The sequence below is a fragment of the Nicotiana tabacum genome, chromosome 5, assembly GCF_000715075.1.
Source record: "Nicotiana tabacum cultivar K326 chromosome 5, ASM71507v2, whole genome shotgun sequence".
Lineage (NCBI taxonomy): Eukaryota > Viridiplantae > Streptophyta > Magnoliopsida > Solanales > Solanaceae > Nicotiana > Nicotiana tabacum.
The window spans coordinates 67,245,420-67,317,048 of NC_134084.1; the positions used below are offsets into that span (position 1 = coordinate 67,245,420).

At 37.0% G+C, this 71,629-nt stretch overlaps 6 protein-coding genes and 1 long non-coding RNA gene across 8 annotated transcripts; 4 read left to right on the forward strand and 3 right to left on the reverse strand.

Annotated features, from left to right (window-relative positions):
• Window positions 1–22,201: 22,201 nt before the first annotated feature.
• LOC142180802 (uncharacterized) lies at window positions 22,202–22,798 on the forward strand. Its single transcript, XM_075252878.1, has one exon. The coding sequence runs from the start codon at window positions 22,202–22,204 to the stop codon at window positions 22,796–22,798; it is 597 nt and encodes a 198-aa protein (XP_075108979.1).
• A 455-nt stretch (window positions 22,799–23,253) lies between these two features.
• On the forward strand, window positions 23,254–23,982 carry LOC142180803 (uncharacterized). The gene has a single exon (XM_075252879.1). The coding sequence runs from the start codon at window positions 23,254–23,256 to the stop codon at window positions 23,980–23,982; it is 729 nt and encodes a 242-aa protein (XP_075108980.1).
• Window positions 23,983–25,382: 1,400 nt separating this feature from the next.
• LOC142180804 (uncharacterized) lies at window positions 25,383–26,407 on the forward strand. Its single transcript, XM_075252880.1, has 3 exons — window positions 25,383–25,669; window positions 25,810–25,909; window positions 26,003–26,407. Exons 1-3 carry the CDS (start codon window positions 25,383–25,385, stop codon window positions 26,405–26,407), a joined length of 792 nt encoding a protein of 263 aa, XP_075108981.1.
• Window positions 26,408–26,845: 438 nt separating this feature from the next.
• Window positions 26,846–34,282, forward strand: LOC107831849 (uncharacterized). The gene is made up of 16 exons (XM_075253619.1): window positions 26,846–27,084; window positions 27,178–27,253; window positions 28,258–28,383; window positions 29,205–29,565; window positions 29,642–29,737; window positions 29,935–30,014; window positions 30,808–30,883; window positions 30,967–31,143; window positions 31,812–31,916; window positions 32,175–32,270; window positions 32,360–32,452; window positions 32,538–32,576; window positions 32,674–32,715; window positions 33,037–33,164; window positions 33,272–33,398; window positions 33,553–34,282. Exons 1-16 carry the CDS (start codon window positions 27,009–27,011, stop codon window positions 33,706–33,708), a joined length of 1,854 nt encoding a protein of 617 aa, XP_075109720.1. The 5' UTR covers window positions 26,846–27,008; the 3' UTR covers window positions 33,709–34,282.
• LOC142181161 (uncharacterized) lies at window positions 30,290–31,812 on the reverse strand. Its single transcript, XR_012709559.1, has 2 exons — window positions 31,669–31,812; window positions 30,290–31,170 (listed from the first exon to the last, which is right to left on the reverse strand). It is a non-coding gene; the product is annotated as an uncharacterized LOC142181161 (long non-coding RNA).
• An 820-nt stretch (window positions 34,283–35,102) lies between the features above and the next one.
• Window positions 35,103–36,317, reverse strand: LOC107831516 (TLC domain-containing protein At5g14285-like). The gene has a single exon (XM_016659281.2). It carries the CDS (start codon window positions 36,040–36,042, stop codon window positions 35,302–35,304), a length of 741 nt encoding a protein of 246 aa, XP_016514767.1. The 5' UTR covers window positions 36,043–36,317; the 3' UTR covers window positions 35,103–35,301.
• Window positions 36,318–66,242: 29,925 nt separating this feature from the next.
• Window positions 66,243–70,934, reverse strand: LOC107805249 (3-oxoacyl-[acyl-carrier-protein] reductase 4-like). 2 transcript variants are annotated; one of them, XM_016629246.2, is made up of 11 exons: window positions 70,546–70,934; window positions 69,621–69,763; window positions 69,023–69,076; window positions 68,710–68,790; window positions 68,591–68,636; window positions 68,424–68,518; window positions 68,311–68,343; window positions 68,029–68,163; window positions 67,855–67,948; window positions 66,648–66,730; window positions 66,243–66,556 (listed from the first exon to the last, which is right to left on the reverse strand). In XM_016629246.2, the coding sequence occupies exons 1-11, from the start codon at window positions 70,718–70,720 to the stop codon at window positions 66,524–66,526; spliced, it is 972 nt and encodes a 323-aa protein (XP_016484732.1). In that variant the 5' UTR covers window positions 70,721–70,934; the 3' UTR covers window positions 66,243–66,523. The 2 variants fall into 2 exon arrangements, with proteins under 2 accessions (XP_016484732.1, XP_075109721.1); XM_075253620.1 differs by having other exon boundaries at window positions 70,642–70,861.
• Between the last annotated feature and the right edge of the window lie 695 nt (window positions 70,935–71,629).

Genomic DNA, 71,629 nt, shown 5'->3' on the forward strand with positions numbered 1-71,629 from the left:
AGACTTTCCGCAAGTACGCTACTCGTTGGAGGTCGGAACCGGCCAAGGTCAAGTCATCTTTGGACAAGGAACAGATGAACAAGTTCTTCGTCAGAGCACAGGATCCACAATATTATGAAAGGTTGATGGTTATCGAAAATCATAAATTCTCTGATATCATCAAACTCGAAGAAAGAATCGAAGAAGGAACCAATAGCGGGATGGTAACGAATTTTGAGGCACTACATGCTACAAATAAGACATTAGAATCAGGTGGCATATCGAAGAAGAGAGATGTTGGGGCAGTAATGGTGGCCTAGGGCCCGAAATCTCCACTTACCTATCAAACACCTCCACCCACATATCAAGCACTTCCACCCACATACCAAGCACCACCGCCCACATATCAGCCCTCATCTCCCAGATATTCCCAACCAGTCATTGTCCATCACACTTATAACTCCCAATCATCCCATTTCCAATCACCTCCAACTCGCCAAAACTTTCCAAGACCAAGACCCAATTTCGACCTCAAGCCACCCAGACAATACACCGCCATTGCTGAACCCATCGACCAACTGTATGAGAGGTTGAAAGTCATTGGTTATGTCACCCACATTCTTGCTGAGGCATTAGAAGATTCATCCCAATGGGTCAATCCAAACAAGACTTGTGCGTACCATTCCGGTACGAAGGGGCACACCACTAATGAGTGCCGGACATTGAAGGATAAGATCCAGACGCTAATCGACAATAAGGTCATACAGGCAAAAGAGGCTGCACCTAATGTCCGTAGCAACCCCCTCCCTGATCATAGAGAGGTGGCGGAGTACATGTGATAGAGACAAACGAAGAATGGGACCCTGAGGGGTCGATTGGGCTTATTCGAGAAGGCGATGACTTTAAAGTTGCAGTCATGCTCACTCCTATTGTGGTACAGACTCAGTCGCCAATCGAGGTCGAGATAGCTGCACCGGTTCCATTTAAGGTAGAGGTAGCTCCACCTGCAGCCACCCCCGTTCCATTTGAAGTAGAAGTGGTCACACCTTTCACTATGACAATATTAACCATACCTCCATTCAACTCGAAAGCAATACCCTAGGATTACGTGGTTGAGGATCGGCGAAAAGGGAAGGCCAAGGTAGAAGAATCTGACGCTGCACAAGGAATGACTAGGACTGGAAGAGTCTATACACCTAAACACTTGGGAGGATCGAGTAAGGATGTCACTACTAGGCATCCTATTATTGAGACAAGGCCAGATTACCTATGGAGGAAAGTACAAGCAAAGGAGTATTTTGTCGTTGATCATTTGAACAAAACCCCTACTCAGATATCTATCCTATCACTGTTGCAAAACTCAGAGGCACATAAGAACGCTTTAATAAAGGTGTTGAGCGAGGCTTATGTACCCAATAATATCACCGGCAGAGAAATGGCCAATATGGTAGGGAAAGTACTAGAAAGTCATAATATCATCTTCCATGAAGATGAGCTACCACCTGAGGGGTTGAATCACAACCGATCATTGCATATCACAATGCAATTTGAAGACAAATTCATTGCCAGAGTCTTGGTTGACGGAGGTTCAAGCCTTAATATTTGTCTGTTGGATGCTCTGAAAAGGTTGGACAAAGGTTTTCATGAAATAAGGGTAGGAAGCATGAACATGAAAGCTTTTGATGGGTCCCAAAGAGCCACAATCGGGGAAATCAACATTTGCTTGCATATGGGGCCAACTTGGTTCGACGTCGAGTTTCAGGTGCTTGACATACCAACCTCATATAATCTTCTATTGGGCTGACCATAGATCCATGCCACTGGAGACGTGCCTTCCACACTATATCAAGCTGTGAAGTTCGAATGGAATCGTCAGGAGGTGATCAATCACGGAGATGGGAGTAACCCCATTTACATTAGTCAAACCATCCCGGCTATTGGACATAGAAGAAGGCTAGGAGGGGAAACCTATCATCACATTGAACGGGTCAATGCCGTCGAGAAGGATAAATGGTGGAGTAGTAAAATAGAAAGCATATTGGTCTGGTCTGAATATGAACCCGGCAAAGGGTTGGGGAAGAACCTCCAAGGTATCACTAAACTGATACGACTGAAGAATCATGGTACCACCTTTGGGCTCGAATATCAGTACACATGGCAAGAATACATGATCGGTCACCGCCATGGCGCAGACAATATTACCCTCTCGAGCAACCAGTGCCACGCCTAGAACAAGCTTTTTACCAAGCTGATACGATATGGGGGACTGCAGAAGAGGAAACACTAGCTGGGTTGAAGAATTTGTTCTTGGAGGATGAAGACATGGACTGCAGCACCGTAATTAAGGAGGAGGAATAAGGCCTCACCATTCAGATAGTAAAGAAGGGAGTTGTTCTCAGGAACTGGACCGCCACACCATCCCGAGCCCGTCGAGTCCCTGGGTAGCTTAGCAGATTTTACTTCTATAGCCATTCTAGGCATTTAAGATTTCCAGTAATTTTGTTTTAAGATTAACTTGTTTCAAAATAAATGCTCGATTCATCGAGATGTGTTTGTCTAGATGATTTTTCGGTTTAATCAAATGCATTTGCTCTTTATTATTCATTACTATTTCTACACGTTTTCTTTCTATAACATTATTATTACTTTTCATGATGAACCAGTGACTGTGACATGTAATGAGGCAATGCAACATGAGGATAGTGATTCAGATGAAGAAGATGAGATACCCGAGGAAGTTGTCAGGGAGGTTGAAAACTTTGAGAATAAGCCTAAGTCCAACCTGGACGAAATCGAAGCAGTAAATTTGGAGGATGTCGAGACCGTCAAGGAGACCAGCATCAGCATTCACTTGTCACCAACAGAAAAGGAAGAATACAATCGTTTTCTAAAGGAATATGAGGATATTTTTGCATGGTCATATGATGACATGACCGGCTTGAGCACGTCCATAGTGGCTCACAAGTTGCCTACTAATCTCATGTGTCCGCCAGTAAAGCAGAAACTCAAAAAGTTCAAACCATACATGAGCTTGAAAATCAAGGAGGAAGTTACTAAGCAGATCAAAGCCAAAGTTCTCAGGGTGGTCGAGTACCCAACCTAGTTAGCTAACATTGTGCCAGTTCCGAAGAAGGATGGGAAAGTCACAGTATGTGTTGACTATCGGGATTTAAATAGAGCATGTCCCAAGGACGACTTCCCACTGCCAAATATACACATCTTGATCGATAATTGCACCAAGCATGAACTCTAATTCTTTGTAGATTGCTTCACGGGTTATCATCATATCTGGATGGACGAAGAAGATGCAGAGAAGACAACTTTATTACACCTTGGGGTGTATACTGTTACAAGATGATGCCATTCGTTCTGAAGAATGTTGGGGCTACTTACATGAGAGCCATGACAACTATCATTCATGATATGATACACAAGGAAATATAGGCGTATGTGGACGACGTAACTATCAAATCCAAGAGAGCCGCAAACCACATAGCAAACTTCAGAAAGTTCTTTGACAGATTAAGGAGGTACAACTTGAAACTAAACCCTGCAAAATGTGCATTCGGGGTTCCCGCAGGAAAGCTACTAGGATTCATTGTCAGTCGTCGAGGGATCGAGCTGGATCCGTCTAAAGTCAAGGCTATTCAGGAGTTACCACCACCTAAGAGCAAAAAGGACGTAATGAGCTTCCTAGGACGTCTCAACTACATCAGTCGATTCATAGCATAGTCCATAGTTATATGTGAACCCATCTTCAAAATGTTGAGGAAAGATGCAGAAACAAGCTGGACAGAGGATTGTCATAAGGCCTTCGACAAAATCAAAGAGTACTTGTCCACACCACCAGTTCTGGTCCCACCAAAGCTAGGACGACCTTTGCTACTCTATCTATCTATATTGGATGGAGCCTTCAGATGTGTTTTGGGACAACACGACGAGATAGGAAGAAAGGAGCAGGTCATATACTACATAAGTAAGAAGTTCACACCTTACGAAGTACGGTACACTCTATTGGAACGCACTTGTTGTGCTTTGACCTGGACAGCTTAGAAATTGAGGCATTACGTCTGTGCCTATACTACATAGTTTATATCTAGGATGGACCCTCTGAAGTACATATTCTAGAAGCCCATGCTGACTGGGAAGTTAGCCAAGTGGCAGATACTGTTGAGTGAGTTCGATATCGTCTATGCAACTCAAAAAGCGGTCAAAAGACAAGCATTGGCAGATCATCTTGCTGAAAATCCGATAGGAGGACAATACGAACCCTTGAAAATGTATTTTCCTGATGAAGAAGTATCGTTCGTAGGAGAAGACATTGCCGAAGCATACAACGATTGGAGGATGTTCTTTGACGGAGCTGTAAATTTCAAAGGAGTGGGTATTGGAGCGGTTTTGGTATCAGAAATGGGTCAACATTATCCGGTATCTGCTAAACTCAGATTTTCCTGCACTAACAACATGGCGAAATATGAAGCCTGCATACAAGCGCTCAACGTGGCGATCGACATGAACATTCAGGAGCTGCTGGTAATCGGTAATTCAGAATTGCTTGTGCACTAGGTACAAGGAGAGTGGGCCACCAAGAATTCCAAGATACTGCCATATCTACACCATGTGCAGGAATTGAGAAAGAGGTTCACGAGATAGAATTCCGACATGTGCCCAGAATTCAGAATGAGTTTGCTGACGCATTAGCCACCTTGTCATGAACATTCAGAAGCTGCTCGTAATCGGTGATTCAGATTTGCTTGTGCACCAGGTATAAGGAGAGTGGTCCACCAAGAATTCCAAAATACTACCATATCTACACCATGTGCAGGAATTAAGAAAGAGGTTCACAAAGATAGAATTTCGACATGTGCCTAGAATTCAGAATGAGTTTGATGATACATTGGTCACCTTGCCATCTATGATACAACATCCAGATAAGAATTATATTGATCTCATTCCGATGTGGATCCATAATCAGTCGGCATATTGTGCTAATGTTGAAGAAGAAACAGATGGAAAGCCTTGGTTCCATGACATCAAGGAGTATTTGTCAAAGGGAGAATATTCGGAGCATGCAAACCACACTCAGAAACGCACACTCCGGAGATTGTCCAATCACTTCTTTCACAGCGAAGAAAATTTGTACAGAAGAACTCCTGATTTGGGATTGCTAAGATGTGTCGACGCAAAGGAAGCTTCTAAGCTACTTGAGGAGATACATGCAGGGACCTGCGGCCCACACATGAATGATTTTGTCTTGGCTAAGAAGATATTTAGGGCCGGTTACTTTTGGATGACCATGGAGACGGATTGCATCCAGTATGTCCGCAAATGCTTTCAATGCCAAGTGCATGCAGATATGATAAAAGTGCCGACAAACGAGCTCAATGCAACAAGCTCACCTTGGCCATTCGCCACCTGGGGAATGGATGTTACTGGTCCGATTGAGCCCACTACTTCAAACGGACACAGGTTTATTCTGGTAGCCATTGATTACTTCATAAAATGGGTAGAGGCTGCATCCTACAAAGTTGTAACCAAGAAAGTCATCGCAGATTTTGTCAAAGATCGTATTGTATGCCGATTCGGAGTTCTCGAGTCCATTATTACTGATAATGCCACAAATCTCAACAGTGATCTGATGAAAGCCATGTGTGAAACTTTCAAAATCAAGCACAAGAATTCCACAGCCTACAGACCTTAGATGAATGGAGCTATAGAAGCCGCCAACAAAAACATCAAGAAGATACTAAGGAAGATGGTAGAGAACCACAAACAATGGCACGAGGAGCTACCTTTCGCTTTATTGGGATACCGCACTACGGTTCGCACATCAACCGGGGCAACTCCTTACATTTTGGTTTATGGTACCAAGGTTGTCATCTCAGCCGAGGTAGAGATTCCTTCTTTAAGAATCATACAGGAAGCGAAACTCAGCGATGTAGAGTGGATAAGGAGTCGCTATGAACAATTGTCCCTTATCGATGGAAAGAGGATGAACACAGTATGTCACGGCCAACTTTATTAGAGCAGAATGTCCAGATCTTTCAACAAAAGGGTCAAACCAAGGCGATTTGCACCAGGTCAGTTAGTGTTGAAGAAGATCTTCCCACATCAAGATGAAGCTAAAGGGAAATTCTCTCCCAATTGGCAAGGTCCATACATGGTTCACAGGGTGCTGACAGGAGGAGCACTCATACTTGCAGAAATGGATAGAGAAATCTGGCCAAAACCAATCAATTTAGACGCAATCAAGAGATACTATGCTTAGATCATTTACTCACCTGATGTAATTGAACTACGCTTAACCTGATTCCCATTTAAGAGGGGATACGTAGGCAGTCTTATGGGTTCGGTCATATCATAATAAAATTTCTATTTCCCCAAGATCAGAAACTGGGGTATAAATTTGAGGAGGACCCTCAAAATTCCGGAGCAAGTCCAGCCGACACCGTCGCATACTAGAAAGTCAGAAATTGGGGCAGAATTTTGAGAAGGATTCTCAAAATTCCGAAAAAGCATCAGCGAGGCCTATTATTCGCAAACGGTCAACAGATCATCTAACAAATTGGGGCAGAATTTTGAGGAGGACCCTCAAAATTCCAATATAAGAGAGTTGCAATGCCTTTGAGATGTGTTACAGTCACTAGTTCATCTAAAATGTATCAATATATTTCTAAAATAACTCTATTTTTATTAGTAATTGCATATTTTCGAAAACTCTATTTCCGTAACAGTCAGGTGTTACCCAGGGGAACTCGAAAGGGCCTCCAGAATGGAGCAAAGCAAGGCCAGCAGACGAAGGTACAAACCAACCTACCCTCACAAAACTTACAATTTTTCTTTGAATGCAGGCACATCCGACGTAACAATAACATCCGCAAATATATACACGTAGCAAGATTACCATCAATCAGGCCATCAGACACCCCGAATATATCTCCAGCTAAGACATATACCACTCTAATTTGCTACTCGCTCTTTGCATGAGGTTAATCCTTGCCTCCCTATTTGCATGAGGATAATCCCTGCCTCTATATTTGCATGAGGTTAATCCTTGCCTCTAAACTTGCATGAGGCTAATCCCTGCCTCTATACCTGCATGAGGCTAATCCTTGCCTTCATACTTGCATGAGGCTAATTCTTGACTCCATACTTGCATGAGGCTAATCCCTGCCTCCATACCTGCATGAGGCTAATCCCTGCCTCTATATCTGCATGAGGCTAATCCTTGCCTCCATACATGCGTGAGCTAATCCTTGCCTCTCTAGACCTGCATGAGGCTAATCCTTGCCTCCATACCTACATGAGGCTAATCCTTGCATCCATACCTGCATGAGGCTAATCCTTGCCTCCATATTTGCATGAGGCTAATCCTTGCCTCTATACTTGCATGAGGCTAATCCCGCCTCCATACCTGCATGAGGCTAATCCTTGCCTCCATATTTGCATGAGGCTAATCCTTGCCTCCATACTTGCATGAGGCTAATCCCTACCTCCATACCTGCATGAGGCTAATCCTTGCCTCCATACCTGCATGAGGCCAATCCTTGCCTCCATATTTGCATGAGGTTAATCCTTGCCTCCATACCTGCATGAGGCTAATCCTTGCATCCCTATTTGCATGAGGCTAATCCATGCCTCCATAATTGCATGAGGCTAATCCTTGCCTCCATATTGGCATGAGGTTAATCCTTGCCTCCCTACTTGCATGAGGCTAATTCTTGCCTTCCTATTTGCATGAGGCTAATCCTTGTCTCCATACTTGCATAAGGCTAATCCTTGCCTCCCTACTTGCATGAGGCTAATCCTTGCCTCCATATTTGCATGAGACTAATCATTGCCTCCATATTTGCATGAAGCTAATCCCTGCTTCTATACCTACATGAGGTTAATCCTTGCCTTCATATTTGCCTGAGGCTAATCCCTGTCTCCATATTTGCATGAGGTTAATCCCTGCCTCCCTACTTGCATGAGGCTAATATCTGTCTCCCTACTTGTGTGAGGCTAATCCTTGCCTCCTTACTTGCGTGAGGCTAATCCTTGCCATCATATTTGCATGAGGCTAATCCTTGCCTCCATATTTGTATAAGGCTAATCCTTGCATCCCCATTTGCATGGGACTAAGCAATGTCCCTTTCTGCACAAATATTGCTCTATTTCTAGCACTATCTATTTGTTTGTCGATCGGGCTAAGCTCTGCCCTCCATTTCATAAGACTAAGCCTTGTCTTGTTAACATCATATTATTGCATATCATGGGCTGAAATATTGCTAATATATCCAAAGGCGTCATAGTCTAAAAGGCATCATCCTCATAGCCGGAAGACATCATGTCATGGCCTGAGGATCCCTCAAATTTGCATATCATTACTCAAAGGCGTCATGGTTCGGAGGCACCATCTTCATGGCCCGAGAATACCATTTCATGGCCTGCGAATCCCTCACTAAACAATTTATAGCCCAGGACATCATGGTCCAAGGACGTCATCCTTAACCGTCCAAAACAACTTTCATGCTCCAAAAGGAACCTGCATCATGTTTAATTTTCCGCACAAATACATGTCGGCAACATCTTTTCATCTGCAGGTGACCAACAAGAAACTGCTATCGTAGCAGGAGCGACCTCGCTCCAGTTCCTTCAACTGTCTCGAACCCTAACCGCTCACCATAGCCACTTTTGCATCCCATGTCTGTTCTTGCAATGACTTCATCGGTTTATTTCGCCAATGAATTTAGAACTACACATGGTCTGATTCCTGTAAGAACATGGATATGTAGGCAACTCAAAGACCAGAGTCCGACCTCTGCCTTTCAAAACATCCCATCCGATCAAAATTGGCCATCATTTCTTTACCCGAAAACTCTTTCATCCTTCTCGGGTAAAGAAAGGCGGCTGTTGATAACCAATTTTTCCTTATATATTTTTTAATACATATATATACTTTCAGAATAGTATATATGCAGTTATAAGCATGCATGAGCATTTGTTATAATTTTTTATGCAATTTTTATAATTTTTAAAAGCTCCAAATTGATTTATTTCTTCCCTATTTATTTATAAAATTTTCAATAATTATCCTTTAAATTATTTTTTTGGTGATTTAGCCATCTAAATTCTTTATTTATGCCAAAATAGTTTAAATATTTTTGGTGCATTTTTTATAATTGCATTTTACATTTTTAAGCTAAATTGCATATCTTTGCAATAATAGTCCTACTAATGTATAATTATATTATTTATGCATAAAATGATCTTTTGTATTTTTAAAATGTTGAACGACTATTTTTAATCATTTTAGTACACTAAAATATTTTTTGGACATCATTTGTTATTTTTATAAATTATATAGTATTGAAAATGGCTATTTAAAATCTGGCCTAATTTCATTTCAATTTCATCCCCAATACCCAGTTCAATTTTTTAAAACCTAAACCTACCCAGGCCCAATACTCATCTGCCCAACCCAAATACCCGGCCAAATCCTGGTTGTTGATCATTTTGTTCAACGGTCCAGGTTTCCCTTTTCCTTAATTAAACCAACCTATACCCCTCTAACCCAATTCATTTTACACTTTACACCGCTGTCACCTAATCCTCTCTGCTCTCAAACACTCTCAACCTAAACCCTAATCACATCTCACTGACCCTCATCTATGGCTATCTCCGGTGGCTTATCACCATCTTTCAGGCCTCCAATGGTCTCTCTCATGTTATTCTTGCCATCTCCAGGGCCATCAAAAGACCAGGGCTAGTAACTTGCATCTATGGTATTCTCTCGCCTGTTTCAGGCCACTCCAGTGAGATTCCGAGTAAGATCGTCCTATATTAGATACGATCTATGGGTTTCTCAGTATGCTTCTTCATCTCTGTATGGTTCTCTCCGAAATCCTAATTTCTTTTCTAAACCGCCTAGATCTGTACAGATCTAAAATGATTTGAGTTTGTTTCTTGTGAGTTTTACAACAGCCTTAAGATTCTTTAGGAGAATCATATGATTTTCATCTTTTCCTAAAATTAGGGTTTCCGGAATTTCTTTTTAAAATTTGTTTGATGATTTTTTGTGTTTAAACGTCTACTTCCCATATATTTTGACTAATTTTTATGAGTCTGCTATAACCCTAACTCACTTGTACCAAAAGCCCTAATTTTTGGGGGTTCTTCATTTGGTTTCTGAATATTAGTACATCTGATTGTGTTCTTGCTTTAGGTTCTTGTGATTTCCCGTGATTTTGTTGTCCTAATATGCTTCTACTGAATATTTTAGCTTGACCTTTCATTAATTTTATGGGCTTGTGTTCATTCTGACCATTCATGTTAAGACTTGTGTATTTCTCCTTGAATCAGTGTCGCTTAACTGCGTGTTTTGTTAAAGCTATGTGAAATCCTGACTATTCATGTTCTACCTTATTTTATATGCTAAACATGCTGACTCTTTCATGACTTTCTGAAACCTTGATTACTCTGAATCCCTTATTTCCTAGTTTAATTTGAACACTTTCCATTTAACTCTTGATTCTTACCTCTCTATTCGATTTAATTGAATTGCTTGCCTTAATTGTTTTTCCATGCCTTGTTTTTATTCCGTTGATTATTACTAATTTGTTTCCTTAATTAAACTGTTGTTCATTTATCCCTAATTACCTACTCTATACTAAGCCTTATTTGATTATTTTCCTTAAATACGTAGCATGATTTTACCATTGATCTAATTGTCCCTTGATTAAGAGAAGATCTTGCTAATTTACACGTGACTTCCTCGATTTACTACTTAATTGATCTCTTACCTTGTGTGTCAAGCTTTTGATTACTATATAAACCTCCTCTTCTTTTAAGTTCTAAACAACGAACATTAGTTCAAAAAATCATTGCTTCTTAGGTTCTCTTTCTCTACTGCTACTTGTGATATTTGCTGATCTAGCTGGCTGAAAGCCAAGGATAGATATTGGAACTTCATTTGCTTTATATTCTGTACCCTTTTCTTCAACTAGTATGTCTCTAGTTAAGTTTTGGAATCCAAACCCTATGTGTTTTTTATTCCTGCATTAGTTCATCAGTTATGAGGTCAACTTGTATTCCTACCTACTTCTTTGCTCAGCATGTCTAAAATCTACATGTTCAATGTATTCTTTAATTCTGCACTCTTTCTTGCTTACTTCTTTGTCTAACATGTCTAAAATTCTGTCATGTTCAATGCATTTCTTTACACTCTGCACTCTTTCCTGCCTACTTCTTTACCTAGCATGTCCAAACTATAGGTTTAATCATGTTCAAGACAAGCCAACTATCATTTATGTCCTAAATATTTACCGAGTCTCTAAGATCCTAAGTGTTGCATGTAGTTTGTGACAATATGTTTCCACTACCCTATCCTTGTACCCTAAGGTGATTCTTATGTGCCACAATCCCTTTATCCCCATGTGAAGTTCTGTTTGTTAAGTGTTCTGAATGTCTCATATGACCAATTGATTGTCTGCTATTTTGGCACTCTTCTCAAACTGTCTTTTACCACAAAACTATTTCTTGTTTTCTGAAAAATCTCTTTTACTTCTAAAGTCATCTCTATACTATTTTCAAAACAAAACTATGTCAAACACTCTCACTTTACTCTTAGGATATTAGGTTCTGCCCCTCTGATATGTGTACTGCCATGAGACCCTTGAGATCTCTCTAAACTCTGGCATGTCAGAGCTGGCCTTTCCACACTGCACCTAAATCAGTTAATGTTTGAGAAAAGGTCTAGGTATGAGAACTGCCCGGGATTCTTGAGGTCCTTAAGGAACTCTGACATACCTAGACATGATCTTGTCTATGGAACTTTGGCATTTGAGGCTATTGGAGGCTTGGGAAGTCACTTGGGCCTGCTTGAGGCTCCCTATAGTTAACTTCTTCTTTTTTCTTTATTTGTTTATGTAATTTATTTAATCGGTCTGTAATAATTATTTGTAAATAATATTTGGGTGATTAGTGAAAAGGGGTGGGTAGTTATATATATTGGGTAAATCAGCGTAGATACCATGCCTATAGGATTTGTGATAATGTATTTGCTATGCTTGCTATACTTTCACAATATCAGAAATCATGCCTATAGGATCTAAATGGCTTCGTTAATAGAAATCATGTCTATAGGATTAAAATTAACTTTATAATTAGATATCATGCTTATAGAAATAAAGTGATTGAGTTCAGTTTCTGTTACAGCATGTATTTACATTCGTCTCACTAGAAATCATGCCTATAAGTTCAAAAATCAGCTCTTAACAATTAGATACCATGCCTATAGGAATTAAAAATTAGAAATACTGTCTATAGAACTTAAAATCAGTTTAATTCATTCTGAATTGGCTTAATCAATTGTCTGCTTCTTTAAATGAGTTTTTCAAACACTACTTTAATTTACTACCGCAAGAAAGCATGTCTATAGGATCTCGAGTGTCCGTTTAAAAATTGTTCACTATTTTACTGCATTCCTTAATCAATGTAGATACCATGCTTTTAGGACATCACTGTTATGCGCTTAGGCAAGCCTCTAGAGCGATTTAAATTCTGCAACTATGAAATTGTGTTTTGTTATTCAAAACTATTCAGATTTCATAGGTCTAAATCAGTAGGCAAGCTAAATAGGATTTTTACACTTTGTCCTAATTCAATACTGTATAATCCTTGCTCACCTAGATATCATGTTCTAGGATTATCTCTTAATACTTGACTGTTGTTTGAAGACGTGCATTTACTTGTTATATTTGTGGAGGTGACTGTGAGCCTATAATTTGTTCCCTTTAAATGCAGTCTTAATTGTTCTTGATTGACGCCTAGACTTTTTATCCTTTAAAACCTTAGGAAGTTCTAGAAATACCCTAGTTAGAGGTCCTAAATACCTCTGAGGTCACAAAGAAGGGACGGGTAGTGCACGCATAGGACATCTGTCAAGGTTATTAGAACGCTTTAGGGTATGACCAAGGAGAGGGAATTGTGTAGTAAGGATATGATGACTACGCGCTAATGTAACGTGTAGCCCCTCATTGAGGAGTGTTTACCGAGAATTATGTGGGGTGATCCTATAGGCTAACCAACCTAGGACCCCTCTTTTCCAACTCGTATATGTTTTAAACATATTTACTTCTCTTTATACATGTTCAAACCTTTTCCCTTGTTTTCATTACTTGAACCATACATGTACTTAGAATGTGCCTTTATTTGCAAGTATGTGTTTAAACTATTTATTTGTTAAAAGAACTAATTCATAAGTATAAGTTCAGCCGGGACTCACCGTTGTGGACCGAGAGGGGTGCCTTACACCTTCCCCTCAAGGTTATTTCGAGCCCTTACCCTAAATCTCTGGTAATGCAAACTAGTCTAAGAGTTAATCGCTCTAGGTGCCCTAACGCATCATAATCCGTTAGGTGACAACTCTTCAAAAACCTAAATTCCCAAAAGGAAATGAGTTATTACCCCCATGAATGTCGAAACCCGGAATTCTCTATATCCGTGGAGGGAAAAAAAAGGGCGCAACAGCCGGTCATATGTCCTCCTAGGCGAGGAGCACTTTTACCACCCGATGGCTCGGGGACTCTGCTCGAGCTCCCCTCCGAGATTTCTTCGGTTCGAGATTTAACTACATCAGCCACCGCCGGGTTGGTGGCCTTCGAAGCTTCAGTGCTCCCCCTCTTTCGAGGCACTAACGGGCAGTTGGCATCTTTTCCCTCTTCTCGCCATCCCGAAGGTGTTGGACCGCTTCCGCAAATAGGGCTGCAGGATCGGCCCTAGGTTTTCGAGCCTTGTTTTTCTTGGGCTTCGGGGAACTTGCTGGCAAAGCCCTTTTCCTTTTCTTCTCCTTGGTTAACTTCGGGATTTCCTCTTCATCGGGCGGGGGAGGCCTCATAGCAAATATCTCCAAGGCCTGCGTAAGGGGAAAGTAAGTATTCTACAGGAAAGCGTCGACATATGAACAAGGGAACTCATCATGATTTTTGGCTTCCTACCGACCCTTGGCCAAATCATGCCAACATTGTTCTGCGTGTGAAAAAGTGGAGGCCTATTGTTGGACCCAACCTGTGAGGTCCGGGATCGCACCTGGAAACTAAGAGGAAGCTGCACCATCAAAAAGTAATTAGATCAAGGAAGTACAGGAAAAGAAGAGTAGTAAATATCATCAGTAGGGTTGCACTTATATTTCATGTTCCATTCCTCGAGGAATGACATCCTTTTGGCAGGTATTAAGTCAGAAGTCTTGATTCGGACAATCGGCACATCCATCCTCGGTCTTTGTCCTCATCGATAATGGAGAATAGCGACTTCGAAGACCGGCGCTGGAGCTTTATGAAACCACCTCGATAGAGGCGAGGTCTATATAGCCTGATCGGATGGTCGAGTGTAAAAGACAACCCCTATTTGACCTTGCCCGAGAATAACCTTAGCAATTTGACGATATGCCGAAAAGAAGGGTAGATCTGGCCAAAGGTCACCCGATACTGGTGACAGAAATCGAGAATGACTGGATCTACAAGACCCAATACCGGATCTACGGGATCTAATGTGAAAGGATAAGTATACACACTTAGGTATCCTTCCACATGGGTAGTGATATCCTCCCCTGAGGAAGGAATCACCACTTCCTTGTTCTCCCAACCGGAGTCCTCTTTCACTTGCTTGAGATCGGCTTTAGATATCGAGCAGATGCATCGGGACATGGGCTCGCATCGGCTTGTAACTGACGGAGGCCTATCAATCTTGAAATCGGAGGATAGCTCGCATGGCCCAAAAATGCATTCCTCGATACGAGGTGTCACCGTCATTCTACCACCAGCCGATCGTGATGATGAGGAGGCTTTTTCTTTCTGAGGAACAGTTTTATATGTTTTAGCCATTGTTGTTGAGAAATTCAAAAGAAGAGAATGAGTTGATGTTGTAGCTAGAACAAATGAAGAAAGGGTGAACTCAGAGAGGATAAAGAAGCTAGTGAGGTTTTGAGAAAGATTTGAGAAGTAAAGATTGTAAAAGTTGTGAAATTGATCTATTTTATAGTGGCCACTTTAACGATTTGGGGAAGCCAATGGCTGACCATCAGCTGCCTTCAATTAATGGCTTTGGGAACTATACATATGTGACCTTTCAATCACTTCAGTCGCTAACATCACGAGATTGTCGTCATGATCGAGGCATCGAGGGAGCAAGGATCAAATCGTTTCTTATCATCTTACTTTAAGAAATGCGGGGACTATCTGTATACGGTCAAAATCAGGTATGCCCGATTTAATGGGCTCGAAGAGTCGCTTCAAGCCCGAGTTCAGAATGGACCGAGTTCGAGCCCGATGGCGGAGTACAAGAATCGAAGATCGAGGTATGCAATGAACACCAAGGTCGAGTATCACCAACCCCGAGATGATGCCATTATGGGTTTGTAACAGAAGAGCAAGATTCCCGCAACGTCCCTAAGATCATGGCATAAATTCCGGAATAAATTTGTACGAGTTTGTACGGATATGTACTAGGTAGTTGGACAGTTGTCCTAATAAGATTCCTTACTAAAAATAGAAGTGTACCTTATTTAGGGTTTTCTCTACTATATAAAGGGGACCCCAATCATTTGTAACCATCATGAATCATTGGCAAAATACTCTCTTACTTTCTTACTCATTACTCATCAAAATTGTCTCTTAAATTTATTGTCTTTACTTTACTGTTTTTATTGACCAACCTCGAGGCCACCATAGCTCGAGGTCAAAACTTGCTTTAGTATTGGTTTGATTCAACTTACTTCTTTCATTTATGCGTTAGACTTCTTGGTTATTAATTAGTATTGAACTAAATCGTATATCTTTAAAACCATAAACAAGTTTAATTGTTAATCGTATTTTCGAGGTAAACAGAAAGCTTTTTGAGCTTACAAAAACCCCTAAGGCTGCATGGCGGCCTAAAAATGCAGTTGGACAGTTTCAAACTTTCCAGTGCTACACTGTACATGTAGGAAGGCAATTTATAAGGAGCATTGTGTAGATTCTGAAGGGTAAGATCCACGATACCATTTCTTGACAACAAAAGCATCCATTGATCTATATCAGGGTGCTGGGAAGAAGGAAATGATGAAATATTGAGGAGGAATGTCTTAATGGCTCTAACGTGCTGCGACAGAATTGTATTAATGACATCTACTAATATGTCTAGTGGCTTGCTTAGGCAAAACTGAGCAGAAAATACAAGCTTGGGGATTGAAGCCCAAACATGTCTCCACGGTCTAGACAAAACACTCATTTTTGCAGCATCCTCAATAGACAAGTGCTCCTGAATCTGGTGTTTGACATTGATGGGAAGATCTGTAAGTCTATCAAGTTTAAGTTTGTCCCCTTCAACTTTAAGTCTCTTACAGCAAATCATTGTGATTCTTAGTCCTGATTATTTTGGGGGGAAAAACAAAGAAGTAAGCGAGGACATGCTTCAATATGCTGCATATGACTCATTTCTACCACAATAATTCCATGAATCTATGACTAGAATAACTCCTAAACAACAAAGACCGACTTCAGATTTCATATTTGTTGAAATTTTCACATATTTCGAGAACACTAACGGCCGCAGGGGAGGGGAGGCAAATAAGAAACAGATAATCAAAGCATCCAAAAGCTAAACAATAATTTTGGGCTACACAAAATGGTAATTACAGCTTTGGTAGATAAAAAAAAATTTACAGACATAAAAAAATTACAGTTTTTTTGGACTTCATCAAAATAAATGTTAAAGCTTTTCGGTCCATATCACTAAGTAAGAAACAGATAAGTTAACTTTGTCGAAAAATCATCCTATTTACCATTCAAAAGGAAAAGACAAGAAAAAATTACGGTTTGATGAATGCTTGAGGAGTTGGACAGTGAATAGAACGGCGGAAGGCGATTTACACAGGCACACATATATGAAGACAGCGACATACATATATGATCTGCAAAAAGGAAATTTCGATTGTGATTCGGATTGGGAATTATATGTCTATTGGGATTCGGATTTTGGAAATTAGATCTGCTTTTTCCTCAAATTGCTTTTTAACTATATAGGATAATTTTATTGATGCTAGTTGAACTTTTGTATTTGTCACCTAAAAGTCACTTTTTTTTTGTTACGTAAAAATTATTTAACTTTGTGTTCATTACTCAAAAGTCATTTTTCTTTCTTTTGTTACACAAAAATCATTGGGAAATTTTCATAAAGCACTATCTTTTACTAGTAATTAGTCATCTTTAGATACCATTTGCTATATTACGGATTATAGATACATTTTATGTAGTTATAAGATGTATTTGATGTATTTAAGCTATTGTATTCATGAATACAGTAGCAAAAATAGGCGCGAATCAGGGAAGTCCAGCTAATCAGTTGTTGTATTCGAGTGTATTCGACTGTATTAATGGAGTGAAATATGGGATTACAGCTGGATAAATTATTGTATTCGACTGTATTCACAGCGTGAAATAGGGGATTACACTGTTTTTAAAAGGGAAAGTGAATCAATTAACATAATAGACTCCTAATATAACTCAACAAACTCAATTATAACACACAAAATTTGTATTATCAGTTATAAAAAAGATTCTCAACCGAAAAAATACTCCAAAAACATAGCAATCTTCAGAGAAATTATATAATACATCTGAATACATAAATTATATTAATTAAAAAAAACTTATGAATACATTCATGGCATATAGCGAGACAGTGAATACAATGAAATACATAGAATATAGCGGGGATACATTGAAATACAATGAGAAAAAAAGACAGTGAATACAATGAAATACAACGAGATACATTGAATTACAATGAAAAAAAAATCTTAGAGCATGATTTTGAACAATAGAAGAAAACAAATGATGAATAAGAAATAGAAATTTTTTAGATAACAATCTGGTGGAGGCGATGGGTCTTGCGTTTCAAATACTTCAAATTCATGATGAGCATCTGCATATCTTCTTTAGTTATAATCCCCACCGCCACTATCGCATCGTGCTGCCTAAGTAGAGCAACGATCTTCCCGTTCATATCACGTATGAGCTCTTCTGTCTTCTTAGCAACATCATCATCCAAATCAAAGTTGGTAGGAGACTCAATTAAGTCATAATCATCATATAGTGATCCTTCAAAGTCAAGTTGTGGGCCCACAAACCTCACTTTCTTTATCCAGGGGAGGTTCTCCATTTATGGCCATTGGATTCTCCATATTCCATCTGTCAAAAATTTCGTTTACTCCTCTTGGTTTTCGAATATTTCGTAAGGATTTTGGCTGTTTTATGAAAGGGAAAGAATCGTTGGCTAGACAGAAAAGAGGAAGAGAATCAGAAATTTTAATGGGATGGAGAAGAGAATGGGATGTATCAAAGTAGAGAGAGAAAGAAAATATTGTAACTGATTAGCGTATTTAGTGGCTTAGGGCTAGGAGGTAACCAAAATTAAATATTTTGCTATAAACCTTAAAAGATATCTATAGAATATAATTTATTTAAATGATATTTATTTAAAATAAATAAGGTGTTAATCTTTGCTATAGGAGGTAAAAATTCCAAAATCATTTTACGTTGCTCTAGTTATCACAAAAGTCACATTTGCAGGATTTATCACATTTTTACTTGAAAAGTCTATTATGCCCTTGATATTATATAAATCTTCATATTTATGTAATACCTTCTATATTATATACTATATAATATATTTTACCTAGGTATTTTATTTATGATTAAAATAACTTAATATTATTTTATTTAGGATTTTCATAATATATCCATATATTTATTTTTCTTAACGTTAATTTTCAAGATATATTGATAGCGTTATTAAATTTGTCAGTAACTTTACTATGAACAAATCTCAAGTCAACGTTCTTAACCACTCCTAATGAAATATTTTTAGAAATAATTATAAAATCAAAGCTCACAGATTTATCAATCAAGCCATATTCGTTAATCCAATAAATAAAATACCAACATTTAGTAAACTCACACATCAGATTAACAGTTTCAAATAAATAATATCAACAGATAAAGCTTAAGATTTAATATTAAACTCAAATATCTTTTAAAAAAATTAAAAGTTTTACTGACTATAAAAAACTATCATTTGTTAAATAAATTTGTTTTTTTATTTCAAGTAATTTTTTTTGTCGTTTTCATATTTGAAAATATGTTCATTCTCAAATATGATTAAACAAATTCAGTATCGTGGGAAAATTAAACGTACTAATATATTATGAAAATAATAAATACAATAATATAAAATTATTTTAATTATAAGTAAAATTCCTCGGTAAAGATATAATATATATATATATATATATATATATATATATATATATATATATATATATATATATATATAATATAATGTATTACATAAATTAGAGGATTTATAGTGTCAAAGGCATTATAGACTTTTCAGGTGAAAGTTTTATAAAATTTTGTCAAAGTGATTATCGTGATAACTAGAGCATAGTAAAATAATTTTTGTATAAAAAAATAAAGAAAAGATTTTATTTGGCACGATAATCACTTTAACAAGATGATCACTTTGACAAAGTTTTATAAAACACCGGTAAAAATTAAAAATAAAATCAGTTAAGAAAAAACTAATATTATAAAAATAATAAATAAAATAGTATTAAGTTATTTTAGTTATAAATAAAATACTTAGATAAAAATATATTATATAGTATATCATATAGAAGGTATTACATAAATATGAAGATTTATCTAATATCAATGGCATAATAGACCTTTTCTAGTAAAAATATTATAAAATCTTGCAAATGTAACTTTTGTGATAACTTGAGCAAAGTAAAATAATTTTTGTGTAACAAAAGAAAGAAAAGTGACTTTTGAGTAATGAATACAAAGTTAAATGATTTTTACATAACAAAAAAAAAAGTGACGTTTGGGTAACAAACACAAAAGTTGAATGACCATCAGTAAAATTTACTCTTAACTATATTAAGTCTTAGGGTAGGCATTGCGTGGTTACTTTATTTCCGTAACTATAATTTTCATTTTATAAAAATTATATTTGAATTTAATAAGGTGAATAATATTTTGTAATGAGCTTTATGCGTGTGCCTATATCAATAAATATATAATTAAAAATATATTATTAGATAACATATTTGAGTTACAAAATAAAGCTAAAAAGGTGTGAGTTCTTGAAAATGATTAATGTCGATTGTATTTAGATAGATCGACAAGGGAAGAATCTTGCTAGGCATAATTTTTCACACATACAATGCAAATAGTGATCGGAGAAAATTCTAAAATAAAATATTGATGTAAATATAAATCCAAACAATACATACATTTAGCCTAGATTTTGATCAACCCATAATTTCTTTCTTCGCATCTCACAAGAATACCATAATTAATTTAAATATTAAGAGACATAGTTCATTACTGATTTATCAAAATTTTAAGTGGACACAACTTTAGTTGAATTCAAAGATCAATATAAGCTAAAACCTAAATATTAAAAAAGAACAGTCTGATTCACAAAAAATCTCACATTCACGCTGGGTCTGGGGAAGGGCCCGCACAAAAAATCCCGCATTAATGGCTGCTTTCACGACTTGAACTTGTGACCTATGGGTCACGGGTCATACTGAGACAAGTTTGCCATTACTCCAAGGCTCCCCTTCAAAATATTATAGGACAATAAAAATAAAATATTCTTAATTATTTTTCTTGCTTAATAATTATATTGAGCTTTTTAAGTATACCGTTTTATTAATTATAATTAATAAACTATTATTGTCTTTCACAAAGGGGCTCTAACTTTGATTTGTTTTTTAGTTTGTTACATGAACCATGCTTTAAAGAACTCATGATATCTCCCTAATTAAATCTCTGGCCTTAGACCGAACTTATCCTTCTATATAGTATTTTTTTGGAACTATTAAATTTTCCCTCAAGTATTCCTTTATATAAAATTTTCAGAAAAAATATTCTTCTTTTTTCTTTTAAAAAACAAATTCTCTTTTGAATGCCTTCAGGTCCTTCACCAAAACAAGGATGAAGGATCGAACAACATCTTATGAATCTAGGATCTCATGCCTTAAAGTTCCTTTATATCTGTTAGGAGTAATCCGAATTTGATTGGGGGACGGTGAGATGAAGTGCATTAAGAAGATAAAGTTAAATGGACAAAATGAGAAATTTGGAAAAAATAGGCGCATGATATATTTGATATTTAGGACTAAAGGATTTGGATTGAGTTTGGATTTAGAATGAATGAAAATTGAATGTTTTAAGGGGCTAAAAAGGGTATCTGATAGGTCGGTAAAGATGCGTCATGGGTGGGGATGAAATCTGAGTTAGCATGCATTTTAATTAACCAATCAGAAATGGCCACGTTATGTTTAATAAAATATTTTTTTAATTACCTGAAGGTCCATTAGAAACAAGGGCATATATGTGCCACATTTTAACGGTAGGACAGTTTTATCAAAATAGGTGGATGAGGAGTATTTTTAAATCAAAGCAAATAGATTAGGGGCAGTTTTGACCTTTCAATATAATACTTTTTATATGTAATTACCTGAATTTTTTTTCTCAACTAAAATTTTTAAAATATTATTTCTAAAATTTAATGAAGTTTTACGCACCGAGCGAAGCGCGCATAATTTTACTAGTGTTTGTACAATTCAATAAATAATTAAAAACAATTTTGAAAAAGATAAGAGATGTACTTTCTCTCTCTATAACCGCTTCTCTCGGCGCTCGATTAGGTGATCTACTAACGTGCACTGCTCACCGGAATGGGAGGGCGAGGAAGACCATGGAAGCGAGTCAATAAGGTACTGATTACAGATCTCAAGTTGCTCGAGGAACTGAAGATCGGAACAGGAAGTGGAAAATCACCAGGTGGAGGAAACCTCCATGGATCTGCTGTGAAGCAAACAATGGAACAGGAAAATCAATCGAGCAAGCAGGAGCTGGAGGTCACGCCTACAGCTGGGAAGGGGAAATCAATTGTGGCTATGGATGAATTAAGCACATGCAGGAGGGCTAACAATGGAGATGGTACTAACTGCCATGCAGGGGGTACCTTTGGGGTGAAAGACATGCTAAATCAGAGTAATGGTTTTGGCAACAATGGATCTAACAACAAGGAGAAGGAAGATACTCAAAAGGTTGTAGAAAATGGAAATCGGCCAAAGGAGAATGGAAATATGCAAACCTAGGCAAGTGTAGTTACAGGAAGTAAGATGGCTTCAAAAGGCATGAATCTGAGATATATTCCACCAAGCATCCAGAAAGGGAAGACAATTGTGAAATTGGAGCAGGAGGATATAGAAGAGGAGAGCGAGAAATGGAAAATGGCTATAATCATGTATGTTATTGGAGACTCTCCATCGATGGAAGCAGCGGAGAGATTTTTAGTAACACAGTGGAGATTTGCAGAGAAACATCAAGTTTACTATCATAATGATGATTATTTTGTCATCCGATTCAAAAGCATAGAGGACAAAGAGAAGGTGTTGCTATCAGAACCAAATACAATCAACAACAGACCAGTGATAATGAAGGAATGGTCGGCAGACTTTAATTTTCAGAATGAAGTGCTCAAAACCATACCAATTTGGGTGAAGTTTCCTAAACTTCCTCTAAGCTGCTGGGGTATGAAGTCATTAAGTAAAATTAGCAGTGGATTAGGTACCCCTGTATATGCAGATGAGTGTACTACCAATATTGCACGCATATCATATGCAAGAGTCCTTATTGAAATGAATATTACTAGACCACTTCCTACGAGCATTACTGTGCAGGACCCTAAGGGAGGGGTATTTGAACAGGAAGTGTAATATGATTGGTAGCCTGAGTATTGTGCATCATGTTTGCAAATAGGCCACAATTGCAAGAGTACAAATATGAAGAAGTAGAGAGGAAAACAAGTAAAGCCTATGCAAATCTGGAGGAGAGCTAATCAAGTGAAGACAAGTGACAGAAAGAATGAACAAATACAGGAAACAAATGGGCAAGCAAATGGTGGGAAAGATGCTGAGAACAAGGAACAAGCTAATGCAACAGTACCACAAGCAGAAGGATGGACAATAGTGAAAACAAAATCAGCTAGCAAAATGGCAAAAAATGGAGGTAACACAGATAGAGAGGTAGATACAACAAATGGCTTCAGCTCATTAGCAAGGTGGGTTGAAGAAGGCCAAGTCATAGGAATATAGCAAGATAAACAATGTGAAAGGGGACAAAGTAGCCAAGGGGTTGAAGGAATCCAAGACCATTTCCCTCCATTACTAAGATGAAAGTCATCACTTGGAATGTGAGGGGGGTGAACAAGGTGTATAAGCAAAAGGAGTTAATGGAGTTTATCAAGGTAAATAAAGTAAATGTCATAGCTATTATTGAACATAGAGTAAAGGAATGTAAAGATAGGCAAGTGATAAACAAAATAGTACCTAATTGGGAAGGGATCTCAAACATTTCTTTGAATAATAAGGGGAGAATATGGCTACTATGGGATCCAAAAGTTGCTATAGTGAAGGAAATCAATATGCATAGTCAATACATACAAGCTGAAATAAAATGTGCTACCAATGCAATGACCTATCATTTTATTGCTGTATATGGCCTCCATATAGTGCAGGATAGAAAGGAATTATGGAGGAAGCTTCGAGAGATAGAAAACAAGCAACAAGAACCATGGTTAGTAATGGGAGACTTCAATGCCATTTTTGAGGTAGAGGACAGAATACATGAAACTATGGTGCAAGACCATGAGATAAGGGATTTTAGAGAATTTGTAGAAGATGCTGGTATGACTGAACTAAAAGCAATAGGGAGGTCATTTACATGGACAAATAGTCATGTCTTTAGCAAAATTAACAGGGCAATAGTAAATGGAAAGTGGATGAGCAAGATGCCTCCTATTCAAGTTCATGTTCTAGACCCATATTTCTCTGATCACTCTCCCTTATGTATTGAATTGGGAAGTCAACAAAAGCAGCACCTAGACCATTTAGATTTATGAATTATTTGGCTGATGACCCTAACTTTGAGAAGATAGTAGCAGACAATTGGCAGATAAATACCAATGCAGGATACATGAAAAAAATCTGGCTGAAGCTGAAGCATACAAAACAAGCAATGAAGGGCCTAACTGCAAGGGAGTATTCTAGAATTGCTGACATAATTAAAGGCATCAGGAATGAGCTTCAAACAATACAACAACAAATGAGAACTCCTACTCAGGATCCACATCACTTTGAAATGGAAAAAGAGCTAAGATTACAGCTGGAGAAATGGGATGCAGTAGAGGAAAGCATTTATAAACATAAGTCTAGAGTTCAATGGCTTAATCTAAGAGACTCTAACTCAACTTATTTTTCTAAGAACATAAGAGCTCAGAACCAGATCAAAGCACTTACAAATGCAGCAGGAGATATTGTCCAAACAGATAAAGGAATAGAATAGGAGATAATAAACTTCTATCAGGGATTACTTGGGGCAGCCAATCCTATACTACCTGCTGTAAATTTGAATGATATGAGGAGAGGACCTGTGCTTTCAAGGAAGCAACAAATGCAGCTTATTCATCCATTTAGTAGAGAAGAAGTGTGGCAAGCACTTCAGGGGATAAATGATAATAAAGCTCCAGGGATAGATGGATTCAATTCAGTATTCTTCAAGAAAGCATGGGCCACGATTGGAGAAGAGGTAACCGAAGCTGTTCTGGAGTTTTTTGATACTCAAAAGCTTTATCAACCAATAAACTATACAGCTATAACATTGGTGCCTAAAATCAAGAACCCTACATCAGTGAAACAGTATAGACCCATTTCTTGCTGCTCCACATTATACAAAATCATATCCAAAATGCTTACTAGTAGACTACATGGAGTCATGGATAGCATCATTGATAAGAGTCAAGCTGCTTTTGTCCCTGGCAGACTTGTAACATATAATATAATCCTAAGTCATGAACTAGTGAAAGGATATGGGAGGAAATGGGTGTCACCAAGATGCATGATCAAAACTGACATGCAAAAAACCTATGACTCTATTGAATGGGTGTTTTTAGAGCAAGTCTTGCATGCACTTAACTTCCCAAATATATTTGTGAAATGGATCATGGTGTGTCTATCAACAGTATCATACTCTGTCATTATAAATGGTAAAACAAGTATTCCATTCTCTGCTAAGAGAGGACTAAGGCAAGGTGATCCCCTATCACCTTTCTTATTTGTGATAGCCATGGAATACCTTAGCAGATCTTTAAAGACTTTGGTAGGGAATCCAGATTTCAACTATCATCCTAGATGTGCTAAGCTGGATATTATATAACTGGGGTTTGCAGATGGTTTATTGTTGTTCTGTAGAGGGGGTGTAGTATCTACTCAACTATTATATAAACAATTCCAGCAATTCTTTATGGCTTCTAGATTAATTGCAAATCAAGGAAAGAGTGCTATATATTTTGGAGGAGTAACAGAACAGATACAAGAGCAAATTATAAAGGAGCTAGTATTCTCTGTTGGAACTCTACCTTTCAGATACTTGGGAGTGCCATTAAGTTCAAAAAGGCTAACTATTGGGCAATGCCACCCACTTCTGGAAAGGATGGTGGGAATAATGACCTCATGGACAGCAAAAATGCTATCTTATGCAGGGAGATTACAGTTGATTAGAAGTGTACTCATAGCTATTCAGCAATTCTGGTAGCAAATTTTCATATTTCCAAAGAAGGTGATGCAAAAGATCGAACAGTTATGCAGAAGGTTCTTATGGAATGGGAATAATGAATGCTCAAAGAAGGCTTTAATAACATGGGATAAAATTTGTTTGCCAAAATCAGCAGGAGGCTCAACGTAGTTGATATATACACATGGAATAAAGCTGCAATTCTTAAACATTTCTGGAACTTATGCAAAAAGAAAGATAGGCTGTGGGTTCAATGGGTACATAGCTACTATATAAAAGGGGCTCAAGTATGGGACAACCATGCTCCACAGGCATCATGGCTAATACAGAAAATCTTAAAAGCTAAGTAGTATTTGGAGGAAGCAGGGGTAACTATAGATGAATTCCTAAAAGGTGAGAAATATGCTATCAAGACAGTGTATAACAAGATGAGAGACAAACATCCCGAAGTGCAATGGAGGAAACTGATCTGTAATAACCAGGGTTGTCCTAAATGGTTATTCATATTGTACCTTACACTACATGATAGGCTATACACTAAGATGAGATTGGAGAAATGGAACACGGGGTATGACACAACATGTGCACTATGTGATAGTGAGGAAGAAGACATTCAACATTTGCTCTTTAAATGTCCAAATACTTCTCAAGTATGGCAAAAAATACTGGACTGGCAAGGAATTCAGAGACAAACTATGGGATGGAAGGAAGAAGTTGAATGGGCTGGGAAAAATGCGTCTGGAAATAGTGCATGAGCAGAAATATATCGCATGGCCCTAGTAGGTAGTGTGTACTATGTGTGGTTAGATAGGAATAACAAAATCTTCCAACAGAAAACGAAGCCAGCAACAATTATAGTAAGACAGATTATTCAAGACATACACTGCAAAGGAAAAAAGGAGGAAGAAATTGATGCAAGTGTTGAAGTAGTTAGATTACTATCCTAGCTAGAGGGTTTAGAGGATATAGCATAATGTATAGCCTTTATTTTTTGTATGCATAGAAGATGATGAAGTATACTGAAGTTGGGGCTTATGTCCAACTCTAGAGATTTGAAACAAATTGTAAATATTTCCTTGGTAATGAAAAATTTATAATTACCAAAAAAAAAAAAAAATTTTTACTAGTGTCATATTAATAATTCGGACGCACAAAAAATTTCTATTTTGATAAATTGGTTAGATTTCATTTGAGAAAGAAAAAAGAAATAAATGAGCCTCTCCTCTCTCTATAAATTAACCAAGTGTAGAAGTGGAGGGAAGATTTTCCCGCCATTTCCGTCTTAGCTAAAACTGTTCTTCCTCTTGCAAAAGAGAAGAAAAGAAAACCCTAACCCTAGGCCAGCCAGCGACAGCCATGGAAGAGCAAATCAAAGCTGAATTCCTGAAAAATGGCTTCGCTCTCGATGATGAAGCAGAAATTCTTAACAAATGTAAGTAAAAAAATATGATTTTTTTGTTTTTCTTTCCCTATATATATGGAGAATTAGGGTTAATTTTCGTGATTTGTTTTCTGTCATAATTAGGTCTTACATTCTGTATACAATACAACCTAAGCCCTTCCGATCTCGTTTCTAGCTGGGACGTTTACTCTCTCAACAGGTCAGACTTCACTTAATTCTAATTTTAGTGAAAAAAAAGTCCTAATTTTCTTTTTTGTGTTTGTGTAAATTTCAGTTTATTGTGCTTCTCAAGCGAATTAGTAATCTAGACGAAAACAATATAATAAGTACTGAATATTTATTAAATAAAGTTACTGAATAGGGAAGATCCAGGACGTAGAGTTAGTGGGTTCGGAGTTCACCTGCTGCCCTCTTGAAGCAGTGGTATCCAGTTTTCTTGTATGTAGTATATATACCAATTCTAATGGACATTTACGTATCAGAAACCATTGCTTGTTAATTAACTCCACCTGTTACTGAAGCGTGATTAGATTAAAGACTTAGCCTCAAACGAGTTCACATTTCCTTTTTCGCTTTGTTTTGTTGTGCTAAGTAAATGAGAGCTAAGTCAAATATGTGGCCATATACTAGTGAAACCAAGACTCTTTCTTGAGCTATGGTGAAAAACTTGGAGGTTTAAGTGGATGAAAAAACAAAAAACAAAAAACCATTTCTTTTTAGAATATTCAAATTGCTAAGACACTTTGGGCTTCCAGTTTTTCAGCTTCTAAAATTAATTAGTTAGAATATAGTAAAATTCCATACTTGTATTCATTAAAAGATACTATTGAAGCATCTTTGATTAGATCAGATGCTGCTAAAATTGCAAAGACAGTATTTTCTTGGTAACTACTTAGGCCTACAGATATGACTTAATTTGGAAATAAAAAGTCCTTTGGTAAGTTGGTTGGTGGCCATGTTGAAGAAAAGTAAAAGCAGAATGGAAAAACACTTATATTGTGGAGCAACAAATAGATGGTCAAATAACTTGAACCAGCCTGCTTTTTCTTTCTGTTATTCTAGATATACCTAAAGTTTGAATCTTTGATATTCTTTTCACCTCTGGATAAGAACTGAAGTGGCATTGCATTTTACTCCTCTGAATTTTAATTGAAATCCAAACGGACCAAACCTGGAGTTCCACTTGATGGCCATTTGTTTCAGGGGGCTGGAATTGATGGTGCAGAGTTCACATATGGGTGCATTTCTACAACAATTACAGAATGAACGGAGAGAGGACATTGTTAAAAAGGAACCTGGTTTACATTTCTACTCCAGTGATATTTCTATGTGAGTGTATTCTCTAGTTCAGCCTTCTGAGTATATTTAAATTTTTTGAATTTAGTATCCTTGAACCTCCCATTTCCATGTCTCAACTGGGCTGACTTATAATGATTAGTAACCTTCTGGCAAACGTGCAGTTTGCCTTTTTCGGATCAGGGGTCAAATATATCTCATTTTGTTGTTTCAGGAAAATCTTTTCACATTTTATATCTCTTGCGAGGGGAGCCTTGGCGTAACTGGTAAAGTTGTTGCCATGTGATCAGGAGGTCACGGGTTCAAGCCGTGGAAACAACCTCTTGTAGAAATGTAGGGTAAGGCTGCGTACTATAGCCTTGTGGTCCGGCCCTTCCCCGGACCCTGCGCATAGCGGGAGCTTAGTGCACCGGGCTGTCCTTTATATCTCTTGCGCCTGTGATTCTGGAACTCTTACAAAAATAGTTTTGCTCAGTGTTGTCAAAAGGCGCGCTTAAAGCGCGCTTAAGCCCTGAAGCGAGGCTCAAAATATGTTGAGCGCTTCGCCTCGCTTTGCGCTTAAACCCCCAATGGACCTTAGAGCTTTTTTGCGCTTTTCCCCTTCGATAACACTGGTTTTGCTCATATTAGATGTAGAAATAGCTGCTATTATCCACCTTTTTTGAACTCTATCTGTCCCCTTTCAAATTGTTATGAAGTGGGAAAAAAAAACAAAGATTCTATACTTTATTAACTAACCCTAAAAACAAAGGCGAGTCTAGCTAAGTGGCCACTAATGTGAACTTTAGATATTTCCTCTAGGTTACTGAAATATGTGACTTCTCAATGCTTGACGCTGAAAAATATCAACACAGGATATTGAATGATGAATACGAGGATACCAAGGAAATCATTCTAGGTACCCCAACAGATAAACGAAAGTCATCACAAGCAGAAACAACTGCTTCAGCACAAAAAACTAATGGGAGCATTTCCACCTCCAGAAAGCATCTAGAAACAATTACACCCTTCGGACAAAGAAGGAACAAGTTTGTGGTGCAGTTTTCTCTCAATGAGAAGGCCAATGGAGAAAGCATGAAAATAGAACATGATCAGGAGAACCCCAATGATGACATCATAAAGAGGGTCCAACCAAGCAAAAGATGTTCTTTGCAAATCATTAGCTCTCAACCTGAGCCAGGGTGCAAGTTCATGTATGACAGGATGGAAAATAAGGTACATCCTATGTCACAGAGGTAGAATACCTAGGTTTTTCCACTACGAAGTTCTTGCTAATTTTTATTTTTATCAGTTTAATTTTCTTGAAAGCCGAATAAAAGATCATGCAACAGCACTTGTAGCCTCTGGATTGCATGAGGAACCAACTGATCCTACTGTTGCTTCACAGGTAACATCTTTGCTTCTGAAGTATGAGATTCCCACTCCACATATTTGCACTGGCATTCCGCTGTTTTTCCACTATAATGCAAGTGCAAATTTATGTATTAAAAGTTTGACATTTAAGTGCTTTTCCAATTATTATCTTGATTTCCATTTTGACAAGGGGACATAATTTTAACTCTTTTATGGATCTTGTTGTTTCAGAGATCTGTATTTGCTGTTGGAATGATTTGTTGTGAGGAAGAAGGGCGTTTGAAGGAAAAGCCTATTTTACTGCAAAGCAGGTAAGAAGCTGCTGTCTGCATATATAATTAGTCTTTTGCTTCCTGCAAGAAATCAGCTCTTTATTTTGGATTGAGTTGGTCTCAAAGTTTTTCTGCAGTTTCAGATGGTCCACCTTGGTTGCATTTTTCACCAAGTCACTTCTTAAGTATTCCATTATTTAGAGGATTCTGTGCTCTTCTATTCCTCTAGATCAATTCAGTCAGCAGTAGCTGAAGTATGATAGATTATTAGTTACATTCATATTATTAGAAGCATATTAAGAATATTGGCATTGTTGGTAACAACTGTGAATATTACCATTGATAACAAAAAGAATAACAAGCTAATGGGCACCTAGTTCCAAAACCAACCTTCTAGGAGGCGTGTTTAAGAAATCAAGGCCCCAACACAGACTAATTACACAGTAAATGTTGTAAATAACCTGTACAACGATGTATCTTCCTGGACATTTTCGGTGTACTAATTCTATCTATCACTTCCTTCTTTATCTGTGTTACCACTAACTCACTATTTACATATATTCCTCTAAACAATCTCCAATTCCTTATTCTCCAAGTATGGTAGATCATGGCACTCCAAATTGCTGCAAACACTTCCTTTTTGAAAATATTGGCGTTGTTATCTTGACTAGCTTTGACATTAATCATTATTTACACACTATTGACATGATTGATAGATGTCAGAAGAACCTAGAGAATTTTCCATCTATCTTGGTACCATTAAGCACCTATGTAAATTTGTCTTTCCATGGGTATGCTGTCTCTATGGTTGATGATATCTAGTTGCTAACAGCGTTGAGCATTCTGGAGGTCAGCGTGTGCGCCTTGACTTGCAAAACTTGAACCACTTCTCTATTTTCCCTGGCCAGGTATTGTAAAGAGACTGCATGTATTGTTTTATTAGTACTTTAAAATGTTGAACAAAGAATGAACCTCAAAAATTCATACTCAGGTGGTTGGTGTTGAAGGGCATAACCCAAGTGGCCACTGTCTAATTGCATCAAAAATTGTTGATCACATTCCTTTGTCGGTTTCTTCCACGGGAAATCCCGCACCTTCTAAGAAGCAAGCAATGGATCAAGATCTTCAGTCAACCAACGCCTCATGTGCTATGCCAGAGCTGTCATTGGTGGGTAAGCTTGTACTCCATATAAGTCTACCACAAAATTAAACATAAGAGTGAGTGAGATACATGTATTTGGCTTACTAATGGTAGAAATCTGTTTATTATTTATATGAAATGCCTGTTTTACTAAGAAGTATCCTTGGTTTTGGATTTTATCTCTCATGCCTGTCTTTCTCAGTTCGAAAAACTTGAGGATACGGACACTTCATTTCAACTCTGTTTACCTTTTATGTAATTACATGAAATATCCTTTGCTGGAGTTGGCCCCTTTTGACAACAAACAATGTTTTTCAGAGACATTTGTTGTCTTATTACTGGTGGTAACCCGTGCAGCTTTTGTAAATGAATTCTGGACATATTTATTATGTATGTCATATGATGAATATTACCTTCCATAAGGTGGCCTTCTGGTTTGCAGATTTTGCTGCGCTCCTTATCCATTTAATTTGGTGTGTGTTCTTCATTTTGCCCTTTTTTTTTTATATGTTTATTTACTTGAGTGTAATTAGAAGCTCTGAGCATACATACATGAAGAGAAGGGCATTATCCTTCGGTTCTGCCTTTTGGATGTGCAACCAATCTCTTTTCTGCAGCAAAGGATTGTACCATCCTTTCTGTATTTTTTCTTACTTTGTTTTGGCGCCTTGTCAACATTTTACGTTCTTGTACAGATTATAGCTGCAGGTCCTTTTACAACTGTTGATAACTTATTCTTCGAACCTCTTACCGAGCTTCTATCATATGCACGTCGCAAGCAGCCTCAATTGATCATCCTGGTAATGAGTTTACAGCCCTCATGCAAAAGTTGTAACTCTTTTTTATTAACTGATATAGAAGTTTGCTGCCATGTGACCAGGAGGTCACGGGTTCACGCCGTGGAAACAGCCTCTTGCAGAAATGCAGGGTAAGGCTGCGTACAATAGACCCTTGTGGTCCGGCCCTTCCCCGAACCCCGCGCATAGCGGGAGCTTAGTGCACTGGGTTGCCCTTTTTATATAGAAGTTTCATTGTACCTTCGTAAATTCTCTTGACAGCTAGGACCATTTATAGATTCGGATCATCCCGAGATCAAGAAAGGAACCGTGAATAGGACATTTGATGAAATCTTTGAGGATGAAATTCTTGCGAGGGTATCTGTATATAAAACTTTTTCTCTTTTTCCAAGAAAGTTCTGGCTTTTATATGTTTATTCAATTTCCTTCAATTGGCTGTTTTCCAGTTGAGAGATTATGGAGAATATATGGGTTCTGCTGCTCGGGTGATTCTTGTTCCATCTGTTCGAGATGCTAACCATGACTTTGTTTACCCTCAGGTGAACATTTCCATCAGCTTAATCATCCTTTTTTTGGTGCTGTTATGTCATATACAGTATTGATACATTATTTTGTTGCTTACAGCCAGCCTTCGACATTCACTCACCCGATCTAGAATATCAGGTATGCAGTGTACTGCCATATGTCAAATTATTACTAGAGAAGGCTTAGTCTGGCATGATCATGTACTATTACTGACAACGATTTTGTATGTTACCAGATAAATAGCATTACAAATCCTGGAGTATTCTGTGCAAATGAGGTAGAAGCTGATGATATGTCCAGCAACTTTATTCCTTGTGTTTTCTCAACTATTACATGCTTTTCTTCTCGTCTTCACTGATAATTAAGCTGAAAAGGTCTTGGAAAACTCGGTGGAATGTTTTATCTGTCGCTGCTGACTGCAAGTGTGTAGACTGTACAGATTGAATTGTGGATGACGTGAAAATAAAAGTTGGGACTCACCAATACTAAACGTTAATCGTAGAAAGCAGTTCTAAGATTTTTTTTACCTCTTGCGGCCTTGCCCCCAGTGGAAGGGAATTTCTCCATGCTACGACAGCTCTTGATATTTTTATTTCAGGTGAAAGTGGCTTGCTGTACGGTGGATGTTCTTAAACAGCTTAGTGCGGAGGAGATTTCACGAAATCCACAAGGGGGATCAAAGCAACGAATGACAACTCTTGCAAACCATATATTAAACCAGCACAGGCATGTTTCAGTTGGCACTGTTTGCAATTCCTCTTGTTAATGCAGAAAGCTCAATTAACCCTATTTATGCTGAATGTTTTTCTTTTTTTGCAAACTAAATGCAACAGCTTCTATCCTCTATATCCACCAGCTGAAGGCATACCCATTGATTATTCTCTTGCTCCAGAAGCTCTTCAGATGTCAACTGTCCCAGATATACTCATCTTACCCTCGGACTTGGCTCATTTTGTTAGGGTAGTATGACTTGCTAATTTCCACATCAAAACTTTGCTTCTATTATTTCAGCAATATGGAACTAATGCAACTAACTCTGTTGAGCAGACATGAATGCGCTTGATCATGAAGATATTCACACAATCAATTTATTAAGAATTTCATCTGCCTGCAGGTGATCTCCCTTGGGGAAAGAAGTGAAGAGGAAGAAGTAAAGTGCATTTGTGTGAATCCTGGACGACTTTCAAGGGGAGAAGGAGGAGGTTTCTTTGTGGAGCTTAATTACCACGGAAGCTGTGATTTGTCTAGTGCTTCAGTTATTCGTATATAGAACTAAGACTTGGAATCTTCTTGCACTCTATAATTTAGCAGCCAGAAACTCATGAACTAAATCACCACGACTATGAAGAACTTGGGCACACTGCACTCTTGAAGGCTTCTCATGGATACTAACACAAGAAACAAGTGTGCTGTGGCTGAATCTACTCCGTTGGTATGTTCAGCTCCATTACTCAGAAGCAAGTGTCTAGATATTAAGGAAGTCGTTATAGCTGGTCAGAGCATCTTACGCAACCTTACAAGTTCAGCTGCTGTCTGAGGTCAATATTTAGGAAGTTAAATTTTCTGTCTGGCTCATTATAGCATCTCAGCTACTCGGAGAAGTTCTGCTACCTTGTCCGTGGGGGTTAGAGAATATATAACATAAAACTACTGTCATGGTCTGTTAGTTGTAGGTAATTATCTTCTGGCGGAATCCTTTTCTATATGGTGAAATACAAATTTGCTAAGGTTGTCTGCTATGAGATGCAGGAGAGAGGAAGCTCAACTCTTTTGAGTTCAAGTGGTCAACCAGCCCCATATAAGATTCCTTTTTGCAATGAGTCAATGGCTGCGTATAAGAAAGATTTTACGTGCTTGTTTGAATTTTTTCCAAGACTTCAGTTTGCAACCCAGTTTTTTTTTTTTTTTTTTGGAAAGTAATTATTAGCGCTTTTATGCAAAAAATAATCCAAACTCCAGTCTTTTTGGCGGAAAAAAAAGAAGACTTTTTGAGTATCTGAAAAATTATCAAAGAAAAGTTCAACCGTATGTTTCTTTGTCATAGTCATAAATAGGTCAAACAACTACCGTATGTTTCTTAGATGAGGTAATTTGATTCGGTAAGGAGTTTAAAAAAAAGACTTCTAAAATTTGTAGTGTTAAAAGCTTAAGAGGTAAAGGCTTTGTGAGGTCATGACATTTGTATGGTTGTAAAATTTTTTTATTAAGGGTAAAATGAAGGGTTTAAAGTTTAATTATTTTCAATTATAGAAATGTGTAATTCATTTTGGAATAAACTAATAAGTAAAATGCATTATCTAAATTGAACTGGATGGAGTAATTTTTTCTCAAAAATTCAATTTTTGGAAAACATCAAAACAAATGCTACCAGATTTTTTTCAATTCACAAGCCAAGCCTGCCTGTATCAATCAATTACATCATTTTCAGCAATATGCTAAAGATAACAATGATCCAACTGAGGGAATATATGCCATTAATACGCGTTCACTTTATCTCCATGGTTATTACAGACACTTCCAAGTAAATTAAATCTCCTCCTCCCCACCCTCCCCCCCCCCCCAAAAAAAAAAAAAAGAAACCTCTACAAACCCCCAAGATCGGAACAATCAAAAAGCAAACTAAAGAAAAAGTAAAGGAGGAAAAGAAAAAAAAACTAAGAAATGTACTAGAATTTTCTTCCCTTTTGGCTTTGATTCCTCTGTTTTATTGACATCGAAGAACTTGAACATTTAACAATATAATTTACACAAGTTAATGAGATAATAAGTTCACCACCAATTATAGCTGCAGACAAATTCAACTTTCAAATTCTTCAATTTCAATCCTTGAATCTGAACTCAACAACCTCTGTATCAATTACTCCTAATTACATTTCTTCAACTCCTTCCTCAGTCTTTCTCTAAAAAAGTCTATCCAAAGATTAGAAATCCACAAAATACTAACAAAGATTGCACTTACAATCACAACCATCCAAGAAATCCACATAGGCCTAGAAATCACACCATCTGCTTTTCCACTTGCAAAAGCCAAACCCATCTTGTAAACAAATAAGGGTCCAAGAACCCCCCTAACCAAACTATAAAACATATAAAAAAGTGGTGACAATTTTTCATAAAATTTAGCAGCCATAGGGACTTTGTTCTTTCGATATCTAGCAAGACTCCATGTGTTCTGGCAAGGACTTGTGATCTCAGCTAGAAAAAGAAGGCCAAGAAGAGTAGCTCCACCATGATGAACGACGAATCGACAAGTTAAAAATACATAAAGGGTAGCTAAATGATGAGCAATGAAAAGCACATCACTTGGATAAAAGACCAAATAATGTAAAAGGTCAACTAAGAAGTAAGCAATGCTGTATTCAAGTATCATTTCTTGGAATGGTGAGTTTTGGATGGAAATATCAAGATTTTGGAATGAAGTTTGTAACATTGAGTATATTGATAAGATTACTGCAGGGGTACCATGAGCTAAAGACATTATACAACTTGATGCATCAGGCCTCACTTTTTCTTTCCAATCTTTGAATATGATCAAGTATCCAAACAGATAGATTATAGAAAATACAAGAGTGAATCCAACAAGATTTGGCTCCAAGATTTCCATCAGGATATCAAAGAAAGATTATATTATATAACAGAAAAGATGAAGAGATACAGTTTTAGTGATGGTATAAGATGCAGCAAAATGCTCTTTTAAATAATTGAAAATTTTCTAACTAGATAGAAAGTGGTATTAGAATCTAATAAGCAACACAGATCGATGTTTAAATTATTGGAGTGGAGAAGGCTCTGGGTGTTGAGGAAAAAGAAAGGGAAAGACTTGATGACTGGTGAGAATCTAATTTTGTACAAAGGTAACAGTTTTGCCAATAGCTACTACTCGTCAATTATTGGTAATGTGAATAATAAATTCTTTCCAAGAAAGGAAGCATCCTCTTTCTTCCGTACAACCAATTCCCACACGTTATACTTTGTGCTGAGAGAATATTTTGTACCCATCCGGTCCAAAATAAGTGATTTTTTTTAAATGTTTTCACACAGATTAAAAAATCTAGCTTTTAACATTAATTAACAATGAAATTGGCCATATTAACATTTACTATCTCTTCACATAAATACTCCTAACACATACTCCAACACTATTTACTCCAAGGGCAATGTAGGAAAAAAATAATTAATTCATTCTTGAAATCTGGAAAAATTACTTATTTTGGACCACAAAAAAAAGGCCAAAAAATCACTTATTGTTTAATTTTTACATTTTATAAAAAAATTCACACCATCAAGTTTTTTTTTGTTGAGAAACTGGAACAATTTATTTAATCGAACTACGTAGAGTCTGACAAAAGATCCATAGGATGGTTACAAACAGCTAAAAGGCCTTGCATGGCATTAATGTTGCCAAGTTTGGCTAGCTTCCTACAGTTACTTTCACTAACTAACTTATTAGTAGATGAAAGACCCTCCTTGTCCGCCAGCATCCTGGGCTCAACGAAGGTAGGGGTTACTACATAGCAAACTAAGCTATCATGATTCGATTGCCTCAACGGGTGAGCTACTTCATTTTCTTGTCGAAAGTTATGCCAGATCACCAGCTCCTTCCTGTGCCAACGGGTGAGCTACTTCATTTCCTTGTCAAAAGTTATGCCAGATCACCAGCTCCTTCCCCTTCCTGGATATCAACCACATGCAAAATTGTAAAAGATAGTCGTAAGAGGTGTTGCCTTCCTGTAATAGTTCAATTACCTGGGTTGAGTCGGTTTCTATTTCATACGACCATAGGTTATGTTGAAGAATCAGTTCTAGACCTTTTTTTAAGGCCAGGATTTCCGCATGCATGCATACATGTTAATGCCAGTATTTCATCATGGAATCCCAAAATCCAGTCACCAATACTGTTTCGTATGACTCTTCCTATGCCACCATGGTTTTTTTGGAAAGCTTCATCCACATTAAGCTTAAACCATCCAGCACATGGTTTATGCCAATTAGTGTTACAGGTAATCTTCCTTAAAGGACTACTTTCTCTGCTGGCCAGGAGAACAAATTCTGTAGCTTGTTTGATGATTAAGGGAATAGTAACGTAATTAGAGGCGTTGTTTTCAATATTTTTATTCCTATTAATTAAGCCAAAGGTTCCAAATAGCACAAGGGAAAAGTTGAGACCAAGTAATTATTTTAGAGGCTATGGTAGGACTACAAAATCTTAATCTATCAAGCCAGTGGTGGTTATCAGACTTTGACCATTTGATGCTTAGATCTAGGGAGTGCCAAATTTTTTTTGCTACATAACAATGAAGGAAATTATGGGGGATATCCTCAATATCATTACGGCAAATAGTACAAGGGATTCTATTATGGTAACATTTTCATAGAAGGATTTTTAATTTATTGGGACAATATACTTCCCAAATCCATCTAAAGCTTTTGGTCGGTATCATATCTGTTTCAATTAGATTATAGCATGAAGCTGTAGAGAATAAACCATTGCTATTAGGTTCCCAAATCAGACAGTCGTGGCCTCTGTCTATTGGTAGATTAATAGAGAAAAAAAATTCAACTATATTTTCCGGCAAAATCATCGAAATATTATTCAAGGTCCAATTGTTGTGGTCAATAAGGTCCTTAATAGTTAATGAAGAATATTTTTTCGTTAGGGGTCGCATTTCTTAGGCAAGGACTATTAGGGATCCATCTTTTATCCCAGATGCCTAGGAAGGAGTTATGACCAATGTACTACATGGGTCCTTTATTGCAGTAATCCCAACCCTTGAGTATACTCTTCCAACAAAAAGATTGGCGCTTCCTAGAAGAAAAGATGTAGGATTGCATGAGAACTTTTGCCCATGGGGCTTGGGGAAAATTTAATAGTCTCCATGCTAAGCTTGTAAGGAGAGATAAATTTTTTGATTTGGCTTTTCTACGTCCAAGGCCGCCTTTGTTTTTATCAAGGGTGATTATTGTTACACCCCATGTTTTTGTACGTGAAAGTATGTCGTAAGTCAATTAATGTAAGCTCAAAAATGAGATCTTCTTTGAAAGTATATAAAGTGACTTAATATTATTACACCCCGTACTTCAGACGTCACTGTCGTTATAGGATTATCTAATGTAAACTCAAAAAGGACGAAATCTTTCTACAACGATAAGAAAGATTTACTGAAGTCTTAAGCAAGTTAAGATGAATATGAGACTTGTTAATCATGATTTAAAAGAGTTTAAAGTCAAGATATGACTATATACGATGTTTGGATATGAAATATAAAGTTTGGGAAAAATTGGATTTAAGTTGCGGAAAAACCGACTAAGGATTTGCTTTGTAATGAAGCATTTTGAGCAATATATTTCATGTGTTATATGAGGTCGTTTTGGAACATATTATATACCAAAATGAAGGTCTTGGAACCTAGTTTCCAACGGTCTAAACCATTTATTCATACGACATTGGGATAGAGAAATATAAATTTATATAGTAGGGTTGCCAAGTCACGTCTCCACACTTCGGGGAAACTGGTAGTTTTATAGGCCAGTTGCGATGCAGTTTTCTCCTAATCTATTGAGAGTTACATGAATATATTTATATGGAATTAAATCCCTATGTGTCTAGTTTCCAACACCGAAAACCGTTTGTCAATACGATATCGGATTAGAGAGATACAAGCGTCCGAAATTGCACCGCTCAAGCTGCCAAGCAGGCAGCTTACCCACCTACTTGGAGAATTGAGGCGGTGGGCTTATAATTTATCTTCTCCCTTGTATATCTCTTCATTATACACATAAAATTTATACCAAAACACTCTCAATTCTCTCTAAGAGCTGGTCCAAGATCCCAAGAACTAAACTAAAGGGAAATCAACTCAAATCATCATCAAAGGTATTAAAGACTACAAGAGAATACTTTTATGATGTTGTGGTGTGATTGAGGCCTATTGTAAGCTAAGCTGAGATAGGGTTTCTAGTTGTAGATTCTGTCCAAGGTATGTATAACACCTTCTTGGTTGTACCTAAGGCTAATCTTGTGTTGGTTGTGTTGTTTGAGTGAAAAACCATAAGATAGCACCTGAAAGAACATGAGATATGGTTGTCTCTTTGGTTGGGCTGTTTTGTGGCTAAATATATAATTTGTGATGGCTAAAAATTATGAAAAATAATTTTATAATGTTGTAGCTTATGTTGTTAAGCTTTTCTAGATGTTAATTAAATTGATTGAAGAAGAAAAGATGAACAACAAGTGATTGACGGTAAAAATTAAGGTGCTAGACGTATGAGGCTGTTTTGGAAGGCGTTTTGTGGATGTTTTAAACTAGAAATAATATGGTACATACAAGTATGATGTTCTGAAGGTTGTAAACTAATTTATAAAATAAGAGTTGGATTCAATTCATATCTTGTTATGAGTAAAAACGAGCTTGGCACTCAATATGATTGTTAAGATAATCGGAGAAACTCATATTAGATTGCATTGTTGTTGTTGTTGTTGTTGTTGTCATTGTTGGTTATAGTTGTTGTTGTTGGGCTGTTGATGACCCTTAGTGGTCTTTGGGATGCATTAAAAGTAGGAGAGGTTCTGCCCGATTTTCCTTAAGCCATACGATTAGCCAAATATGATGGTACGACATTATATGTTAACAACAATATCATTTCACTTGTTTTAGATTCAAGACATTGTGTTGAGCTTGGTTGAGTAATAAGGAAGATATCATGCAGGTATGTTAAGGCTATCCATTTTTTTTGGCATGATCCAAATGATACAAACGAAACGAGCAAACACACAACTTTCGTAAATAACTTTATTTATAGAAGTATTAGAGGCGCCTATGCTCTTGAATTTCCATCTGTCTTATTATTACATCTTCTGTTCATGGGTCTCATAAAAATATGTAAGTTGAAAAAAGTTTATTTCATGATATTAATCAGAGGTATAATAGTCTTATGACGTTCCGAGAAGTTTTATTAACGTACTTCTCATGTATTGCATTTATTTACATGTGCATTTACCCATGACTTAGATGGCGTTATATACGCGTATATATGTATATATATGTATATGGGATATGGAAAAAGGTTACAATGTTATATACGCATTACCACCTGATCAGCTGGTATACATTGATGATTTTGCCCACAGAAGCCGAGATGATATGATGAGATGCCCTCAGAGGCTTGATGATGATATGTACGCATATACCTATGCATGATATAACATTTACATGTACATGCATGACATTATAAATATTTTATGATTCATAGAGCTCCTCAGACTTACAGGTTGAATACTTACTCCATATTTCTTTCATGTCTTTTATATACTACTTTTCATTCCTTACATACTCGGTACATTATTTGTACTAACGTTCCTTTTGTCGGGGACACTGCATTTAATGCCGCAGGTCCTGAAAGATAGGTTGACAGTTCTCCTAGTACGCTCAGCTCAGCGAAAGGTGTTGGTGCACTCCACTTGCTCCGGAGTTGCCTATTTGATCAATATGATTTTAGGCATGTATTGACTGGTATGGCGGGGACCTGTCCCGACCTTTATGATGTTTATGTACTCTTAGAGGCTTGTAGACACATGTCAGGTATATAGATACTTGTATGGACTTATCGGCCTACGTTTTGAGTTTACAAATGATTATGTCAGCCTTATAGGCCCGTATGTCACATGTATAAGTTTTTATATCATGTTGGGTAATCCTATGTCTAGTATTCCCTTATGTTTTATTCTGATTATCTTACGACGACCCTTTTGGCTCATTTACCAATGATAGTACAATAAGAAAGATATATTACATTGGTACTCGGTTGAGTAAGGCACCGGGTGCCCGTCGTGGCCCTTCGGTTTGGATCGTGACAATTATGTCCCAGCTTAGGAGATGGAGTTTTCTTTTTGTGTCATTTGAGCCCCAAATAAAGTCTCTTTGAATCTTATCTATGGTCTTATGAATCTTGTCTGGTAAAAAATGTATTGCATTACATAGTTAGGAATGCTAGCAAGAGTGGATGGTGAAAGAGTAACTCTATCAGCCATGTTTAAACAATTAATCTTCCAGTCGGCAAGGCGATTATGCATATTATCAAAAATAAAGAGGGAGTCTTGGGTTTTTGGGGAGGAGTCAAGGATAGAGAATTGTCACGACCCAAACCAATGGGCCGCAACGGGTACCCGGTACCTTACTCAACCGAGTACCTACGTAACGTATCTTTCGTATCATACTATCATAGGTAAATGAGCCAGAGAGGCTGTCGTGAGATAAGTAGAATAAAACATGGGGAAATAGTCGACATTGGACGACCCAACATGTAATCCAAACTTATACATATGACGTACAGGCCTATAAGGCCGGCATGATCCTTTGTATACTCAAAACATAAGCTGACAAGGCCATACAAGTATCCGTACACATAACATCTGTATACAAGCATATAAGAATACATTATATCATAAAGGTCGGGACAGAGCACCGCCATACCAATCAATACATGTACTAATCATACTGACCAAATAGGCAACTCTGGAGCAAATAAAGTGCACCAACATCTTTCGCTGAGCTGATAACCTACATGGGGGACTCTCAACCTGTCTACCGGGACCTGCGGGCATGAAATGCAGCGTCCCCAGGCAAAAGGAACGTCATTACAAATAATGTACCGACTATGTAAGGAATGAAAATCAGTAAACAATAGACATGAGAGAAACATAGAGTAAAAAACTCAACATGTATATCTGAATAGCTATGTGAATTATTTAATATTATAATGTCATGCATATGCATATAAATGTCATACCATGCATGGGTATATGCGTTCATAACATCAACAAGTCTCTGAGGGTATCCAGTCATATCATTTCGGCCACTGTGGGCAAATCATCAACGTATACTAGCTGATCAGGTGGTAGTGCGTATATAATACCGTAACCTTTTCCCATATCTCTTATACATATATATACATATATACGCATATATAACGCCATCTGGTCATGTGTCAATGTACATGAATGCAATGCATGAGAAGTACGTCAATAAAAAATTTCGAAGTGTGATAAGACCATTCTGCCTCTTATTAATATCATGAAGTAAACGTTTTTTCAACTTACGTATTTTTATGAGACCCATGAACAGACGATAGAATGATAATACATATGGGAATTTAAGAACATATGCACCTCTAATACTTCCATGCATAGAACCATTTATGGAAGTTGTGCATTTGCTCGTTTCATTTGTGTTGTATAAATCATGCCAAAAAGAAAGAAGGGATAGCCTTAACATACCCGGAGTAGGAAAAAAATTCGTATGATATTTTTGAAAAAGGTTATACTGTACTCCTTTAAAATCACAAAATCTCACATTGCTAAGGTGCTAAGAAATCTCGTTGGAATTTTTTTTGTTTCAAGAAATCTTGTTGAGATCTTGTTGGATTGAGGTTACATTCGTTTTGAATGTTTGTAATATGGAGAAAATTATAAGATTACCTCTTGATTATTTTAAGGCCAAATGAGGCCCAACATGCCAATATTTTTACGTAAGTGTCATGTGTATTACACTTTAAATGGCCACCTTTCATTTTATATCATGAATCACTTAATTTGAATGGGGGAATTCCACCTCATGCCCTTTAATATTTATTCAATATTCCCTAATTAATTAGGTAATATTCCATTATCCAATTAATTAATCAATTATCCACATAACTAAAAATTATCTTAACTTACTTAAAATACTACTCACTTTTAACATATTTTGTACACCTTACTATCATGGTCATGTAGTACCTTGTATGACACTAGTCCATAAATATCGGGTATTATCGTTCAGACCGTATTTTATTCCAAATTAACAGCCTTCAATAAAATTCATTTTCTTTGATTTATTTATCCTTTATCTTTCACGACACTTACTTATTGCTTGTTATAAATAGCATAATACTTATAATCCCTAAATAATCTCATTTCCGAGCTTACGTCGATTAACTTACGACGAAACTTTAACGTACAAAAAAAATGCGGAAGGTATCATTTCATTTTCGAGTTTTCATCAATTTATTTATGGCGTACTTTCACGTACGAAAATATGGGGTGTAACAGAAATCCAAGGTACTTTCCAAATGATTCACTATTTTTTGTCCCAAAGAAGTTGGAGGTGGCAGTACTAGTCTTTGGAGCGATTCTTAGAGAAAATAATTTTAGACTTGGCGATATTAATTCTTTGACCGGATAATTTACAAAACATGTCAAGGCCAGTTTTAATAGTAGTAGAAGATTTTTGATTAATATGACTCATTAGGGTTAGTTCGTCCGCAAAAAAATGTGGGAGAGGGCAAGACCATTAGAGCTAATAGCTACAGGGTCCCACTTTTTTATATCCACTTGGAAATTGATATATCTTGATAACATCTCCCCGCAAAGGATAAAAATATAAGGAAACATATGATCACTTTATTTAATTCCTCTACTAGGATAGAAGAAATCACTTCTTGAACCATTTACAAAGACAACCATGCTAGAAAAAGTGATACAAGACATTATTAATTTTGAAAAGTTGGGAGGAATTTTGAAGTAGTTTAGGGTTCTAAAGATGAAAGATCATTCCAGTTTATCAAACGCCTTTTCAAGATCTATTTTTAGAACTATTTTTTCTTTTTTACTGGAACTATTTTTAAAATTGTGAATGATTTCTTGAATCAGAATCACATTGTCACTAGCTCGTCTATTTTTTAAAAAAACTAGACTGGAATGGACTGATAATCTTGTCTAAAAAGGGTTTCAATCTATTGGCAATAGAATCTTTGTGATGATTTTGTAAATAGTATTACAATGCCTATTGGACGGAAGTTCTTTAGATTATTAGCATTAAGGAATTTGGGAATGAGGCATAAATAGGTGTTATTAATACTGTGGGGAATTTGATGAAAACTGAAGACCTTATGGCAAAACGAAATAACACTTGGCCCAACAATTTTCCAGTATTTTTGATAAAAGAAGGGGTGTAAACCATCTGGTCCGGGGGCTTTGTAAGGTTTAAAGGAAAAAAATCGTGTTGGTGATTTCACTATTCGAAAGAGGCTTGTCTAGTGGAGATAGGTCTAGAGAGTCAAAGCTAACTATACCATTTATAACATCAATTTTATTAGTGAGGCAGTGGGAGGTCGTGAAGGTATTTTCAAAGTAGCTTTGGGTATGTGCAAGGATATTTCTTTGGTTATCAATCAATTCCCGTGGTCATCTTTGATGAAACTAACATGGTTTCTTCTTCTTCTACTCGAAGCTGTTACGTGGAAAAATATCGTATTAGCATCATCATCATTTAGCCAGGATATTCGTGATCTAAGTCTCCAGCAATCCTCTTTCAGTTTTAAGATATTATTGAATTCCTCCTTTAGAGATATTTCCAGATTTTGGAGAAAGGAGCTAGACACGTAGTAATGAAAATCTTGAATGCCCTTGAGTCGATCCAACATTCTCTTCTTTTTCCTAAAAATGTCACCAAAGGTCTCTTTACTCCAATTGGAGACATTAATTGTGAACCTATGTGTGGCTTCTATAAGGTTAGAATCAAGCCAGTTATTGCTCACAATATTGACAAATTTAGGATGCGTGCACCAAATATTTTCCAATCTAAAAGGTTTATGAAGTGATTGATAGGAAAATGAGTTAAAGTTTAGGAGTAAAGATTTATGATCGGAATAGGTTTTGGGTAAGTGAGTCACAGTAGCGTTACGGAATGAGTTAGCCCATTCTTCATTGGCAAAGAAACGATCAAGTCTTTCCATAATTAATCTATTTTGCCTTTTTCTATGATTTGACCAAGTAAATTTGTTGTCTTTATAGCCTAAGTCCATAAGCCTATAATTATCAATGTAGTTCCAAATCCTAGATGTTCCAGAGATGCTTACTGTTCTGCCTCCAAATTTTTCGGATGACATGGTAATGACATTAAAATCACCTCCTACTAACCATGTCCTTTTATAACTATTAGAGATATTGATACGGTTTTCCCACATAATGTCTCTTGCATGTCTATGTGGACTAGCATAAATAGTGCTTAATAACCAAGGAAATCAAAAGGGGAGTACCTTCATCGTTGCATGTATCTCCTGATATCTCCTAGTGAAGTTGTTAACATGACCAAGTCGTGATCGTATAGTATGGCCATGCCCCTAGCTTGACCTTCAGCAGGTACCTCAATCATTTGGGTGAAATTAAAGTCATTAAGGAGTGGACCATGTGCTCTCATCCTAGTTTCAAGGAGTGCTACTATGCAGGGCCTATGTGTATCAATAAGATTCCTAAAATTACGACAAAAATCGTCATTATTGGCACCACGAACATTCCAAAAGATTATTCTAGTGGATCTAATCATCCTTGTTTGATGGTTTGGGTTGACAGCCATCTCCTCCTCCTCCAAGTTGGAGTTGAGGGTCCTCCTTTGGTATGAGACTAGTATTACTACATGGGTTCCTACAGTTGGATCCCGAGGTGATCTTATGTCCACTGAGCATTTGAACGTTGAGGGAGGACAGTTGAAGATAAATTTCTTGGTCAACATCTCCTTGAATAGTAGTACCTTTACCTCGTTTAGGTTTGCAAATTTCACACTCTGACTCCATATTTAGAGGATTCATTTCTTCCTCCTCCTTTGGGTGATTTCCTACTGGTTCTTAAGCATTGGGATGTGGATTGTTTCCCATTTGTATTGGATTGTTGTTCTGGTCATGTGCATGTCCTAGCAGTGCATGCATGTTCCATAGTATGAAGATGGGATTGATTTGAGAGATTTCCTCCGGTAGGAAGAATGGAAGATCCAAAGGGAGGTTCAGTGGAACCTGAAGGTTTGCATGGGGAGGTAGATTCCGTTGGTGTTGCATGGCTTGGATTAGGTTTTGGTTCATGGTTGGGGTGAGTAGTTGTAGTATATTGTTGATCCACATTTGATTCATGTAGTTTGTCATGGCTAACCTCATCCCCTCCGAGATCAATTAGGCAAGGTAAGGAGTGCTCTGGATGATTAGAACCGTGTCTTGGCCATTGATGTCCATGTTGAAGGAAATTGCATGGCCCATCAACCCTGTTTCTAGCCAAGATAGGGGTTGGTAATTCTGAGAATGTGTGGGGAGGGGGGAGGTGTAATACACTGTTGGATTTGGGAGTTGGGGAGGTAGTGAGGGAAGATTGTTCATTGTTGGTTGATGGTGGTAATGTAGGATTTGGAGTAGTCTGTTCTTTCTCATTGATGAGAATGGAAGTCTTGGCATTATTAAAAGTGGAAGAGATTATATCCTGATTTTTTGGTTGAGTGGGATTGATGATGGTCGAGTCCGTAGGTGACTTTATAATGGAAGCTTCTATTTGCATTGGAACTGACTAGGGAAGTGTAAGTGAATTGGTAAGATCTTTAGGAGATTTTGTGTGTGACACTTAGTCATGTATGATATCCATTTGGCATTCTTCAAATTTCCCATTTGCCATGGGAATTAGAGAAGCGTTGGAATTATCGGAAGGTTTTGTAGTAGTATTGTGGTCGTTTTTAGTACAAGTGATGGTCGTATTTTGTGTTAAATTCATATTATCAGGATTATTTTCAAAGCTATTATTGCAGTGTTGGTTAAGTAAAAGACTATGGTTATTAGGTATTTTAACTAATGATTGCAAGCTAGGTATGGTAGATTGCATGCCTTTGGCCACGTACATGCTGTGGCCTTGTTAGGTGTCATGCGTAGTTAACGTGCATTGACTGGAGAAAAAACATTCGGTTTTGTGTTATTATTTTCTTCTAAAACCTTGTGCTCATCCATTAAGGTGGAAAATTGATTACTTATCACAGGTTTTTTAGAAAGCAATGGTGTATTAGTGGATAACATTTTATTTTTTTTAACTTTTTCAGATTGAACATGAGTAACCTTTTCCACGTAATTAAGTTTTGAGTATTTAGATACTTACCTGTTTCAGCATCATAAATTCTGACATTGATACCTAGAGCTGCTTGAACATTAATGGATGCTGTTTGTGGGCGTGTGCTTTTCCTTTTTGTCTCTTGCTGCGGAAGCCAAATGTATATAGTGTGAATGAGTCATAACTATTATACCAAAAATTATGGCAGCCACCAAATAATAAATAAGATAATAAAGCAACAATAAAAGAAATACCAGAATTTACGAGGTTCGGCCAATTTTGCCTACTTCCTCGGACATAACCAATATTTTATTCCACTCTAAAAATACAAGTGAAATAATACTAAAGAGAGAAGATACAAATGCCTTAAGAAGATAAGAAGGCAAATGAGAGGTGTATCTAAATCCTAAACATTAGGCCTCCTTTTATAGGGAAAAATTCCCTACCAAATGGCTAAACCACCGATGTGGGATTTGCCAAATTCAACAAATCTCCACCTTGGCAAAATTTCACATCTTCAATTTTCTCTCAATAACAAATTTGTGTTGTGTCTTCATCTTCAATCTTCAGTGTTCAACAATGTTGATCAAATCCAAACAATGTTGAAACTTGACCGCAGTCACCACTTTTGTCAGCATATCAGCAGGATTCTCTGTAGTATGAATTTTCTTCACCATGACTGCACCTTCTTCTATGATTTCTCGTATGAAATGATACCGAACATTAATGTGTTTCGTCCTTGCATGATAAACTTGATTCTTTTCTAATTGAATAGCACTTTGACTATCACAAAAAATTGTGATACTTTTTTGTCCAATACCAAGCTCTTTTAGCAATCCCTAAAGTCAAATTGCCTCCTTCACAGCCTCTGTAATAGCCATGTACTCTGCCTCTGTTGTAGACAAAGCAACTGTTGACTGCAAAGTAGACTTCTAACTAATTGGTGCCTTTGCAAAAGTAAACACATAACCAGTAGTTGATCTTCGTTTGTCCAGATCACCCGCAAAATTTGGGTCACAATATCCAACTACAGACTGATTGCATTCCTGCTCAAAAACTAACCCAACATCTATAGTATTATGAATATACCGTAGAATCCACTTCACAGCTTGCCAATGCTCCTTTCCTGGATTATGCATATATCTGCTAATAACTCCAACAGCTTGTGAAATGTCAGGTCTCGTATAGACCATTGCATACATCAAGCTACCAACATCATTTGCGTATGGTACCTTTGACATATACTCTCGTTTAGCTTCATATTTTGGCGATATAGTAGTACTTAGCTTAAAATGGGGAGCAAGTGGAGTACTAACTGGCTTAGTCTTTTCATCTATGCCAAAGCGCTGTAGTACTCTCTTCAAATATTCTTTCTGAGATAAACAGAGTTTCTTTGAACGTCTATCTCTTATTATCTCCACGCCAAGAATTTTCTTTGCCTCACCCAAATCCTTCATCTCGAACTCCTTCTTCAGTTGAATCTTCAACTTATCAATTTCTTCCGAATTCTTGGAAGCTATCAACATATCATCAACATATAGGAGAAGATATACAAAGGAACCATCTTCAAGCTTGCACAAATACACACAATAATCGTATTTGTTTCTCTTGTACCCTTGCCGCAACATAAACTTGTCAAATCGCTTGTACCATTGTCTAGAAGATTGTTTCAATCCGTATAATGATTTTTCAAGTTTGCATACCATATTTTCTTTTCCAGCAACTTTGAATCCTTCTGGCTGAGTCATGTAGATTTCCTCCTCCAAGTTTCTATGTAAAAATGCAGTTTTTACATTCATCTGAACTAGTTCCAAATCCAACTGTGCTACCAAAGCCAGCATAATTCTAATGGAGGAATGTTTTACAACTGGAGAAAACACTTCATTGTAATCAATTCCCTCCTTTTGAGCATATCCTTTGGCCCCCAATCTTGCTTTGTAGCGAACATCTTCTTGGTTAGGAGATCCTTCTTTATTTGCAAATACCCATTTGCACCCAATTGCTTTCTTTTCCTTCGGGAGATTGGCCAATCTCCATGTATGATTCTGATGAAGGGACTGTATTTCATCATTCATGGCAATCCTCCACTTATCTTCTTCTAAACTTTGGACTGCGTCTTTATAAATGGTAGGAACATAATCAGCTACAATTGAGGCAGCACAAGCAACCGTCTCTATAAGACGAACAAGTTTTGTTATTGTCCTTTTTGGCCTGCTGGTTGCTATTGATTCAAGTTGTTGTTGAGGTTCCTGAGTTGAAATATCCCTCTCTACTGGCTCTTCTTCCAGAGGATAATCTTCATATGTTTCCTCCTCTGCTTCTTGTATAGGAAAAATAAATTTTCCCTCAAACTCCACCTGCTTAGAAGCACCCTCATTTTGTTTGGTATCTTCTGTTACCTTATTTACCATAGCAGATTCATCAAAGGTAACATCCCTGTTGAATATTACTTTCTTTATCATAGGACACCATAAGCGATATCTTTTGACTCCAGAAGTAATCCCCATAAAAATAGCCTTCTTTGCCCTTGGATCCAATTTTGACTCTGTCACATGATAATATGTAGTTGAGCCAAATACGTGCAAAGAGTCATAATCTACAACAGGCTTCCCATACCTTTTTTCAAATGGTGTCTGTAAGCACGTGATTTTTGCCCTATGAGAGAATTACTCCCAAAAAATCCAAAATAAAATAATTTTTCTTTGTGTGCAATTTTAGAATTTTTGTGGCATTTTTGATAATTATTTGTATTTCTATCTGTGCGTGTTTATTGGTTAAATTAATAAAAAATTACAAAAATATGTCACATTTGCATTTAGTATTTATTTAAGTTTGTTTTACAAAATCATAAAAATAATGTACGTTGCATTTTAGCATTTAACGTCTAAATTGTGTGATTTTTATAGTTAATTGCTATTTAAATGTGCGATAATTGTTATTTGGACAGATTTTTTAAGTTATAACAGATTTTGAATCAGGGCAGTAACAGTAGTTTTAGGGGTAATACGGGAATTAACCAATTGCAGATTATTTAATTATGATGGGGGACAAGACATAATGATAAAAGCAAAAAGGAAAAGGTGGATAATGATGTCTTCTTTTCAAAAAGAGGGAACAAGGGGGTCCACTTTGACTACTTATCAAAAAAAGGGAACACGAGGGGCCCACGTTGACTACTTTTACTAAAGTAAAAGTGTGGGTAATAATAAAAGTTAAAGGGTGCACATAGTGGAAGAAGATTGAGTCTTGCTTTGGGTATATAAGAGACTCATTTGACACTTAAAAGAGGAGATTTTGGAAGAATTTTGAGAGATAGAAATTGGAGAAATTTCAAAACTAAAGGAGAGAACAAAAACTGAAAAAAAAAATCTTCTACTTTCCTTCATTGTTTGAAATCAACATTAATTGTTGTTGTTTCATCGAAGCTTGAAGCTTCTTTTTTGGGATTACTACTCCACCGGTTTGCAAACTCTGTTCCTGGGTTGTTACTGTTGCTGGGCTGTTGTTGCTGTGCTGTATTGTTACTACTGCTGCTGATTCTCATCTTCATCTTCTTTTGTTTCCAATACCAAGTACACGACTGTAATACTAGCTATTGCAAGTTGAAAAATGTGAAAGCATGAATATATGAAGAATAGAACTTTGAAGTTTTAATTTCGCTTTTTCTTCGTTTCTTTTACTGATTGTATTTAGGCTATTTCATGTATTACTGTTTAATAATTGGAATAAGAGAAAAATAACATAAGTTGGTCTTTAGTGAATCAGCTTGGCAAAATGGGTTAATTCACTAGCTATGAAAGTTTTAATATGGTCAACAGTAGGTCAATCATGAATGGATAGTTAAATTTAGTTAAAGCCAAACAAGACTAGATAATGTTTAAGTTTAATAATCTTTCTAATAAGCTTTAGTAATTGTGGTTAAATCTAGTTTCAAATGGTTATGAATAATTAATTCCAATAGTTGTTTTTTTATATAACAATGCGAGTTTCAATCTAGCTATATTTGATTTCTTTTGAATATTAGTTGTCGAATTTCTTATTTTATTTATAATTTCGAATTTTTTCTTTAAAATTCTTTCATTTAATATTGGTCCTAATCTAACAATTAGTATGTTACATGTTCTTATTTTTTCTAACTCCTAATTAATTAGGATTTTCTTTCTTTATTTTAGAGACTAAACTTAATAGAAAAAATGTAGTCATTCTAAGATTTTTTTTTAAAAAAAAATAAAAAAAATAATGAGACGAGCCTCGCCTAGTAAAATGTATTGATTGCGGAGCCCTCACAAATGTATGCATTAATTACTTAGAACATCGGAGTTGACCGTCTAGAGAAATTTTACGGCCTTTCCCAAAACAACAATACGCTAGTCGTTCTAGGCGCGTCTTTAACAAATCATTTTCTTAAATATGGGTGTGCATTTATGTAACCCAAATCCAAATCTCAACGGAGTCGAAATGTGTCGATAACCATGGGTGCATTGATTGCGACGTGGTCTGAAATACATTTTCACAATGTTGCAATTCTCCGTAAAATAATAATAATAATAATAATAATAATAATAATGAAAGCGGTAAAGAGTTAAAATCTGCACATAAGCTCATAATTGTATAAAAAATCAGATAAACAAGCCGAATATGACAGTTGAGCGACCGTGCTAGAACCACGGAACTCGGGAATGCCTAACACCTTCTCCCGGGTTAACAGAATTCCTTATCCGGATTTCTGGTTCGCGGACTGTAATACAGAGTCATTCTTTTCCTCGATCCAGGATTAAATTGGTGACTTGGGACACCCTAAATCTCCCAAGTGGCGACTCTGAAATAAATAAACAAATCCCGTTTCGATTGTCCTTTAATTGGAAAAACTCCTTCACCCGTCGCGGGGGCGGAAAAAGGAGGTGTGACAGCTCTGGCGACTCTGCTGGGGACTATTAACCCAGAACCACTGGTTCAGGGTTAGAAACTCGAGCTTAGATAAATTGTTATATTTGGCTTTATCTGATTTTTACATGTTTGAGCCTAATGTGCTAAATGCTGCTTTTACCGTTTTGATATTATCTGAACTGTATATAAATTGTGCCGAAAACTTTCTCTTCTTACCTCCGGGGATGTGCTTACTAGTTGAGACCCCCTATTCTGTTAGTTTCATACCTTGAAATAAGAAAGAGGCCGGACAAGTTACTAAGCCGGATGACCCTTTGGTTCCCGGAAAGTTGCCCCCTCCTCGATTCGAGTTGTCCGCTCGGGTACACAGTCTAGAACACCGACTCATGTTTTGAACATAGAATAACATGACTTCATGCCGGATCCCTAGTAGGAACGATTATTTGCATCATGTTGCATTTTGACTTAGGGGACTCAACACAGGGGTTGGGTCCGTCTAGGACTAGCAACCTGAAATGAAAAGACCATCCTGATGCATCCTATTTGTGTTGTGCATTTATTTGTTCCGAACCCGCATGTTGACCAGTTTTTGAATCTCGGGAACGTTGGAAAAAAAGAAAAAAGAAAAAAAAAGAGAAATAGCGGTTAGGGAATTAATTATTTATTTTTGAAAAAACCAATGCCCAAATACTGTCAAAACTCTGCCAAAATTTTGAGAAAAAAAATATTTTATTAATATGTTTTACTAAAAGCAAAGGAAAAATAGAAAAAAGAGTCGTTATTCTGTCTTGTTTTCAAAAAATAGAAAAGGAAAATAGTTTATCTTGCCATGAAAAAGATTCTTGTTTTTAAAATGGTTTTATTTATTTATTTGTTTATGAAAATGTCAAATTTAAAAGTAAAAAGAGTCGTACATTGAACGTGGTTTTGTTATTTGTTGCAATATATATATATATATATATTTATAAATCCAAAAAGTTTTTCTTTATTTCCAAAAAATATATATATATGTATATCTTTATTTGTTGCAAAAAGTATTTGTCTTACCAAAAAGTCTAGAAAAGTTTTTTTAGACCTCCAATTTTCAAAAAAAAAGAAAAGAAATCCAAAAATATTTTCCATTATTGATTTCTTTAGAAAGTCTTACTAATAATAATAATAATAAAAAATAATAAAAATAAAAAATATTTTCTTTTAATTTCTTCCAAAAAGGTCAGAAAATATTTTCATTCTTCTATCAAAATTGAAAAGAAAATTCAAAATTCAAAAATATTTTTAGAAGCATTTCTTTCACTGAAAGTAAAATTCGAAAAATATTTTCTTTCTTCTTTAGAAGTTTTTCTTTCGAAATTCAAAAAAAAAAATTAAATCTTTTTTTTAGAAATGCTTCTTTGCAAAAATGCTCCCTTTCTTCTTTATAAGTCTTTCCTTCAAAAAAAAAAATATATAAAAAAAAGTTAGTTTATTTACTTTATTCATGATTCCCGAACTACGCGTGTTTGATTCTCACCGGATGTGAGATACGTAGGCAACCCTCATCGGGTCCAACCTCCCCTTTTTGCTAAAATAACCAAAAACAAACAAATAAATAAAAAAAAACATGTCAAAATTTTAATTTTGTCATAAAGAAGTCGGGTGACGCTGTTTTGTCAAAACATAGCCGAATGTTCCCGAAAGGGACGCTGGAGGGCTGACTTTGCATAAACAGCCACCTTTGGGTCATTTTCTTTAGTATTTTTTGTCCAGTTGGCCCACACAGCCTTAAAAATCTTCGTCCCCGAGGCGCTGAAGGGCCGTGTTTGCAAAACCAGGTTTTATTGTAATTTGAAAAAAAAAACAAAGAGTCAGCGGTCAGGTGAATACCGTTTGGGCTTTTGGTCACAATAAGCCGAGCCAGCTTTGGCAGTGTCTTAAACCGTTCTTGCCGAAATAGCCTTAGAGTATCTTTCAGTTGTCGAAAGGCTATTTTCGTAAAAGAACGGACAAGTTTGTAAAGTGTCATAAAATAATCCTCCCCGGCCTCAAAATTCATGTGAAATTTGGAAGGGACCACATTTGCAAAAAATAACCATTCGGTTGCATTTGTCAAATGGAGAAAGGAAGCTGGCCATTTGTTTTTGGAGTTTGTAAATCTTTTGATTAGAATATGTGAGTTATTTGATTTTCGAGTTTGTAGGTCACCTTCAAACCTTTGAAACCCAGTTTGTTTTAATATGAAAATTGGAAAAAAAAATGTTTTATTATTATTTATCTTTATTGGTCCGAACTACGCAAGGTCTGATTCATGCGGGGTCATGATATGTAGGCAATCTCCATAATATTCGACCACAACAAAAAATCAAAAAAAAAAAAAAGAATGGAAAAAAAGAAAAAGAAAAAAAAATGAAAAAAAAAATGAAAAAGAAAAAGAAAAAAAGATGTTGTTAATAATGAGGACCGACTGAGTTCATTCTAACCTGTTTTTCTTTGAATCACAAAGAAAGTTAGGTGGTTGGTTTGTGGTAAGCCGGAAATACAAGACCCAGAAGCACACTTTGCGGGGATCAGGCCTGATAACAGAAGCACTCGAATCCTATTGGGACTTGTTGACTAAGGTTGATGATATTGAAGTTGGCATTGGTCTGGACAATACTGATGCGAAGCTCAGTGGCTGAGATGCCAGTTTTGATAAAATGGGAGGACGCTCCGTTCCTTGGTTAGCAAGAGAGAAGCTTTTGGTGGCTTATTTTGTTGTCGTTTCTGTTCTCCGGATTATTAGGTTTGTAATTCGGATATTGTCTTGTGCCAAACTTTCTTATCTTTCCATTTTGTCATAGCGGTTTGTTTAAGTTTTGGCCAGGTTTTTTTAGGATTTTATTCTGGTTTGTTTTCGTTTGTTTTGTTATTCAAACCATTTCACTGGTAATATAATGCAAAATCCGGTCTTTTATTATTTCCCGTCATCTTTTGTTTGGTCCATCTATCATTTTTGTTCAGCGCCGATTCTGGTGACATGACATGCGCACACAGTTTGGGCCTAATCTTAAAAGTTAATCATAAAACCCCGGAAAGGTGATCAGAACATTTAAAGGAAATAAGGACGGTTTGAGATTATTCGGAGCTCGAGTCATGTGGAACAAGAGCAAGTAAAACACAAAGAAAACCGTTAAAAGCAAGATTCGCCAAATTGGCATGAGGGTCGTTCATGATAATGAGAGTGAGAGTGTTGCCCAACGGTGCTTTAGAAATGACAAATGAAAAAGTAAATGTGTGAATATAATTGTCAAGTCCAGTACCATCAGAAGAGGCTACAAATCTTTGTTTAATTGTGTTATTTGCACTAGACATGTTTTGAAGACTGGAATAACGAAGGCATTTTGTTCTGCTACCTAAACACTTTATCCTTCGTTACCCCTTTTTGAGCCTTATTTATTTATCTTTCGTACCCCTCGTTCGGAATCAGTAGCAACGACTAGAAAACACAAGTGTGGCAGGTAAACAAAAGAAAAGAAGAAAAAAAAAGAAGAAAGAAAAAATGACAAAAAAGAAAGGAGAAATGAGAAAAAAAAGAGAAAAGAAAAATGATAACGAAAACAAAAGAAAGTCAGAAGAAAACAGAGGAATTGGGAACTACGTTTGACCTGATTCCTCAAAGAGGATACATAGGCACTTCACGGCTCAGTCATAGGGTTCATAATGTGCGTAATGTGCATAGTATGCATAATGTAACATAGTATAACAAAAATAAAAAATTCCCAAGCTAGAAACTGGGGCAAGAGTTGCGCTTGTTGTAAGCAAATATGGTTCCGAAGGTTGTAATTTTGAACCCCAAGTTTATTTTGTTTTGAGCCTTTAATACCCTTTCTTTCTAAGCCTATCCAAAATCCCACATTACGGTCCAAAGAAAGACCTTCTGATCAGTCTTCAAAAGATGTCAAGTCAGACAAATGAGAGTCTTACCGGTGAACATAACACTCTGTTCCACAACAGAAAGGACTCTAATCCCCAGCAGAGAGAATCATACCGGCAACACTCCAAATCCCCGGCTGGAAAGTGATACAAATGAGAGAGTCTTATCGGTGAAAATCTTTACGGACACCATAAGGCGATGAAAGCTGAGAGAAAAACCAAAATGAGAGAGGCTTGATAGTGAAAACCCTTCGGGCACTACAAGTCGAATAAGATTGAGAATCAGATGGGGAATCGCCAAGTGAAGATCTTGAAAGACGATTGACGGCAGATGATAGGCCACATGTGCATGTCATGATTATTAGAGTCGGTATCTGCGTTTGATAGGCTTTTATTCATAGTTTCTTTTGTTAAAGAGTCATCTTTTTCCTTTGTCTTTTATTTTGTTCCTTTTTATCTTTCTTCTTTCATAGAAAAATTCCCCAGTAGAGTCTGTTTGGTCAGAACAAGTGAGAAATAACTTCAAAATATGCCATCAACTTTCCAATTATGCAAGATAAGATCTGACTAGTACATCCAAGTAGTATAGTCAGCAAGGAACAAGCGTGAGGCCAGTGTCAAGAAAGATATCCCCAGCAAAAGGGAATTGACAAAAGGATTGACGAGTGTCAAGAGGGATATCCTTGCCGAAATCAAAGGTGATAAACCTCAAGGCCAAGGCCCGTGGACAAATCAAGGAGAGCAATGAGCATGAAGAGGGATATCCCTAGCAGAAAGGAATTATCCCCAATAATTAATATCATCCCCAACAAGTTTGGAACGCAGAGCAGGGAAGGAGGAAGGGAAAAGCCATCCCAGTAGGAGTATCACAACCAACCACCGTGTTTTAAACTAACAAATTTTGTTTGATTTGAAACAGGTAAAGGAAATGGCATGATGACGGAAATGAATGCCACAAGAGAGATTATCAAACTAGGGCAGAAAATTTTCCTTCCATTTAGAAAATTTTCTGGAAGTCAGGTACCCATTCGGGGAAGAATAAAGATAACACCAGTCTCAAGGGAAGTGGTCTTTGAACCAGTGTTGCCCCCAACATAATAAGTTTCAATGGAGGAAGTTGTTCCCCAGCGGACAGAACAAAAGGATGAAACTTGTGCTCGGAAAAAGCAAAAGGCCAGTATCATTCCCAACAGCCTTCCGAAGAGTAAAGCACTAGTTCTGAAGGAATCAGAATCCCCCAGCAGTGTTATCCTCGACAACATTATCCCCAGCTGATAACATTTTATCCCCCAACATGTAAGTAAATAATTCCCCAGCAGTGTTATCCCCAGCAGTTACGAGGGAAGACAACACAAGTTTTTAAGGAAATGGTTCACGCATAGGAGACGCACTTCTTAAGTTTAGTTTTACCAATAGGAGACGCACTTCCTAAGTTTAGTTTTACCAATAGGAGATGCACTTCCTAAGTTTAGTTTTACCAATAGGAGACGCACTTCCTAAGTTTATTTTACCCATAGGAGACGCACTTCCTAAGTTTACTTTTACCCCATAGGAGACGCACTTCCTGAGTTTATTTTTATCCCTAGGAGACGCACTTCCTAAGTTTTATTTCATGCATAGGAGATGCACTTCCTGAATTAAGTTTTGATTAATAGGAGACGCACTTCCTAGTTCAAAATCATTAAAGTTTCACCCATAGGAGACGCACTTCCTAAGTTTATTTTTACCTCTAGGAGACGCACTTCCTAGTCTAGTTCATTTAAGTTCATTTGTAGGAGACACACTTCCTAGTTTGAATCATTGAAGTTTCACCCATAGGAGACGCACTTCCTAGGCTGGGTCTTTCAGGTTATATTTTGCTTTAGGAGACGCACTTCCTGATTTTGGTTCATACAAGTTTTACTCGTAGGAGACGCACTTCCTAGTTGGGTTCATCTGCCCTCAAATAGGATATCTTGGGTTCATCCGCCCTCGAATAGGATATTTTGGGTTCATCCGCCCTCGAATAGGATATTTTGGGTTCATCCGCCCTCGAATAGGATATTTTGGGTTCATCCGCCCTCGAATAGGATATTTTGGGTTCCTCCGCCCTCGAATAGGATATTTTGGATTTATCCGCCCTCGAATAGGATATTTTGGGTTCATGCGCCCTCGAATAGGATATTTTGGGTTCATCCGCCCTCGAATAGGATATTTTGGGTTCATCCGCCCTCGAATAGGATATTTTAGGTTCATCCACCCTCAAAATAGGATATTTTGGGTTGTTGAAATCAGGAGCCCGCCAGAAGAGAGGAAAGACATTTTATTTTTCAAAGTTGTTGAAGTCAGGAGCCCGCCTGAAGAGAGGAAAGACGTTTTATTTTTAAAGTTGTTTAAATCTCGCCAACCTAAAGAAAGGAATGACACTTTATTTTCAAAGTTGTTGTTGAAGTCAAGAGCCCACCTGAAGAGAGGAAAGACGTTTTATTTTTAAAGTTGTTTAAATCTCGCCAACCTACAGGAAGGAATGACACTTTATTTTCAAAAGTTGTTGAAATCAGGAGCCCGCCTGAAGAGAGGAAAGGCGTTTATTTTTCAAAGTTGTTGAAGTCAGGAGCCCGCCTGAAGAGAGGAAAGGCGTTTTATTTGTAAAAGTTGTTGAAATCTCGCCAACCTAAAGAAAGGAATGGCATGTTATTTTCAAAGTTGTTGAAGTCAGGAGCCTGCCTGAAGAGAAGAAAGGTGTTTAATTTTTCAAAGTTGTCATTGAAATCAGGAGCCCGCCTGAAGAGACGAAAGGCGTTTTATTTTTAAAAAAAAAGTTGTTAAAATCTGGAGCCCGCCTGAAGAGAGGAAAAGCGTTTTATTTTTAAAAGTTGTTGTTGAAATCTCGCCAGCCTAAAGAAAGGAATGACATTTTATTTTCAAAAATGTTGTTGAAGTTAGGAGCCCGCCTGAAGAGAGGAAAGACGTTTTATTTTTAAAAGTTATTGAAATCTCGCCAGCCTGAAGAAAGGAATGACATTTTATTTTTCAAAGTTGTTGTTAAAATCAGGCGCCCACCTGTATAACGAGAGGAATACTTTTCAATCTTTACATTTCATGTCTCAGGCGCCCACCTACATAACGAGAGGAATACTTTTCAGTCTTTACATTTTATGTATCAGGCGCCTACCTATATAACGAGAGGAATACTTTTCAGTCTTTACATTTCATGTTTCAGGCGGCCACCTGTATAACGAGAGGAATACTTTTCAGTCTTATACTTCAGGTCTTGAAATCAGTAACCCCTCCGGAAGGCAGAAAGTTACAACAGGAATCCCCAGCAGGAAACAATAAAAATCCCCAGCACCGGGAAGCAGAAGGTTGCAACAAGAGGTCCCAGCACAAGTTCAAGCGCATGAGTCAAAAGGAAGAAAGACGCGTCTTGAAAGAAGCGGCCTGTGAACATTTAATTATGCCCAGCATAACAAATCTGATGAAGAAAGTCGTATCCCCAGAGGAACCACCGAAAAGCTTAATGAAGAAGGCCATATCCCCAGTAGACCGAACAAAATGATGAAAACTGGTATTCAGAAAAGCAAAAGGCCAGTGTCATCCCCAAATTCTCGGAAGAAAAGCACCGGAAGAAACACAAGCCGACAAGAAAGCAAGGCAACAAGAACAAGTTGAAGATAAATGAGATCTTATGATCCGTAGTCTAGCCTAGCTTCTTGTTTTCTTTTAAGCACGGTGTAACAAGGAGATCGGTAAGCAGTGGTAATAGTATGCAACAACAGTAACATTGCAGTCCCATGGTAGTCCCAGCTACCAAAACTTTCCGAACTACATTAACCTGATTCCCCTTTGGCCAGGGATATGTAGGAAACCTTTGAAGCAAAGGTTCGGTTAAATCTTTTTCAAAAAATGCTTCACACAGAGTATTCGGATGGGCAAAAAATCGCTCACTTTATCTTTGCACGAAAACCCTTCGTGTCTTCGGGCAAAGAGGGGCAGCTGTAAGCACGTGATTTTTGCCCTATGAGAGAATTACTCCCAAAAAATCCAAAATAAAATAATTTTCCTTTGTGTGCAATTTTAGAATTTTTGTGGCATTTTTGATAATTATTTGTATTTCTGTCTGTGCGTGTTTATTGGTTAAATTAATAAAAAATTATAAAAATATGTCACATTTGCATTTAGTATTTATTTAAGTTTGTTTTACAAAATCATAAAAATAATGTACGTTGCATTTTTAGTATTTAACGTCTAAATTGTGTGATTTTTATAGTTAATTGCTATTTAAATGTGTGATAATTGTTATTTGGACAAATTTTTGAAGTTATAACAGATTTTGAATCAGGGCAGTAACAATAGTTTTAGGGGCAATACAGGAATTAACCAATTGCAGATTATTTAATTATGGTGGGGGACAAGACGTAATGATAAAAGCAAAAAGGAAAAGGTGGATAATGATGTCTTCTTTTCAAAAAGAGGGAACAAGGGGGTCCAATTTGACTACTTTTCAAAAAGAGGGAACACGGGGGGCCCACGTTGACTACTTTTACTAAAGTAAAAGTGTGGGTAATAATAAAAGTTAAAGGGTGCACATAGTGGAAGAAGATTGGGTCTTGCTTTGGGTATATAAGAGACTCATTTGACACTTAAAAGAGGAGATTTTGGAAGAATTTTGAGAGATAGAAATTGGAGAAATTTCAAAACTAAAGGAGAGAACAAAAACTGAAAAAAAATCTTCTACTTTCCTTCATTGTTTGAAATCAGCATTAATTGTTGTTGTTTCATCGAAGCTTGAAGCTTCTTTTTTGGGATTACTACTCCACCGGTTTGCAAACTCTGTTCCTGGGTTGTTACTGTTGTTGGGCTGTTGTTGCTGTGTTGTATTGTTACTACTGCTGCTGATTCTCATCTTCATCTTCTTTTGTTTCCAATACCAGGTACACGACTGTAATACTAGCTATTGCAAGCTGAAAAATGTGAAAGCATGAATACATGAAGAATGGAACTTTGAAGTTTTAATTTCGCTTTTTCTTCGTTTCTTTTACTGATTGTATTTAGGCTATTTCATGTATTACTGTTTAATAAATGGAATAAGAGAAAAATAACATAAGTTGGTCTTTAGTGAATTAGCTTGGCAAAATGGGTTAATTCACTAGCTATGAAAGTTTTAATACGGTCAACAGTAGGTCAATCATGAATGGATAGTTAAATTTAGTTAAAGCCAAACAAGACTAGATAATGTTTAAGTTTAATAATCTTTCTAATAAGCTTTAGTAATTGTGGTTAAATCTAGTTTCAAATGGTTATGAATAATTAATTCCAATAGTTGTTTTTTATATAACAATGCGAGTTTCAATCTAGCTATATTTGATTTCTTTTGAATATTAGTTGTCGAATTTCTTATTTTATTTATAATTTCGAATTTTTTCTTTAAAATTCTTTCATTTAATATTGGTCCTAATCTAGCAATTAGTATGTTACATGTTCTTAATTTTTTCTAACTCCTAATTAATTAGGATTTTCTTTCTTTATTTTAGAGACTAAACTTAATAGAAAAAATGTAGTCATTCTAAGATTATTTTTTTAAAAATAAAAAAATAAAAAAATGAGACGAGCCTCGCCTAGTAAAATGTATAGATTGTGGGGCCCTCACAAATGTATGCATTAATTACTTAGAACATCGGAGTTGACCGTCTAGAGAAATTTTACGGCCTTTCCCAAAATAACAATACGCTAGTCGTTCTAGGCGCGTCTTTAACAAATCATTTTCTTAAATATGGGTGTGCATTTATGTAACCCAAATCCAAATCTCAACGGAGTCGAAATGTGTCGATAACCATGGGTGCATTGATTGCGACGTGGTCTGAAATACGTTTTCACAATGTTGCAATTCTCCGTAAAATAATAACAATAATAATAATAATAATGAAAGCGGTAAAGAGTTAAAATCTGCACATAAGCTCATAATTGTATAAAAAAATCAGATAAACAAGCCGAATATGACAGTTGAGCGACCGTGCTAGAACCATGAAACTCGGGAATGCCTAACACCTTCTCCCGGGTTAACAGAATTCCTTATCCGGATTTCTGGTTCGCGGACTGTAATACAGAGTCATTCTTTTCCTCGATCCGGGATTGAATTGGTGACTTGGGACACCCTAAATCTCCCAAGTGGCGACTCTGAAATAAATAAACAAATCCCGTTTCGATTGTCCTTTAATTGGAAAAACTCCTTGTACCCTCGCGGGGGCGGAAAAAGGAGGTGTGACAGTGTCTTTCCATCAATAGCAGCAGATGGTAGACGATTAATGAGGTGACATGCATATGTAACTGCCTCAGCCCAGAATTCTTTGCCCAAGCCAGCATTGGACAACATGCACCGCAGCTTCTCCAGCAAGGTCCGGTTCATATGTTCTGCCACTCTATTCTGTTGTGGTGTATATCTGACAGTGAAGTGTCGGACGATGCCATCATTTTCACAGACCTTATTAAAATGATCATTTTTGTACTCACCTCCATTGTCTATGCGAATACACTTAATCCTCCTGCCTGTTTGATTCTCCATCATAATTTTCCATTTGAGAAAAATTCCCAACACTTCATCTTTGCTCTTTATTGTATACACCCACACTTTTCGGGAAAAATTATCAACAAAGATTACAAAATAGTGCTTCCCACCCAATGAAGGTGTTTTGGAAGGACCCCAAACATCAGAGTGTACATAATCCAAAATACCTTTAGTATTATGGATTGTTGTACCAAATTTAACTCTTGTCTATTTCCCTTTGACACAATGCTCGCAAAACTCCAAGTTGCAAGCCTTTACTCCTTTTAACAATCCTTGATCTGATAAAGTTTTCAAAGATTTACCTCCAGCATGTCCCAAGCGCATGTGCCATAGCCTGGTTGCTTCTGCCTCTTTTTCGTCACTGGATGTTACTATCGCTATCCCAATAACTGTACTACCGCGATAACGGTACATGTTATTGTTCTTCCGATTGGCCTTCATTACCACTAGTGCACTGGAGCATACTCTCATCACTTCATTTTCTGCAATGATTTTGAACCCTTTTGATTCTAGGGCTCCCACAAAGATGAGATTCTTCTTCAAATCCGGTACATATCGAACATCTGTTAATGTTCTGATCATTCCATCATGGTTTCTTAATCTTATTGAACTAATGCCATATGATGTACGAGGGCTATTATCCGCTGTGTGGATGACTCCATGTTCTCCTTCTTGAAAATCCACGAACCGGTCCCTGTTGGGACACATATGATAGCTACAAGCCGAGTCCATCAACCATATGTCTGATGATGTCGATGACTCTGTTGTAACTAATGAGAAGTCTGAATCATCACAATCAGCTACATTTGAATCCATAATGGCCTTTCTATTGTTATGTTTGGCCTTATTCTTCAACTTCGGACAGTCTTTCTTCCAGTGTCCTTTTTCTCGACAAAAGGCACATTCATCTTTGCTGGGTCTAGATCTTGACTTGGATCTTCCCTTCTTTGTCCTCATTTGATTTTGAGGACGATCCCTCACAACCGGTGCTTCTCCTTCTCCGCCCTTTTGTTTTTCTCCCTTTCTTTGTTCATAGCTGTACAAAGCCGAACAAACTTCTCTGAGAGAAATTTCGTCATTCCCATGGAGTAGAGTAGTTTCAAGGTGCTCGTACTCATCAGGAAGTGACCCCAACAACATCAAGGTCAAGTCACTATCATCAAAAGTTGCATCCATATTTTGCAAATCTGTGACCAACTTATTGAAACTGGTGATATGTTCGTTCATTGTGGTACAAGGAACATAGGTGAAGCGAAACAGTCTCTTCTTCATGTACAATTTATTTTGACTGTTTTTCTTCAAAAATTTATCCTCCAGTGCTTTTCATAATTTACTTGCAGAAGTTTCCTTTGTGTATGGATATTTCTGCTCTCTAGCAAGGTAGGATCGAATGGTACCGCAAACAACACGGTTGATAATTCTCCAATCTTCTTCTCCAATAACATCTGGTCTTTTTTCTTCAATGGCAAGATCTAGCCATTGTTGAAAAAAAGACATCTAGAACCTCGCCTTGCCACATCCTAAAATGTCCCGACCCGTCAAAAATTTCTATTGCAAATTTCGCATTTGACACAATTCTTGTTATAAGCGAAGATGACAATGATGACGTATTGTTGACACTTGATGTAGATTCTTCTTGTTTATTATCTCCCATCTTTAACACAAATATTATTTTATAGCTGACGACACAAATCAAGATTATTTCCTTTCTGGTGTGGAAGATCAAACTAAGCTGCAACCACAGAGCATACTCAGACAGAACCTTGACTCAGTTACCAAGATAAATCTTTTCTGATGTGGAAGATCAGACTATGCTGCAACCACAGAGCATACTTAGACAGTACCTTGGCTCTGATACCAATTGTTGCGGAAGCCAAATGTATATAGTGTGAATGAGTCACAACTACTATACCAAAAATTATGGCAGCCACCGAATAATAAATAAGATAATAAAGCAACAATAAAAGGAACACCAGAATTTACGAGGTTCGGCCAATTTTGCCTACTTCCTCGGACACAACCAATATTTTATTCCACTCCAAAAATACAAGTGAAATAATACTAAAGAGAGAAGATACAAATGCCTTAAGAAGATAAGAAGGCAAATGAGAGGTGTGTCTAAATCCTAAACATTAGGCCTCCTTTTATAGGGAAAAATTCCCTACCAAATGGCTAAACCACCGATGTGGGATTTACCAAATTCAACATCTGCAAAGGAGACTGTTCTCTAGTCCTATTCCATTGGTTCTTGCTTCTGCTCCTTAACTTGACTGGTTTCATTATCAGGGAACTTTGCATTTGGTTCCGAAGTGGAGTAGTGACACTGTAGGGCAACATGGCCTAATCTCCCACAGCTTTTACACAAAAAAATTTCTCCCTCGGAACAGATATCCTGCTTGTGGGATCCAATTAAAATAGAAGGTTTAATTGGCTTGTCCATGGGGATTTCGACACATAACCTTGCTTATCGCCCCCTTAAGTACAAACATCAACCTTTATGTTATCAATGCAATGGAAAACGATCTAGGGTTAATGTGCTATCGAACAATCCTATCGTATTTTTCAATTGAATTGACTAATTAATTTATCTGGTTTAGTGGTGGACGGGGTTAAATAATATTGCTCATAAGAATCTGTCAGTCTCTTACTCGCCTATTCAAGCTAATCTAACATCAATATGTCTATATAGTTAGAATCAACAAGAATGCATTTATGATTCCCGTATAATAACCAAGCAAGACAATTAACATATGTTTATTCTAACCGCGAATCCATTCCCGATGCCCGGGTTCTAGAACTTGATCTACTCAATCATAGATGCAATCTAGAATTCCCATTTTCGAGTTCAATTCTATACTCGTAAATAGTATTTAATTGGTGATCAAATAATCAAATAATTAAGTGCATGATTGAATAAATAAACAGATATGATAAATCAAAAATCAAAATCAATATTCCAGTAACAATAGTCATGGAAGAACCACAACCCTAGAACGTGAAGTTTAGCTCCACATAGACATGGTAACCAAACAACAAATCATACGTGAAGTTTAGCTCCACATAGACATGGTAACCAAACAACAAATCATACAAAGGACTAGGGGCATAAAAATTATAAAGTTTGGTGGAAGAAAAGGTGAAACCCAACCTCCACGACGGCTCTTTGCTTTCCCTTCGTCAAAAATTGTATAAAAATCATTTTTAATAATTATTTATAAGTGTAGAAAAAAAACCTGGACGAAATAATTAAGTCCCAAAAAAGAGAAGAAATAACTTCGAAATAGGACCCCGTGCTGACGCAAGGAAACACTTTCACCTGCTCCATGTATTCCAAATGTTTAATGCTTTCTTTGCTGTAGCGAGATGTTGGCCTAACTCCCACGTAATTTCCTTCTTTGTACTTTCATTTCATGTTATTTTGTCTTTATGCTATATTGTAACTTCTCACCATAGTATAATTTTCAACCTTCAGTGGCGCGACTTCTTCAACTTTTAGCAAATTCCTTCTATTACATATCTTAATCTCCTTAATTCACCAAATAACAGCATAATCATTATAAAATGACAATTATACGAGTAAGATAATATCAAAACATACACAAATACGCCCATCATCAGTTGTCAGTATTAGGCAGATATAATTTTGTGTTTTAAAATGACACTTGAACTAAAGACAGTTCAGATGTCAGCTACATAAAGAACTGTTCCAACAGCAATCATTTTCAGTACGCATAGCTGAAGAAGGCTATTTCAAAACCAATATTAATTTATTTCAAAATATTCTTGGTTCATTTGCCTAAAACTGTAATTAGTCTTCATTTGGCTGAAAAACAGAAGAAGTATGAAATTGTTGTACTTTTCCAAAGACCTCTTACATCACATCACCATACCACCATCAATAGTTAAAACCTGCAAGAACATATAATTGAAACAATAAGATCCTCAAACATTGCATTTTTTGTAACATAAACAAGGTGGTAAATGCTATAAAATGTAAAACCTGGCCAGTCATATAATTTGCTGCTGGATTAATGGCCAAGAATTCCACCAGTCCAGCAACTTCTTCTGGTTGACCATACCTTCCTGGAAACATATTTAAGAATCATAAATAAGAACAAGATCAACTCTTGAGGGGATTAATAACAGCAGTCAAGCTCAAAGTTTATGCATTAATTTGTATAATGCAATGGCTTTACCCCAAGCACGTCCAGGTCGACTATATGAATCCTCACTGACCATGTCACTCCATTTAAAGTCATCTCGGTCATATATTATACAAAAAATGAAAGTTACTAGAATTTCTCTATATTTTCGATAGGACTAAAAGACTCCTAAAATAGGATCTAAAGTAAATGTACTAACATGACTAAAATTTAATCCCAACTAACTGATATTGCCTGCATAGATCTTTTTCTTCCGTTGTGCCCTAATTTTGCTAGGTCTGCATGGACTTCAAGATGATTTCGTACAATTTGAGAAATTGATTTCAATTTAGAAGACTGATGTCACAGTTTCTCACATAAATTCTGGGATAAATTGATTGTAGCACCATAATATTAATTGTAGGAATGAGCTCTAGTACACAAAGCCACATTACTAAGCTAACCAATGTTATCATGAAATCCGTAAAGGACTGTATTTCTTTTTCCTCATCAATGATCAACACATGTGAGGCAGGTAACCTCTCATATTGAAGACCTAAGTTTTCATTAGGAGCACATTCAATCAAGGTGACGCAAGCGTCTGGAGGTAGCTCGACGTCATCTGAAGGTATTAAAAAAAAAAAATTAGAATGACATAATTTGGATTTGAACTTGTGACCTAAAGCATCTTTTGAACCCCATTACACACTAGAGTCTTCCCTTATGTCAAGGGGATTCAACAGTTTATATATACTAAAAATGAGTTCGTTTTTGTACTATTTGCACGATATAATTTTTCGATGAAGGGGTTTCAATTGAACCCCCTTACTGATTCCTAGCTCTGCCCCTGGGTGCTGTCTTATGCATCTCTCGCCCTGCAGAAGTGCTCAAGCTCAAAAAACCATTTATAAAATCCCAAGACCTTTAATTGGACTCTAGAGAGGATGCCTTGGAACCACTCCTTGTACGCCATCTCGTTTTCCCTTTGTCAATTGAAGCATGATTTATGATAACAACAACAATTTATCCTGAGATAGTAGCTATATACATGGAGAGAGATCTGACCTAATGGGACTTGCCCCAAAATCTTTTTCTCGATGTCATCCCCTAGCTTAGCAGTCATATCAGATGCAATGAACCCAGGGGCAACAGCATTCACCTGTTATTCGGGAGGACTTATTAGATTAAAACAGAGACTAACTAATGTAACCTGAAGTTAAGCATGTCTCAACAACATACATTAATATTTCTACTTGCATATTCCTTGGCCACAGTTTTAGTCAGGCCAATAACACCAGCCTTTGCTGCACTATAGTTAGCTTGCCCAAAATTGCCAACCAGGCCAACTACTGATGCTATATTGATTATCTTACCCTGTTCACATAAGACGAGTGATATTAGTGCTGGAGATCGAATTTTGAGGAAAATAAATGGTTTTGCAGATGACTCATAAGACCATTCTCAATGCCTTACTGAATTATGTTTCATACAAAGAGCTTCACATCACATGAATAAAAGTACCTTTTTCTTCTTCATCATAATCTTGGCTGCCGCCTATAGATAGACAGATGGTTAGATTCACAATCTAAAATTTGAAATCTATCAAAGCGAATGGTCAATAATCTAAAAGGTACCTGGGTACAAAGGTATACGCCAGTTAGATTTAGATCAATAACCTCTTGCCACTGTTTAGTAGTCATTCTCATCAATAATCCATCTCTTGTAATACCTGAAACCAAATTATCAGAGAGGTTTTACAGGATAGGAACTGATATACTAAGAGGAGAGTCTTTTTAATAACCTGCATTATTTATCAAAACATCAACAGTTCCCCATGCATCAACTGCCTGCAGAAATTTCACAAAACCAAAATGAGAACTTGGATTTTCCAAACAATAAGCAACATTTGAATATGCTCACAGTTTTTATCATAGCTTCCACATCTGCTTCCTTGGAAACATCTCCGCCAAAACTAAGAGCCTGTCCACCACATGCCTCAATCTATTGAAAGCATAATCCATAAAAATCATATATTTCTCCCATTAATCCATTAAGAAAGAAACCTCACAGTTAAGATCAACTACAAAATCTGGCAATGATAAAGGTTAAACCCCCAGCAATCAATAGATGGGGATAACCACCAGACACCAGTAATCCTAACTGTATTTATCGGTGTGTGATATTAAGTACATTCACATCAGGAAATATATTCACTTAGGAGGCAGCACTTCACCTCTTTACAAACTTCTTCAGCCTCCTTTGATGACCTTGCATAATTAACAAGAACCTGAAAAGTTCAAGACCAACCTTTTCAGAAGCAAACATTAAATAAAAGCATTAGGTATGGTGAAGCAGTTAAGAATGAATCTGGAGCAGAGAAAGCAACATGAAAAGATGAACTCTATGTCTATGAAAATTTCTATCAGAGAACCACATATACCAAAGCCATGTTATTTCTTCCCAAGGAAAACTAGTCCTAGCAATGCAGCAGGCTTCAGCTCACATAATTTGGTAGTTACAATCTCACGGCTTATCTGTTCAAGTACCTTTTCCATATGAACCATCCTAAGAATGATTTGAAGAAGCTCTCCAGAAAAAAAGGTAATGCTTACCAAGTACCAACTATATGAAATTTAGTAGATTTTACTGAACAAACCAGTTACAGTTTTTTTATCATTTCAGACTCTGCTCTTCAGCTTGACTTTACCAGTTACAATCGAATTAATTCAGAGCAAAAGTCTCAAGAAGAATGTGAATCCCAATTAGGCCTATCACGTAGGAATAACTTTATTTAACTTAGATCGAAATTTTTGGTGAAGCATATCTTGTACCTTACATCCAGCTTTCCCCAGAGCCAATGAAATTGCTTTACCGATACCTCTGGAAGCTCCAGTAACAATAACAACAGCAGCCTCAGTTTTAGAAGTGACTTGTGGCGCTGCTTGTTCAACTGTGATAGCTTGTGCGTTTACAACTGCACAAATCATTAGCAATGAATAAAATCTGCATAAAGTAAAATTATCTAGTTTTTTTTTTTGTTTTAGAAGGTAAAGCAAATTTGTAGGTAACAAATTTTTCAGAAGCAAAACATCAAAAGTACGCCCCTAGTAATCGTGCATGGCTTCTAACATTTAACACTGATTCAGCCTCATTTACATGTTCCAACCTACAGTAGGAGTAAAGTAAAGTATACAATGATAGAGTTAGCAGAGTCTTCAAAACATCTTCTGTTTCTTTCGTTCCATATAGTTCACGATATACTTGCTGGTATAGTATTCCACCACTCGAGCTTGCTCTTTCCTTTTAAGGTGGAATTCTCTACTTTCCAACATACGCATAAATTAGCATTTACTTAAAACGTCTGATACACCCATAACAAGTACTAAATTGAAACAGAGACATTATGACATACACTCCAGTTGATAAATGCTTGAGGCAAAAAAAAATATATATATACATAATATAACATCTAGTCCAAAATCTCAACTTTCCCTTTATTTCAAGAACTTAATTACAGAAAATGCTACAACTCATATCAGATGTTTCGTGAACGATCACTTCTTATTTGGTTAAACTCAATGTTATCTTGTCCTTGATCCTCTCTGACTCGGTGTGTGTGAGAGACTAGATCATATAAAGGCAACCAAATGTGCGTGTGTATGTGTCTGACATCTCTGTATATATAAATCATATAAAGCAACCAATAAAAAAAACTCAGTAAAGAGAAAAATCTATGGAACTTAGAAATATTATTACTAGAGGAAATTGAGTTTTTGCTGTTTGATCTGCACTGCAAGCTGGAGTAATTTCTGGGCTGGAGCTGAATTAGCCTAAATGGTTGCAAAAAATTACAGATTTTGTTTTCAGGCGTTGTGATTCTTCCCTCCGATTTAAGGGCCCTAAGAGCCGATCCTGTAGCAGAGAAAGCCATTGATTTTCCAATAAAACAAGAAATTAATGAAATGCAATAAAAGTGGTTCTGCTTTGTATATGAGAGATCACAATGCGGGTGGTTGTGGGTCGCCGATCGGTGGGGTGGGGAGGGGAAGAGAAGTTCGATGTTTTCGACAAAGCTTTGGAAATAACGAAAGAGAAGAGAGCTGTCTTTGTTTCTGTAATGGCGGGCGATTTGTACGAGGTTCTTATTCGGCTTGAGCTTTTATTTAGGTGGGCAATGTAATAATAACTTAAAATTGGAGGACTGACTAGCAAAATTTATACTATTATTATAACGATGGACCGCAGATGCGGATGGTTGGAGAATGACTCAACTCGCAGAAGCGAGATTTTCTTCGTAGAAGCAGAAGTAGTGTTTTGTCAGCAAATGCATGGCAGATTATTTAATTTGAGGGTTCGGTTATTTTTCATTATTCGGAGCTGTGGAGGTCGGTTATCCGCAATTTTTGGAGGATTTTTCACTACAAATTGAAGGCTAAGTAAGCCCTACTTGATTTTGATGTTAGATCTTATTTCCCATGAATTATTATACCTAGACTATGTGATTTAAAGAAGAAATTTGAGGTTTTTGATATGGTTTTTGGAGAGTGAAAATTGCTGATTTAGGGGTCGATTTGAGGTCGGCTTTGGTTGAAACACATATATTTGGACTCGTACTAGAATGGGCACTCAGGAATTCTGAGTTTTGTCGAGGAGGGTGCGGGCCCGGGATTGACCTTTTGGGTTGACTTTGTATGTTTGTTAAAGATCAAGCTTTATTGTTTGAGGTTGTTTCATATGGCTTTTGTTGATGTTATTAAATTATTTTTGGTCAGATTCGAGCCGTTCAGAGATTGATTCGCGCGGGAAGGAATTTCTATAGTATTGATTGGCCTGCTTGAGG

What these genes read in the sequence shown, in the direction of transcription:
- LOC107831849 (XM_075253619.1), top strand. Translation starts at nt 27,009, where the DNA reads ATGGAAGAGCAAATCAAAGCTGAATTCCTGAAAAATGGCTTCGCTCTC. An exon ending in AGCAGAAATTCTTAACAAAT is followed by an intron (nt 27,085 to 27,177) that starts GTAAGTAAAAAA and finishes TGTCATAATTAG; the next exon opens with GTCTTACATTCTGTATACAA. An exon ending in CTATGCCAGAGCTGTCATTG is followed by an intron (nt 31,144 to 31,811) that starts GTGGGTAAGCTT and finishes GTTCTTGTACAG; the next exon opens with ATTATAGCTGCAGGTCCTTT.
- LOC142180804 (XM_075252880.1), top strand. Translation starts at nt 25,383, where the DNA reads ATGGCTTCTAGATTAATTGCAAATCAAGGAAAGAGTGCTATATATTTT. An exon ending in ATAGCTATTCAGCAATTCTG is followed by an intron (nt 25,670 to 25,809) that starts GTAGCAAATTTT and finishes CAAAATCAGCAG; the next exon opens with GAGGCTCAACGTAGTTGATA. An exon ending in ATAGGCTGTGGGTTCAATGG is followed by an intron (nt 25,910 to 26,002) that starts GTACATAGCTAC and finishes AAAGCTAAGTAG; the next exon opens with TATTTGGAGGAAGCAGGGGT.
- LOC107831516 (XM_016659281.2), bottom strand. Translation starts at nt 36,042, where the DNA reads ATGGAAATCTTGGAGCCAAATCTTGTTGGATTCACTCTTGTATTTTCT.
- LOC142180802 (XM_075252878.1), top strand. Translation starts at nt 22,202, where the DNA reads ATGGCTTCAAAAGGCATGAATCTGAGATATATTCCACCAAGCATCCAG.
- LOC142180803 (XM_075252879.1), top strand. Translation starts at nt 23,254, where the DNA reads ATGAAAGTCATCACTTGGAATGTGAGGGGGGTGAACAAGGTGTATAAG.
- LOC107805249 (XM_016629246.2), bottom strand. Translation starts at nt 70,720, where the DNA reads ATGGCTTTCTCTGCTACAGGATCGGCTCTTAGGGCCCTTAAATCGGAG. An exon ending in CTGAAGAAGTTTGTAAAGAG is followed by an intron (nt 68,791 to 69,022) that starts GTGAAGTGCTGC and finishes TGCTTTCAATAG; the next exon opens with ATTGAGGCATGTGGTGGACA. An exon ending in TTATGATGAAGAAGAAAAAG is followed by an intron (nt 68,164 to 68,310) that starts GTACTTTTATTC and finishes TTATGTGAACAG; the next exon opens with GGTAAGATAATCAATATAGC.